This window comes from Ursus arctos, unplaced genomic scaffold (assembly GCF_023065955.2).
Source record: "Ursus arctos isolate Adak ecotype North America unplaced genomic scaffold, UrsArc2.0 scaffold_15, whole genome shotgun sequence".
Lineage (NCBI taxonomy): Eukaryota > Metazoa > Chordata > Mammalia > Carnivora > Ursidae > Ursus > Ursus arctos.
This window is the reverse complement of record NW_026622819.1, coordinates 50,527,127-50,599,215: the sequence shown is the minus strand read 5'-3', so window position 1 is coordinate 50,599,215 and position 72,089 is coordinate 50,527,127.

Sequence of the window (72,089 nt, the reverse complement as noted above, 5' to 3'; positions counted from 1 at the left end):
AATGTTATGGTAATATGGAGTAGAGAGAGGTTACATTAATGTTTTCAAATATAAATTACTGATCTTTTAAGAGTTAGAATATCCTAAAAATCAATAGCGGCATTATGGTGACTATAATCTTTCTGCAATGATTTAGAAGTTACTTCAAGTTTATAGAGTTGCCTAGATCATTTTTATAAATGGTCCAGACCTAAGGAAATCTTTCAGTTATTTAAATTCCAGCCTGTCTAAATTCTGTAATCATTGAGACTGATTAAGGACCACAATAACTGTACATATTAATTGATTATTTTACATTGAATATGCTATGTTCACACACACAAACAGACACAAAATTCATTGTGCCTCAGATAGAATAATCCATGACTGATAACATCTAAAGTACTATTTGGGGAAGGCCTAGTTAGGACTGTATATCTTATGAATGTATGTGGAAATAATCAGATTCAATAAAATATTCTCAAATTTTAAAAGCAAAGAAACTGGATATACAAAAAAAATAAAAGAATGTACTTGGCTTCAAAGATCTTAGACTTTACTTTTAGGAAAATAATATTGTTTCATAATTGCCAAATACATTTGACATTCAAAACTCTTTCTGTAAGAGCTCATAGAAGGGAAAGCTCACCATGCATAGTACTGTTTTACTATAGGTTATACAAAAGACATGGGACTTGGACAAAATTAGAAGAAAAGGTCAGGCTAAGAAAGTAGAAAGGAAAGGGAGTGGCATGCATGGAGAGTGAAAAGCCTAAGCAAATGAATGGGAGGGGAAACCATTTGACATTTATTCATTTATGTAATCATTCCACAAGATTAGATCAGAGCCAAACTATATGCCATGTATATTATTTTATGCTAGAGACAGAAATAGAAAAATTAATAAGATACTGTTCCTGGTCTCAAACTTCTTGGCTTTAAAGAGAAATTAAATATGCATGTACACAAATAACAAAATATATATTGTATAAGATAGCGCTAAATATCACAATAAAGATAAAAGAGGGCAAGGAACTAGAAAGTGATAAGTGGCGGGAGGCAGAGGGGAGCATAGTAGTTTAAATGGGCGGTTAATGAGAACTGTTGTCAGGCAGCATTTTGAGTCGAGACCAGAAGGAATTGAGGAAGTGAGTAAAGAGTAAGGTGGATATTAAAGAAAGAAAGAAAGAAAGAAAGAAAGAAAGAAAGAAAGAGAAAGAAAGAAAAAGAAAGAAAGAAAGAAAGAAAGAAAGAAAGAAGAAAAGAAGAAAAGAAAAGAAAAGAAAAGACAGTCCAAACAGCAATAAATGGAAAGGACCTGAGGAAGAAGGATATTTGGTATATTGAGAAAAACGAAAAGCCTGTGTGATTGGTGTAGTGTGTAGGAAGGTGAAAGTGAAGTCATGGAGAGGTAAAGGGTAGGGAATGTTCATAAAGGACCCCATGAGCTATGATAAAAGTATGGGGGTTTTTTTTCTGAGTGGCAAAGAAAGCTATTAGAGGGTTTGCACAGAGGAGTGCCATGGTATGGCTTATAATTTGTTAAAAAGCACTTTGGCACCATGTCGGGAATTAAAAATAAGATGTACAATGTGAGGAATAAAGGGTTATTGTGCCTTGAATTGAGAGGATTGGAGATTGTGGACACAAGTTGAAGGGTAAGTTGAAGTCAAACTTTAAATGCCTTGAATTGTCAGTCTAAAGCTTTTTATTTTATTCTGTAGTTAGTTTATTCAAAGTTATCCTAAAAGCATATAATCATATAAAAAGGAAGATGAAGAGACAACACTGATAAGTTTGCAGGAAGGGAGATCCCCAGGGACTTTTGGGAAAGATTCACAGATAGCTTAGTACACAGGGACCCTCCAGACCTCAAACTGCATCTGGCTCCTCGAGCAGCCTCCTTGCCATCACCCACAGTACTCCTTGGTCCTTGAAGAGAAAGAAAGATGAGTCGTTCCCAAAGTCCAGAATGCAGTCAGCCTCACTGGTTGGCGAGCTGCTCCACCATTAATCTTTTGTACTGGGCATGTGCATGGGATGGATGGTCTTAGAGCCTGTGGAAAGCTGTTCTGAAGAGAGCTGACACACAACTACAAGCAAGAAAAGTAAGAGACTTAATTTTGTCATTTACTGACATCCAGAGAAACTGGCTGAGATCCAGCTGTGACATTCTGGAAAATGGTGGCGTCCCCAGGCAAGTTTTAAGTGCAGGATATAGAAGAGGCTAATCCCAACCTAAATCACAAAAAGGCAGAATAGCGACAGAGACTACAAGTTAAATTATCTTAGATACGAGAACCCACCTGCCTCCAGTAGCCGTGTTCTTTTAGCTACCCTGCATAGTGACATACAGGTGAGGAAAGCAAGCAAAAACTTTTCATTTGAAAATCTTAAAATATTCTATGAACTACATGGTGTTCCTCATGTCATAAAAGGCAAAAACCCCCCACATCCCAGTATTACCTGGACCCAGGAGAAGATCCTTTACAGATTACATAAAACTTGACATTACAATATTTTTCCCCATATTCTTTCTAATTTTGTCACTTCAATCCATTAAAGTTTGTTGCTGATTTATAATTAATAGCAGACCTCGCAGATATCAGGCCTCTGCCACATTAACTTCTTAATACATCTTATTTGACAATATATTATTTTTCTGCTATGAACAAAACACAGTGTTCTTCAAAAAGACTCACATAACATTAGAGAAGACATTTTGGGCATTATCCTACTTGCACTTATAGGGAGGAGGAAAAGGAACCAAAATCTATTTGGCATCTATTCTGTAACAGATACATTACCACCCTAGGTGGTAGGTGCTATTATTCCATTTTATGTAGGAAGAAGAGTGCTGGAATTGGTTAAGGAGAGATATGGATAAAAGTAGAAAAGAATTGTAAGAAATGCAACTACAGAAGTTATCAGATTTCCAATCTTAAAGGACAGTATAACGTCTCAAAGAACAATGCCTAGTAACGGCTGACCTCCGAAAGGCGAGCTCTTTGACACATGACAAAAATTCTCAATAACCTTGCTATTTGGTTTCATATTGTACATCCTTGTCATGTATAGCACTTACCAAATTACAATTTTACAGTTGGTAATTGTTAGTTTATCCAACTGTGAACTCAGTGGGAACAGGGTACGAATCCATCTGTACACCACTATGGCCCTCGGGGCTTAGCACAGTATTAGGCATGCAGAAAAAGTTCAATATAAATTTGTTCAATCACTAAATGAGTGTTAGCCATCACCTAGCCAAGGGCAGCATACAATTTTGAAAAGAAGTCCCTCTTGCCAAGGGTGTAGGCTCCACTCACGGGGATTTAAAGCATGTGACCCATCAAGATCAATGAAAACAAATACTGTTTTATGTCTGCATTAAAGTAATCAAATTCCACTTTGTCAGTGAGTATGCCCTCATAAAAATCATTGTGTAGCTATATTTTTCACTTGTTCCTAAGAGGCACTTAAGTAGTTACAGTATTAAGAATTTTAGAAGCTAGGGATTAGTCTATCAAAGGTCTTGGGTTAATGAAGTGAGTCTATGTTTTGAGGGCCCATGTCTGGCTATAATATTTTATTAAAACAGCCTAAGTCCATGTCCTCTTACTCAGTAGAAATCATAGATTCCCTAGTAGGAATTGTGAGTTATAAATTCTCCGATCTTGATAGAAGGGGGAAACCTTCTTCTGAAGGTGACATTACAGTTCTTAATTACAGATTAAGATGAACCTGAAAGTTCTGAAGAATGCTTGCTTTTGGACTCTACAGAGCTTGTTGAAAATGAGTCTCCTAGAAATGTGACTGTTTAGCTACTACAAGCAATTCTGGTAAAGCAAGCACTTGGGGCATCTGGAGTGGGCAGGCAATCATCTCAACATCATGAGGAAGAGCAAAGCTGCCAAAAATGTAGAGAGAACACAAGAATCCTGGCTTAAAAGGAGTCCCCCCCCCCCGACATTATTTATGTCCCTTCAATCATGCCGGGTTCATAATGGCTGCCTCAAATATCTATCAACTGGATTATTGGTTTTTTAAATGGATCTCTGAAAAATCAAAATCACAGAAACTTAGCAAAGCCACTGAAGATATTTTTCAATGATTTTGTTATAAGAAAGTTTATAAATTTACAGTGTGAGAATTGAGAATGGGACCAGAGACCAAAAGTGGTATTAAAAAGAGTCAATAACTATGGAGGATATTAGATTTTTCCCTACTTGAAATTTAACAAGTAAGCCTATCACATTTTTGTAGATTATGGCAGGGGACAGAAGACTCCAGAGGCAAGCAAGAGCGTGAATTTCAGTATTGGCATCAGTTCCCTTTGCCCTTATCTCTCTAGTTCCATGAGTGTGATGCAGAGGAGGACCCAGATGGATGCAGTATATACAGTGTGTGTGTGTCACTGCTGAGAAACCAAGTTTAGGAAATCCCAGTCACATGAAAGGGTTGCTGTCACACTTTCCAACTTTTGCCCTAAAGGGAGACATTATTTTTATTATCCTGATCTGAAAATAAATCTGTCCTCTGCTCTACAAGGAGATACTTTCATCCAATGTTGTTTGCTGTACAAATACACTTGAAAAGATAGTCTGGAATGGAAGCTGTCAATTCCTCTTCACAGAAATCCAAGAGACACAGGAAACTTTGTCCTGACAAAAAACTGTAAGCTTTAGTGTCTTTTCTGTTAAAGATAATACATTGGTTATTTCTATGGCTTACTTATTATATGTAAGACTTTCTACTTTATTCTACTGCAGTATTATAAGAAAGACATGGGCATTGTAAAACTCGGGGTAACAATGAGATGAATAGAAGAATACAACTAGAATTCAATAAATCTAAGTTCTGTCATCTTCAATTCTACCATCAATAGTGAGATTGATAACGCTAATAACAAAAATACTCCAATTTGGTGAGTACTTACATATACTAGGTAGGCATTTATAGGCACTATGTAGCTTAATACAATAATCATAAGACATGCCACACAATACTTGATCTGTATTTAACATTAACAGTGGGTTGAGTTCAAAGATTAAATACACTATTAAATATACATATTAAGTTAATGTTTTATGAATATTTCTAAAGGTCTCAATCTTTTTTTTTCCAGTATCATATACAATTTTTCCCTTCCTTTCCATCTCTCTTTCTTTCTTTCTTTCTTTCTTTCTTTCTTTCTTTCTTTCTTTCTTTCTTTCTTCCTTCCTTCCTTCCTTCCTTCCTTTCTTCCTTTCTTCCTTTCTTCCTTTCTTCCTTTTCTCTCTTCTTCCCTCCCTCCCTCCTTCCCTTCCCTTCTTCCTTCCCTCCCTTTTCTTTTTTCTTTCTTTCTTTCTTTCTTTCTTTCTTTCTTTCTCTCTCTCTCTCTCTTTCTTTCTTTCTTTCTTTCTTTCTTGGAGAGAAAGAGTGTGTGAGCACAAGTATGGGTGGAGGGGCAAAGGGAGAGGGAGGGAGAGAATCTTAAGCAAACTCCATGCCTAACATGGAGCCCAAGATGGGGCTCTGTCTTATGACCCTGAGATCGTGACCTGAGCTAAAATCAAGTTGAATGCTTAAACAACTGAGCCACTAAAGCACCCCCCTTTCCACCTCTTTTTAAAAAATATTGAAGTATAATTGTTATACAATTATGTATAGTATAATTAATATACAATGTTATATTAGTTTCCTGTGTACAACACACTGACTCAACAATTCTATGCTCACAATGAGTATAGTTACCATCTATCACCACACAACATTATTACATTATTGACTATATTCTCCATGTTGTACTTTTCATCTCTGCCACTTATTTATTTTATAACTAGAAGTTCATACCCCTATTCCCCTTTATCTATTTCACTCATCCTTCCCAACTGCCTCCCCTTTGGCAACCACAAGTTTCTTCTACGTATTTAAGAGTTTGCTTTTTGGTGGTTGGTTTGTTTTGTACATTCCACAAGTGAGTGAAGTCATATATTATTTGTCTTTCTCTGTTTGACTTATTTCATTTAGCATAATACCCTCTAGGTCCATCCATGCTGTCACAAAAGACAAGATCTTGTTCTTTTTTATGGCAGAGCAATATTCCTTTGTAGGTACATACCACACTGTCTTTATGCATTCATCTTTCAGTGGACACTTGGGTTGCTTCCATATCTTGACTATTGTAAAGAATGCTGCAGTAAACATAGAGGTGCAGATGTCTGTTTGGAGTAGAGTTTTTGTTTTCTTTGGATAAATACCCAGTAGTGAAATTCTGGATTGTTTGCTAATTCTATTTTTAATCTTTTTAGGGACCTCCAAACTGTTTTCCTCAGTGACTGCACCAATTTACATTCTCATCCAACAGTATATGAGGGTTCCCTTTTCTCTACATCCTCACCAACACTTGTTATTTCTTGTCTTTTTGATACTAGGCATTTGACTGATATGAGGTGATATTTCATTGTGGTTTTGATTTGCACTTTCCTGATGATTAGTAATATTGACATCTTTTCATGTGTCTGTTGGCTACCTGTATTGTCTCCTTTGGAAAAAATGTCTCATTAGGTCCTCTGCCCATTTTTAATCAGATTTTTTGTTTGTTTTTGGTGTTGAGTTGTATAAGTTCTTTATGTATTTTGAATATTAACCCATTAGTAGATATATCATTTGCAAGTATCTTCTTTCATTTACTGGATTGCCTTTTTGTTTTGTTGATAGTTTCTTTTACTGTGCAAAGGAAGGTCTCAGTCTTTTTAACTCATCACAATAGACAAGATAAATGACATACTCTTATGAGAATATAGGTGATAAGTTGTTGTAAAGATAATAAAAGCTTAGTGACAGTTTGCATTGCCCAAGCTTAGAGCCTCGCATCCTCTCCTATTCAAGAAGGGCTATCATAATGTAAGTAATTGAAAGTGACTTTCTTATAAAGACAATTTAAATCCACTCTAATCATTCACAAAATGTGTTACATGATAAGAAGTAGCATATTATCTCTGGAATACATTAAAACTGAATATGGTATCACTGTGAGTTGTAACTCTGTAATTAAGGCCCTCCCCCAGTGAATAAAGAGATAAAAAATATAATAACATAGAACCATTATTAGTTAGGTGCATATGTGATTGTAATTATTTGATATACATGTAAAATATCATAAGCCTCCAATGAGGTAAGGACCCTCTGAGGAGGTAGTATGTATGCCTGACCATTAATTTAATTGTGGGGGAGGGGAGTGAGAAAGGAGTAACAAAATTCTAGGAAAAAAAGCTTCTTGTTCATGTAAACCCAGACATGCCAGATAGCCCTTCTTCATGCCTTTCCTCTTATTTTCTCTTCCTCTCTTCAATTCTGTTTCTCCCCTTTTTCATTCCTGAAGGTATTATTGTAAGACAAGATTAGTTTTAAAGCCATTTGTTGAGAGTAGGGTATTGAACAGGGCAAAGAGGCTGTTCATACAGGAGTTCTATGAACATGAAGATTTAGAGCCCAAGGAGGGCCAGGAGGCTATGTAGGATAGTCAGAGACAGTGAAAATGATTCGGGAAGGTTAAATACAGGGTGATTGACTGAATAAATATACATATTAAGGATAATGGGAGTCAGGCTTCTCACTGTTAGAGAATGGAGTTATGAATATGAAACGGTAAGACAAACTCTGTGGTGTTGAATTAGAATTGGAGGTATCTGTGAATTCATGGTTTTAATAGACAAACTGACAGAAAGTATAATAAGGAGTGAAGTATTTATAGAGTTTTAAAGTACCTTCCTACAAAATACATAAAAATAACAAATATAGAGTGATTTTACAGTGGAAAAATTATAGCTTTTAGAGTGAAAAACCCTGGCACACAACATCTTAATCACATAATTGAGGTATACATCATCAGTTAGGGGACAACTTGAGTCTCTGTGTTACCTGGTACATTACATTACAACATAGTGTCACTTCTGTGCTACTCTTCACAAAGAGGTAGACTTAATATTGTTAAATAGAAAAGAGCATATAGCCACAAATCAAGAGAAGCACTGCAAAACAACTGGCCTGTAATCTCTAAAACTGCAAATTCATAAAAATTAATGAAAGACCTGGAAGCTAGTTTATTTATTTTTTTAAATTTTTTATTATGTTATGTTAGTCACCATACAGCGTCCTTAGTTTTTGATGTAGTGTTCCGTGGAAGCTAGTTTAAACTAAAGGAGACAAAAGAGACCTAACAAAAAGCAATGCATGATTCTGGACTGAATTCTTGTGCTACTAAAGACTGTCTTGGGACACTGGCAACACTTGAATGGGATCTAAGGAATAGATGGTAGTAATTTGTTAGTGTTAATCTCCTGAGGCTGATGGGCAAACTGGAGTTATGCAGGTTGTGTATGGTTAATACACTTGTTGTGTATGGTTGTGTATGTTGTGTATGGTTAAGACACTTGTGTAAGAGTTAATACACATTAAAAGAATGATGGAGTGGTAGGACATCAAGTTGAGCATTTGATCTTAAATTATTCAGGGGCAAAAATGTATCTTATATTCTACTTGTAACTTTTCTAACATTTGAGGTTTTAAATATAAATGAATGGATGAATGAATGAATAAAATAGCTAAATAAATGTCACAGTAAGAAAGGACCAACAACAAGAACTATCTAAAGTGTACCCATAAAAGGGGTCATTTTAACCATTAGATAAAAAAAGAGGAAGTCTAAGGTGCAGGAAAATATCTGAGACGTGAAAAATAGACATAATTATTGAATTGAAATCTAAACCACAAAATAAAAATTAATAAACATGTAAGTAAACATATTGTGCCAATTTCATTAACTGCTAGATTTAGTATTTATAAGGTGTTCATTACGTTTTAAAGTAACTTAAAAGTTCAACTTCTCACAATGACTGATCTCCCAGGCTTGTGCAACAATTGCTAAAAAAAAAAAAAAAAAAAGTCAACCATATATGAAATGTGTTTCTCAGCACTAAGTAATTTCAAAAGTAAAATAAGAAAAGTTCTTTCAAATGTTCAGGGCAAAAAAATATGTTTAATGTGAGATGAAGGTGTATTTTCATAGCTTTCACTTGGTTTTCAAGAAGGTCTCTAAAGACCTTAAAAATGGCCTTCCCAAACCCATCTGGAAAATAGTTTGATACATATTAGCAGACAGTGTGACTCTTGATCAAGAAGAAAAACTCCAACATCTCTATTTAAAGAATCTGACAAGAACATAAGAGATGTGGGATTTTAGAATGAATAGTCTCTTTAAAAAGGCGGATATTCCAAAACTATCCAAGTGACGACCACATAAAAATAACTCACTCTCCTTAGCTTCGTATTCCTCCATCAGCTATCAGAATTGTCCGTGCCCTCTGGCCAAAGGTCACCAGCAACATGCCTGTAGTTGAACAAGTGGGTTTATTACTCATTACAATCAACAGGAATGTACTATATGGGAACCATATGGTGTCTAAATAAGATGACACGGAAATAACCTATTAAAGGATTTGAGCTTTGATTGGGTAATTTTGGGGGATGGTCTAAGGAAGCAGAGGTTTGTTCTAGATATGGTCTGTTAAAAAGTGGGAGAAATTTGATGATTAAATATTTCAGTAAATTTTATTTACTGATCGGGGGGACTAGCATGAAGACATGTCTTTAACTGTAGAGAAGTAGCAATCCTTCATTTTGGTCAAGAATGAGGGTTGTTTGGTATGGTGTGAATTGTACAATGATGAAGTTTTTGTGCTACTTTATGATGGCCTGAGAATGGCCTTATCTAATGCTTATGTTCTATGAGATTTTTTTAATGTTCCACAGGAGAGAAACATGGTTTAGCTGTGAACTTCAGGCCCACTTGTAATGACACTGAAGCCTCTCTCTCAGCATCAGACAAGTTCCCAGATACCAGTTTTCTGTCTCATAATTCTGGACAGGACCTATTCAATTGCAGCACAAACTTTCAACTCTTCCCTTTTCATTGGTCATCTTAATCATTACTTCTGCTCTTGGTATTTTGGAAGAATTAGAATGCAGTGGAGAGAAGCATAGGCTCTTGTAGGGGGATAACTATCTGGGTTGAAAATGAGGATCTGCCTCCTCTTGATGCTGTAAATTTGGGCAACTTCTCATTGCTAAGCCTTAGGTTCTTTACCTGTAAAATGGGATTAATAACTTTGTCAGACTATTTAAATGGTATTGGGTATATAAAATGTTTACTGTAATATGCGACAGAGGGAACATTCAATAAGAGCTCTTAACACTTACTGGAGACTCACTAGTAACCATAACCCAGACCAACCTCTTCACTATGTGGTACATTTTTCAGTGTCTTGCTAAGCCCCCATTCCAACCTCAGCCCAGTCATTCGACAAATATTTCTTAAGCTCCTATTATTTTAGGCACTCAGATTATAGTTTTGAATTCTCAGCATCCTTACTTTTTAATAGGGGAGACCAGCAAAACAAAATAAGCAAGAAAGGAAAAGAAAAGAAAGGAAAAGAATAGAATAGAGTATCTACAGTGGCTGTTTAAGAATGATTGATCAGAAAAATCTTTTACAAGGAAATGAACATTTAAGCAGAAGTAAAGATAACTGGAAGAAACCAGCTATACAAGTATTCAGGGAATGAACTTACCAGACAGGGGGAATTGCTACTATAACGGACTTAAGGCAAAAAAGAGAGAGACCTGGTCATCATTCCCCCCAGATGCTGTCATTTCATTTCTTGCATAAAAAGGAGATTTTAACTAGTCAGCAAGAGTTCTGAGCATTGGAACTGATATAACAAGAGCAATAATGGTAATGATGTATTTACACAATTCCAAACTTTCATCACTTGTGCAAGACATCATTGGCAAAGTAACAGCTTTTCTGAAAAAGAGTAGAATCATGAATACAACAAATGTACATACTCATTTTTGAGACATTCCTCTCAGAGAAAAAGGAAAATATGAGGGAAAAAATTTCCTTGAACCGATGATTTGCTGTCATTTATTGAGTACTTCCTATGTACGAAGTAATGGGCAATACGCTTCATCAATGGTATTTCATTTAATCCTCATACACCAATATGAACTAAGTACTCTTATTGAGTTTAATTTTTAGTGAAGAAACTGAGTCAAGAAAAATTAAAGGTGATAAGTGACAGATAAAAACTCAAACCCAGGTTGTCTGATCTCAACGTCTTTTCCTTTAAACACTTTGTGACCAGAGCAAGACTTTCACCCTCACTGGGTTTCAGTTGGTAGAATGATTTCATTCTGTAGAATGAGTTATTCTAAATAAATATGAAGTCCTCCAGCGTTAATGTCTATGAATGTTTAAAGTATACTAATTCATAGCTTATAACCAAACATCTCTGTCTTAGAAAATTCAGCAATATTTGCTCATGAACATCATTTGTACATATTATTCTCCAACTTTAGCATTTCTCGAACTATCACTAAGAGGGCTCATTCGGGAGGTGTGGAAAGGGGTCTGAGAATTTACATTTTTAACAAGTTCCCACTCGATGCTGATGCTGCTGGACTGGGAACTCACTTTGAGAAGCACTGGTGTAAATGTACAGCAAGCAAACAAGATGAAATGTGTGTTTACCGTCTTAAAAGTGATACATATTCGTTATATGAATGACCTGTTTGGGAATGATCCTGAAAATTTGTTTTTATTAAAATTTTCAGAATGAATGTCCCAGTTCTTGGTGTTATTTAAAAATTTACATTTTTTTTTTTGTACCTTATGTAATGGAAGAGCCTGTACTCTAAGCTAAATTATCTGACTTCTAGCCAGAGGCTTTTCACCACATGGTTAAGTAATTATACTTCAGGAGTTATATATTTTTTCCCAGCACAGATCACATGCCCACATGTACTCTTCACCTAACACTCAGAGTGATCTTTCTTTAAAATGCATAACATACTTTCAAAAATATGTAGCTTCTCTGCTTAAAAATACTCAGTGGCTTCCAACTGCCCTTACAGTAAGGTAAATATTCCTTAACATGCATGCCTTGTATGGTTCAGCCTATTTCCAGATGATCGATCATTTGTTTGCTTACCGGACCTCTGCCAAATACTTCTTTCAAATTCTTAGATTTCCCAAGCTCTTTTTCTCTTCATAGGGACATCTGCACAAAGTTTGTCATTCAACTGGCTTATAAAAAACACTTCGCTTGTCCCCACTGCTGCTCCTCTTTGCCTCGCAAGTTCCTATTGATCCCCCGCGTAGGTGTTTAAATGTCCTTTCCTTAGAGAACGATTTTTCTGATAGTCACTCCTTACCCTCAGTCAGCTAGTCTCTCAAAAATCCTGTGCTGCTTCAGTAGATTTAAAGAATCCATAATTATTCTGCTGAATTATTTAATAACTGCCTCCTCCTCCAAGACATTCAACATGTTTTGCCTCGTTCAGTGGCTCCCCAGTGCCTAGCACAGTGCCTGGCACCCAGTAGGCACAAAAATAAATGTATGTTGAATGACTAAATAAATGCATGAACCAAGGAACAAACCATATTTTATGGACATATGAAAATTCTGGAAGCAGTTCTTTTGGGCTTAATAGAACCTATAGATGCAACATCGCAAATAATTTTGTTATGATAAAGTAAATGTGGATTTATATTTTAATGCCTCATGTTTGTTTGAATTTTGAAATAACACCTGGAGCTTTTGAGCTCTTGAGATAAGAGCTATGTCTACCCACTTTTTCCCCCCTATAAATGAGACCATACTTCCATCTCCCCGGGGCAGAGTGGCATAACAAAAGCAAGCTCTCTGGCTGTGGCCAGGATGCTACATCTACAGAGACTCTCTTATTAAAATGCTGTCTCTCCACTAATCAGGAAAAAAAATGACTCAGAACACTTGGGGACTTGAAAGCTTCCAAGACGAATTCCAAATTCCTTCTTCTTTTTCTGTTAGCATGCAGCAGAACTGGTGAGATTGCGTAACAGGCCCTTTTTGTAAGGACCTCCCTTTTGTCCTTTTCTGAACCAATCGATAGGGACAAGGATCAAGGAATAAAATGAAAATGTTTACTTGCATAAATATGTATATATGTGATCCTTGTTATTTGAAATGGAAAAAAAAATTAGCAAGGACAGAGACTGTGACTTGGGTGATACTGCCTGAACATAACTAACCTAATTTTCTAGAAAATCTTGGCATCTGTAACTTTTATGACAGAATCCACAATATTATTCTTCCCAGAGATTAGTTGGATCCCACTCAACACTGTTGATTTCCATTTGGTGAATAAAGTGAGCACAATGTGAGAGGTCTCTGGATACCACTGATGATAAAAGAATCTAAGACATCCTTGTTAAAAGGTGAAAATCAAATACCAGTGGGTGGCATTGGCATATCATACTGCTTGAAAGGGCAAAATCTGCTGCTTTTTTCAAATTTGGCTGAGGCGGTTGCCTTGATCACATCAGGGTTAACAAAAGCCAAACATTTGAATCTGTCCATTGTTTGAGTCCTTCTCATCTTCTAGGTTTCAGTTTAAAAAAATAATCTCAGTCCAAAGCTCTGTTTTCCACCTGAGCACACTGTGCTTCCTTTGGGCTCTTATCTTGGTCTCATAGCCAAACACAACTTGCCCAAAGAGGTTGTTCTTAATGACTGTCTCACCTAAGTTCCCCCCTTCACAATTATTTTCTGTTTCAACCACTTGTATATACATTGTGATATGTATCACAATTGATTCCTTCTTTTTCTATCTTTTTAAAAAATCTTTTGTATCAGAAGGGTAGGGCCATGTTTAATTTTTTCCTTTTTATATCTATAATACCTATCAGAGTACCAAGCATAGAGTAAGTATTCAAAAAATATTGGATGAATTGATTATCTGATTCAGTTATATATTTCTTCAGGAATATTGTTTATCATCTGGCTGAATAAACATATATTAATTATTGTTAAACAGAAAACTAATATGTAAAGAAATTATATGGTTTGCTTATATTCTTACAGCTATTAAAGAATATAGTTAGAATTAAACCCGTATCATTGTTCTGAAAGTATTTTGCTTACTGTTCCCAGTATCCTGGGAAAGTGAAAGAATAGGAAACTAACAGTTTTTGATGCTTTGCTGGTAGTTGCCCACATTATCTTATTTGTTGTTTCCAGCAGATGTATGAGAAAGGTACAGTTATTCTCCTTTCTGCATCTTGTCTTTCATTTTTGGCTGAGTAACAAAATAGCCGGTGAAGTTTTAAATCAGGCACATATATCCTGTTTTCCATTTCACAAGCTCTGTGTCTGAGACTTAGTAGCTCTATTTTTTAATCTATTTTTTTCTTTACTCATACTATAGCGCTCTGTATTTTCTCTTCCCTATAAAATCTGATGTCAAAGTGCCCATTAGTTTCACCCTATAACCAACTCTCCAGTCTCGTAGAATCTTAAATAGGCAAATAGGCTTTTGCAATGATTCTTAACTACACGGAATTTCTGTATTCTATGGACACACTGGTAAACCCCGGTTAATAACTTTTGCTTTAGATGTTTAAATATTCACAAGTTCAATTTCCCATGACAAGACAAAAAGCAATTTTGGGCTGATTAAAATATTCAAACAAGTATTCAAATGTTCAAATTTATATTCCTTCATTCCTTCAATATTTATTTTTGAATATTTATAAATTTTTTCAAGATAGTGTACTAAGTGCTGGAGACAAAATGAAGAATAAGATCACACTGACACACCTGTTATGTGGAATTAGTGTTATACTAGACAGATCATAGGAATTCTGCAAAGAGATAAAGGGTGCCAAAAATTATAGGGCAATTCTGGGGAATCAGGCCTACATCTATGAGCTACTCACTGCATACAGCTGGGAGAGACGCCGGAAATGGGAAGAAGAGAAAAGAGTTATCAAAGCGTTATCGTGATTCCGTCTTGCACAACTGCATGTAGATGTTGGTGCCATTTACCAAGCTGAGTAACAATTGAAGAATGCCATGTCTGCTTGCTCGGTAAAATGGAGAAAACATCAAGAAGAGATGTGTACATATTGAGTTGGGGATGTTTTTGAGCTTTCCAAGTGAGAATATAAATAGAATTCTGGAGTTTCGTGCTCTAGAAGCTTAGAGAAGGGGTCTGAATATATAAATGCAGACATAGTCAACATGAAGTGACAGAAGATGTAAAGCTCACCTAAAGGCAGGAAACTGAATAACTGAAGTAGTAACCTTACGACAAGGCTTCAAGAAGTCCAGTATTAAAAAGCTAGATGGAAGAGGAAGATCCAGGAAGCTGTCGAAAGAGTAAACAGAGAGGAGGGAAGATGAACACAAAAGGATGGTATTATGGAACACAGCAGAAGAGTAGTTTTTAGGAAAGTGAGAATTTTTCGCTATGTTCTGAGAGGTCAAGCAAATGAGACCTGAAAAGTGATGTATAGGTTCTTTAACAATCTTTGCAAGGGCCATTGTGGCTTGCTGACTTGAGGCAAAGTCAAATTGCAGTAGGTTGATGATTTGAGTGGCGAGTGAGGAAAGCAAGAAGATACAGAATCCAGAGTGCAGATGATTGTTTGGTTTTAGATGGAGACACTTTCTTGTATGTAGGAGGAAAAACTGTGGAGAAATGCCAAAATCATTTCCAGTAATTTGTAAATTTGGGGACAAAAAGGAAAGAAAGTTCTTGTCTGGTGGCTTCTTTTTTCTCTGTATAAAAGTTCATACGATCTTCTGAGGATGATGGTATATTATCAGCCGAGTAACAGCTAATATCAAATTTTGGGAGCTTAAAATGGCAACCATTTATTATTCCTCATCAGTCTTTGGGTGGGCAAGGCAGTTCAGCTGATCCGGCTAGGTTCCATTGATTGTGGCTGGCCTTGCTCGTGTGTCTGTCGTCAGCTGCCAGGTTGGCTGTGGGCTGGTTGATCTAGGATGACTTTAGCTGATTCAGTTCATTTCCTCCCCATGTTGTCTCTCATTCTACAGCAGGTTCTTTCAGTCTTGTTCTAATGATAGTAGCAATGTTCTAGGAGAGGAAATTATTATGAACTTATATCTGTGTCACTCCCCCACCCAAATATATATGTTGAAGTCCTACCCCAACCGATATGACTGTATTTTCAGATTATGGAAGTAATTAAGATTAAATGAAGTCATAAGTGTAACAATTAGTGTCTTTATAAGAATAGACACCAGGGAGTTAGTGTAAAGACACACTGAGAAGGAGGCTGTCTGCAGGCCAGGAAGAGAGCCTTCACCAGAACCTGATCATGCTGGTCCTGATTTCACATCTCCAGACTCCTATACTGTGAGAAAGTTAATTTCCTTTGTTTGAGCTCCCCAACCTATGGTATTTTGTTATGTCAACCCAAGGGAACAAAAAGCCCACCTATATCCTTTTTGAGCCTCTGCTTGTATCTAGTATGCTATTGCCCTATTGGCTAAAACAAATCACATATACACCTCCAGATTATGAGTGGGAAAAATCTCCAAAATTCCAGAGAGGGCATTCATTGGAGCCTGTTACACAGCAAATCCAATAGAGAAAGGAAAGTGGATTTGGATATTTGAGTGAAAGAGACAGAGTTTAGTGTATCCACTGTGGACTATGGAAAAACTTATTGACAAGAGAAATACATTAGTAGTTTTAGTCTGTGATGAGTCACACTAATCAACTTTGCAGTACAATTTTTTTTCCCCAGGAATGTTAAATTACCAGGTGTATTCGTCAGTTGGGGCTTGCGTAACAAAATACCAAAGACTAGGTGGCTTAAATAACAGGAGTTTTTTTTCCTCACAGTTCTGGAGTCTGGAAGTCCAAGTACCAACATGGTCGAGTTAAGGTGAGAGCTATCTTCCTAACTTGTGGATGGCCACTCTCTCACTGTGTATTCACATGGCCATTTTTCAGTGTGTGTACATGGAGCAAGAGGGAGTGTCTCTTTCTCTTCTTCAAGGGAGAATGATCCTTTTGGATTAGGACCCTGCCCTTATAACCTCATTTAACCTTAACTATCTCCTAAAAGCTCTGTCTCCAAATAAATCATATTGGGGGTTAGGGCTTCACCGTATGGATTGGGAGGGAAAACAATAGGGTCCATAGCACCAGGGTATAGAAAAGAGAAGATACATTGTTGTTTATCTGGTTTTTGTTTGTTTTTCCAAGTTTTGCCGGATGACAGTTAAAGGGCAGAGGTGCAATGCAATTAATGCTATTGGTTAGAGAACGTCTAAAATACCAACTGGAAATACATGGTAATAAAAACAGGAGGAAGATGGAGGGGAAGTAAACAGAGATGCTACAAGATTGGAGGTGCAATTGCTTTTAATAATGGTGGAGTAATTGAGCTAAAAGAATTCATGTTCGGCTATTAGAATTAATAATTTGGGGTGTAGAGTGGCTTCAGGAATGAAAAGATTCCGGCTATATTCATGAATGTGGATCATGGCGGTTGAGAAGATATCATTGGAGAGGATGATGGGACTGACAAGTGTGCTGTAAATGTTGTATGTGCAAGGTGGCATCATCCTCCCCAGTGGCAGAGAGTTGGTGGGAGAAAGCCCATGCAAGATGGTATTACCTTAATAAATAAAAGAAGAGATTCACAGAGATGTGCAAAACACTAAGACATTTTCCATACCTTAATGTTTCAAAATAATCATAGTGAGATGAATATACTGAGTCTTAAAAATTATTTATATGAATAATCATCTTGAAATTTCCAGGGAATAGCTCCCCCAGTAAGATATAAGGCAGCAAAGGCAAAATACTAAGGCGAAGCCATTAGGTACTGTTGGTCCTAATTGTTCTCTGAGTAAATGTTTTGTTTTTAGAAGCACTTGAGCCAAAGAGATAGATTAGTTCTTTCTTACAAATTTAAAAGCTGCCTTCAGAGAATCAGCCAAAGGAAAAGACAAGACTCAGGTTGCACGTCTTGCTATCGCATTGTTTTTTCTAGCCTTTCAGCTGACAGATGGCCCTTGGATTTCTCCTCCTCCCCCCACCCTTCTGCCTTGCTCTGTCTGTAATCTCCCATTCTCATATTCCTGAGATCTGGAGGGGCTCAGCCGTCTGAGTATCTTTTGGTGTTTATATAGTGCCTCTCGTTGTGGTCTTTTTGAAGAAGATTAACAATCTTCAAAAAAGATGTCTCTCCAGCTGGAAAATGCTAAATACAGGAGCAAACCAAGAATAGGGTAAAATCCCCTGATCAGGCCTCATCCTACACCCACTTTATCTTTCTTTACATGCTTTTCAGCTGGAAATAATAGGACTTTCTCTTAAGACATGGTTTCTGATGGAACTTTCAAGATATTTTACCTCCCTTTATTTCATTTTCTGAAGTTGCATGTAGAAGAAATATGGGCTAAGGCTGTGAGTACAACATAAGATTTCTCCTCTAATTGGAAAAACTTTTCAATAGGCAGAAATTGATGTACCTTCTTTTCAATAAAATAACTATTACGGAGACCTCTATAATGCCAACTAACTCACTGTTTCATAGGAGTTTCCTCTACTAGATTATGAGTTCTTTGTGGGCAGACTGCTAATCTTCTTAATCTTGAAATGACCTGCAACTAGCACAGAGTCTGGTGATTCATAGCAGCAAGCATTTATTGAATGTTGTTGTGCTCCAAGAACTAACAAAATACTTCACTATTATTCATTCATTTGACTCTTAAAAACACCACAAAATAGTTACTATATTTATCTATGTTTTGCAAATCCCGAATTTGAGGTATAATGAGGTAAAATTTATTAATCCAGGTACCGCAGCCCTTAAGAGGAGGAATCAGAACTGAAACCCAGAAAGCCTAATTCCAGAATACAGGCTGGAATGACCACACAGTCATTTAACAGATATTTATGTAGTGTGGACTCTCTTACCTCCCTTGCTAGTCACTGAAAATCCTCCAGTATCTTGTGAGACTTGTATTAATGGAGCTAAAAGTACAAAGTGTCTTATGTAAGAGAAAGTACTGGATATTAGAAAGCATTATCAATTAGGACTTTTTTTAGCTGCAAATAATGAGAAGTCAAACCAACACCGGCCTAATCCCTAAGGATAGTTACTGTTTCCTCAAGAAAAAATTCAGAGGTAGGCACTGCCAAGGTCATTTTTTTTGGTTCAGAGTGTCATCAATCACCCAGTCTCCTGTAGTACATCCTTCTCCCTCAGTGTGACTGTGATGTTCACTTCATGGCTTTAAGACGGTGGCACAGCTTTGAGTCAATATAACAACTGCAACTGTTTTCTACCCAATCCCCTTAAAACACACTCTGCTTGGTGGCCCTTGTATAATACAACTTGATAAACACCCTGGAAATTTGTAAAGGAAAGAGGCCAAAGCTACTTTAAGGACAGGTCTCTGTATTCTGATTTCCTGCTAAAATCCAGTAGGAAAAGCTCAATCTATAGGGAAATGAGAGAGGACGAGAACTCCAATGGGGTCCATACAAGGCAGCTGCCTGGGGCAGAGAGCAGCATGTAAAGGATGGGGCGGGTTTGGAAGTAAAGTGAAGACTTGAGGGTGAGTGCCTTATTGAATGTGTGCTCTGGATGCCTTTCTAACTCCCTCCTTGTCCTAGCCCTGACAATGAGAATGAATCTGGATTTTTAACTTGTAGCCAAAAATAACCTAACTAATGGAAGATATTTAACATACCTGAGTGTGAATAGTTTATAGTTATGTGTGTTCAGTTAACTAGTTCCATCCTCTACACATCTTACTGTCCTCATGTATAAGGTGTGGTTGCTCTGAAGGGTCATATGGAACAACTTAGGGTAAATGCTTAGAATGATAGAACACTATCATTGGCATGCTCCGAAAATAGTAAAGAGTATTGGTATTACGCTGCTGATGGATTGGAATTAGATTACATTTTTACTCAGGCTTGCTGTTTTTGTCTTCCTTGAAACTTGATGTCCTTCCAAGAGGTGCAGGTGACAGTGGAGATTCTAAGCCATTAAAGCAAGCAGTAAGGAGAGTTCCTTTAGAATTAAGAGAATGTCATGTAGGTATTCATCAATATTGCCTTGAAATATGACATGTCCAATCTCAGTAAATATGTGTTGAGACAGCGTTCTGGTTTCTCAGGATGAAGCAAAGAATATGAACATATTCTCTGCCCACTGGGAACTTACAGGCTAATTATAAACATTAGGAAAATTATCACATGTATTAATGAGGAGTAAAACTGTGTTCTCAGAATTTAAATTATTCTCTGAATTTTTCTTCACTGGGCAAAATGAGGAGTTTTAAAGCATAAAATGATTAATGTCAGCTTATACCAAAATCAAAGCGTAAGATTTATAACATTTTCCAAATGAATAGAAGAATTTGGGGATATGTTAATGCATAAGATGCAGGCTATCAAATGACCTCTGAAGAGGAATTGTAAACTATACTATAATATACATAAAATTCCATAATGATCTATCATAGTGCTTTGGCATCAGAGAGAAATCTATGATACTCACATAAGATAGCTAGGAGTGCACAATTGTTGGAAAATGGATATAGTTACCATGGCAACCAGATTTGAGATTCACAGGGTAGGATTTAACCTAGGCTCCTGTCTTGGGGATGAACACATGCAAGTAATTAGATAGCTGAATTGCTGAGACAGCATGTGAGAAACACAAGTATATTTAAGGAAATTCTCTCCCAAATCTAAATCATCATCAGTTGTAAACAGAATCAGAATTAATACCATACTGCCCTGAGCAGTGACTTCTCTTTCATACTGTTCTGTATGAAGGTTTGGGTCCTTTCTTTTCATCTAGAGTTATAGTATTCCTTTTTGAGATTGCTATTGAATTGCATAAAATGTAACTGTACAGAGTTTCCCTACCTATAAAATGAAATTGTTGAATTAGATGTTTCAGTATCCTAGTCAGATGGATCCTGTTGGTTTAGAATTTCAGATTTTAGCAGTAGTTTGAAGAGGTCATTTTCATCCTCCCTCAATAGGTTTAAGTGTTTTTCTCTCAGTACTGTGGCATGTGTCTTAGGCATGGGATAACTTGGAGTGAGTGTGAAATGTCTGTTTGAATGAGTTTAACCTAAAAAAAAAAATTATCAGAAGTCGTGTTAGCACATGGACTTCCAGGCAAGGAAGTGCAGCCATATCTTAATGACTGTGTTTACTCCTGGAAAGTCATCTGTAATATTTCATCTCTCTCTCTCTCTTTCTGATCATCATCAAGTCTCTACTCTGCTCCTTACATTTGATTCATTCTCTTTTCTCTGTTGCCAGCTTTTTCCCCCTTTACTTGTATATGGGCCCATACTAAGATCTACTGCATTACACCCTAGTTCAGGTACCTAGTAGGTATTGTCTAGGGCAGTGGTTTCCAAATTTTTCTTCGTGAGACCTAGCTATGAATTCCCTGTGTCAGGCCAGATACCAACAGATTAAAAGAATTTAATGATCAGCTCTTGTTGCTGCCAGTATTCCTGGGTCCCAGGCATGAATAGAGCAACACACCTACTCTTGAGGCCCCATGCTGCAGGCATGCATACACGCATGTGACCATTCACTCCCCCTTAGAATGCTGTGGCTACTCTTGCTGGTGGCCACTTCCTGTCAATTCAAAATAGAACAGCCTGTTGTCAATGAATTCTATTGCTAATGTTTGAAGACCATGCCAGGAACTTCCTCAAAGGATATTGAAATGTGAAAGTGATCTCCAAAGATCATACCTTGACAAGATAGAAGTCATAACCACGTTTAAGAATGGGCAGTGAGCTCAGTCCACACTGCAGCACCCCATGATACCCATGATGCTAAATATTATAACTCCCATTAATGAGCTATTGTTGATGAATGAAGCTGTACTTAATGAAAAAGTAAGAATGGAAATAATCAGCTCCGGAAAACACCTAGACTATTTTGAATTTTTTTTTACTATTTTATTATAGTTTTTTTGTGGGGTTTCAGAAGTCAAGTGAAACTGCCACTGATGCACTTAATTCTGTGCAACACTGAGGCAGGGGATTTGCTGGAATGCCTAGAAGAGTGTACATCCCTCCCTTATGGCTAGAGAAGGAGCCTCCCCTTCTGTCACCCAGGTCTCAAATGAGTGTTTCTCGTTGACAGATATTAAACTAGAGCCCATTGGCAAGTAGGACTGAACCACAGGCCCCTGCAACTTAATCGTGCCCTAAGGACCTGATCAAACTGCATTTTAAATGCCCCACTTCAAGTGGATGATAAAGTACTGCTGTGAATTTCCACCTTATGGCTAATTGCGGTAGGCAGGCTGCATAGTCATTGATGTTCCACAGCTACTCGTTCACACTATCAAAGTCCAATGACAAAGCAGGAGCTTCTTTTTGTAAAAACAGAACAGAAATTTGCAGAACTCGTGACTTTGCTTCAACACCTACCAGTGTGTACTATGTTTTTCTTATTGGAACTTGCCAGAGGGTCTGCAGAGTGTCCACAACTCACCATCTATATTTCTGGCATCATTTTATTTAGTGGATCATATAGACAAAGGTGAAGACCAACTTGCTCTATGGACTAGATCAGCCGCAGGGCTTTTGTTAAACAAAAAACATGTAAAGAATTACAAGCAAGGGGCGCCTGGGTCGCTCAGCCAGTTTAGCGTCTGCCTTTGGTTCAGGTCATGATCCCAGAGTCCTTGGATCGAGCCCTAAGCCTGGCTGTCTGCTCAGTGGGGAGTCTGCTTCTCCCTCTGCCTGCCACTCCGCCTGCTTGTGCACATGCACTCTCTCTGGATATCAAATAAGTGGATAAAATCTTTATTTTTTTAAAGATTTTATTTATTTGAGAGAGAGAGAAAAAAAAAATAAGAGCAGGGTGAGGCGCAGAGGGAGAAGCAGTGTCTCCACTGAGCAGGGAGTTAGATGTGGGGCTCAATCCCAAGACTCCTCCAGGATCATGACCTGAGCTGAAGGTGGATGTTTAACTGACAGCCACCCAGGAGCCCCTGGATACAATCTTGAAAAAAAAAAAAAAAAATCACAAACAAATACGATCAACAATTAATATTATTCCAATGTATTTGAAAATTTTAACAAATTCCTAACTTCCTAGAAAATGTTATAATTTACCAAAACTTATTTCAGAAAAAAAACTTATTTCAGAATTAGAAAACCCAAATAGACCAATTTTAATTAAATCAATAGATTCATTTGTTTAAAAAAAGTATATTGAAGAAAAGCAGCCCATGTGCAGAGAGTTTATAGGTGAGTTTTACCAAACCTAGGAACAGATCATGCTTTTATTTTGAAAAATTAACAATTTATTCCAATTGCCATACAAAGAAGGAATATTCCAGTTCATTTGTGAAATTATGATAGTCTTTATAGGAAAACTAGATAAGCATGGTATAAAAGAAAAATTATAGGGCAACGTCACTTTAACATTGAGAAACACAAAAATAAAACACTAATAGAATTGGGCACTATATAAAAATATACCTTCTGTAAAGTGCTAAGTCCTAAAAATGTATTAGTATATTCACTTCATGAAGCAAGGTCTTAATATGTCCCCTGAAATCTGTTCTCTCTTCCACTGACTTGAATTTTTACAAGCTGGGATGTAGGAACCTAGCTGGAAACTATATTTTCCAGCTCCTCTTACAGTTAAGTGTGGCCAAGTGTTTGCTGGTAGAAAATGGGCTAACATCAGAGGCCAGGGCACTTTGTAATGTGTTGCTTCTTCATCTGGTTGTGGCAATGACCCAGCTAGACTGGGAAGATGAGGTCAGAATCATAGGGGATCCTGGAACAAAGCTGATTTCAAGACATCAACATCTGCAAATGGCTAAATGAAACAGAGCCTTTTGCCAATTGGGATTACTTCACTTGGACTCTCTTATGATAAAGAAAAATTATTTGTACTGATACTATACGAGTAGGTATGTACATACATGCATATCTTCATATATTCACTAAAATAATTTTAAAAAATTAACTCCTAACACACTGTAAGTTGTCACCTAAGATTTTTCATCCTAAGTTTAATGGCTTCAAAATATGATTCTGGTTAATTGCTTTTACTATATTGGCTTTTAATGCATATTTTAATTAAAACTTTGGATCTGCATATTTTACTCATTCACTTTATGGAAACACTTATAATCTCATTTATAATTCATATAAATTGAGCAGCAGAGAATTTTTTTAAGTCAAATGAACATGTCACATACCATAAATACTTTTTCACATGTGAAATTGAGAAAGAGAAAGGGAGATTTATGGATGGATGAGAAATAGACAGTTAGATGGAGAGAAAAACAGACATAGCTAAGAGCCTTTCAAGAGTCTTTGAAAGTCAGAATTCTGCCATGATTGTATGCAGGAGTAAAACTTCAATATTTCTCACTAACTTACTTTTTTTTTTTTTTCTCTTGGGTCTCTTCCTTAGCAATTATGCGCTCCAGAATTGTCTCTTTCTTCAGTGCCTGTATGATTTATACCTAGGGGCAATGCATTCTGGCAAGATTCATCCAGCAGGAGAAATGTGACTCCTTTAGAAAGTGAGAAAAAAGCAATTGTGAAAGCACTGGTAGTAATGGTAAACTTGTAGGCAAGGGACTTTTTCAGGACGATTACCCTTAGCAAAGTCTATATTCAGAAGTTGAGGATCTTGATACATATTCCTTAAAATCATACATGACTGCATTTCTCCTAGAAAGGTGTGTGTGTGTGTGTGTGTGTGTGTGTGTGTGTGTATGTGTGTGTGTATGTGTTCAGGGTGAAACTTGCCCAATTTGAAGACAATCTTCTGACCTACATCGTGCTTTAAATAACATGATGTATGGGTCATGTGTTCTAGAAATAACTGGGATGTTTATTAAAAAGGAAGATATTGGAAATCTAGCTCTAAACTTTATCTACAGTTCTAGAGGTGGGACTGCAAAATCAGGTTTCATCCTGTCCAAGTAATCCTGATACAGAGAGTCTGCTCTAGTCCAAACACACACACACACACACACACACACACACACACACAAATACAAAACAAACTAGAATATTTTTCCTACCTCTCAATACACATAAAAGGAGATTCAGTTCATAACTCCTATTTTCTCAAACACTCATTTTTTCCCCAACTCTGTCATACTCAATGCAACTCTGTTCCTTTCATTCATCGCCAACACCTCCCACCATCCATAAAGCACACCAAATAAAAATGCCAGCCCCACCTACTCCCATTCTTGGTTATGTGGGTTAACCTTACAGCATTCTTCTCCCAAAGGTTCTTTCCATTTTTATCTCTCAGTTCTATGATAGTTCATCACAAATGCTGGAGAATCAAGAGAGTAAAAATGGATTTGCCTCCAGGGGCAGACAAAAGGCAGATATTTTGATGAAGAATGTGCTGGATGTGGTGCCCTTCCTCCAGCTCCAGGAATTTCAGTGCCTGGAAAGCAACCTCATGAAAGAAACAGTCCATAGATTCTAAGAATAGCATGAACCACAAAATTAATATATGCAAATTCACAGGTTCACTATACCTTTCTAACTGTTCTCCACACATACATGACCCCATGAATTTATGAGAGAGGAGATTTTTACTGTTCAAATTGCAAGACTTGGAACTCCCTCTTTTTGATTAGAACAGTGTGCAGAAAAAAATAAAAGAAACTAAGTCTGGAAAACTGGATTCATTTATATCTGATTTGACTGAACTGTCTCCTGAAGAGCAAAATAAATATGGGGAGTCTTGTGGACTAGGATCTCTGGAAGTGGTTGCTGAAACTCACTGTCTAGTACCAGAGGTTTATTAAGGTCAAAACAAAGAAGAAAAGAACCAAAAGGATTGGGCAAAGGGAGAAATCTAATTGTCATGCAGGTGTGAAAAACCTGCAGTGAACCCTGTCCCCCAGTCCCACCCCCTCCCTGCCATCCAGGATCTCCAAGAGCTTATGGACACACAGAGTAATCCCAGTATGGGCTGAAATGTCTGGGGCAGGGTCTGTATATCCTCACCTCTCTCAAACACCAAGTGTAAGCTGCCCTGGGCAACGTGATAGCTGGGAAGAAGAGATTGGACTCTGTGGCCGAGGCAGCTCCTGAAATGAGCCTACAGCTGAAGGCTGCCTGCTGACCACATTCTGCCAACTTGTCAGCAAGCATTTCCATGCAGGGCATCTGGGTCATGCATGTGCAAGTCCATCTTGAGAAAGAGCAGTAGAATGACAGGAGAGGGATAGAGAGAAAACCAGGAGTGGTTTTGAACATGGAAATACAGGAGACGTTTTGGGAAGGGGTATGAGCAATGGCAACAGTAGCATTTATGATGAAATGCCTGTGATTGGCGGGGAGACAGATGGTGAAACAAAATGCGAGGATGTTCTGTGCTCTGTTCAATTTAGTTCTCTATGGGCATGTTTAAAAAAAGACTTAGGTAAACATTTAAATACTTTTTTAGTTCTTGTGTCTGATAGCAGGCCTAGGTTGAATTCAAGCTTTCTCTGGGGGAACAGATGAATTGTCACTCTCTTGCTTAAAATTCTTCACTGATTTTTCATGATCCTCAAGACATAATCCCCACCTCCTAAACTGGCAAATATTATCCTGTAGCTTTATACCTTTTGTCCGCCTTTATAGTTTGTCTGCACCCTCCTTCTCACAGTATTCCAGCCCAGCCACAGGAAGGGCTTAGCTGGCACTCCCTTCCAGCTCTGCACATGCGCCTTTCACTTGGTTGAACTCCCTTCCCCAGGTTTCAACTTAAACACCACCCCCCTCAAGGAGTGTCCCATGACCCTAGCACCCCAATTATACTTCATCACAACCATATTTTCCCTTTCAAAACATTCATCATACTCAAAATTATTTATCTCAAGTCTTACAGTCTCTGAGAAGCTGAAAGTTTTATGAGGGCAGGGAGGCATCTGTTTTGCTCATCACTGTATCCTCAGTGCTTCCTGTGGGAAAGGACAGTTTTAATGGTGGGGTTATTGATCATAAGGAAGCACTCAAGGTAAAGGATTCTAAAAAGAGCAGCTAAAGTATGAATAACAGAACTAAATCATGGGTACTTTGGGTGGAATTGGAATATGAGTAACTTACTATAATAAATATGATCATAGTTAACACTTCAGTGATACTTGTTCCATGCTAGATATTATTTTAATTCTCACAATAATCTGGAACAATCCATTTATGTGGAATGGATATAATAAGCCATTGTATTTCTTAAGATGTAGGAACTAAACAACATAGGGTTAAATAACTTTCCTAATTTCACACATTTTGTATTACAGCTGGCTCCCAATCCAGTATTCTTAGTAATATTCCATCAGACCATTTTGTACTTGAGTTTGGTATCCCTTATCACAATATAATGAGACAATATTTTCTCATTATCGGGATTTTTTTAATTAAGAAGAGCATACATAGTTTTGTGTTTTTTCCTGCTGAAAAGTGGATTCCCTTCCATTTGCTCTTATATCTAATGAATAGCTGAATGGGCACTTAGTAGTTACCCTGATCTGTTAGCTGTGTCTGCCTCTTTTATTCACCAACGGACTCTGCAGCCAGCATGAATGATTTAACAATGTCTTTTGTGGTTACATACTATAGAGATTAAAGTCATGGGATGCAGCAGAGGTCAACTTGGGTTCAACTCTCACCTATTTTGGGGCAAAACAAATTTGAACCTATGTTATCATTTGTAACTGGAAATGACGATGATGATAATAAATCTTAATTACAAGATTACTTGATGGATAAATAAGCATGTACTTCTTACAGAGTAAGAAACTGGCAGAGAAAAAGCCAATTTTATTTTTTCACTCTCATCCAAAATGTTTCCATGCTACTGGTTGTACCAGCTTAGAACTGCTTATTGTAAACTAGTAGTAGCTGGTTAGGTTTATGTATGGTCAGTTGGATAATGGAATTTGAAAAAAATTGTGCAACTGATCATCAATACTGTGGCTCTCTTGGGTTATGCTTTATAAGTTAAAGGTTCCCCTGAGCAGTGTGGCTGCCAGTAGTTTTATGCTCAAGGTAAAAGTAACCAAGGTAATCATAACCCTGTTTTCTATTCACACCTATCAGCCTGTGAACCCAGTGTAAAACTTCAGAATTTCCCCAGGTCTTGATTCGTTTCTTCGATTTTTTTTTAGTATCTTTATGCCGTAAGCCATGTATTGTTTCTTCAGTTCTGATCTAGCCTAAGGCCAGCCTTTCTCCCATCAGTGTCCACAACACACACTGCTAAGCATCCAGTTTTTCTTTCCAGCTGAGCTTTGACAGGTCCTCCAAATCTGTCTCAAGCAGCCAAACAACTGATTGAAGTTGGCCTGAAAACCATGTGTCATTCCAGGAATAGGAAATCAGAAAAGTGATGTGAGTAAGAGACAGAAGAATTAGGTAAGGCTTTATGAGTGAGGTCAGACTTCACTCTGGCCTTGACTTATAAAGACAATGTAGAAAAGAAGAGCTTATTTCAATATTCTGATCCTAGTCTGTACCATCATGCAACATTCAAGTTTTAAAATATGCCATCCAATATTTTGGTTTCCTATTCATATCTCTAATAAGGGACTAAGATAGGTTTTATACTAAATTATCATTCATGTGTTCCTACCTTAACCAAGTTAATTTTGGTTTTCATCTCCACCACATATGGGAATACTCATTACCACAGATGCAAAAAGAGAGAACATACATAGCTTTCTTCAACTGATTTCTAACATCTTTTTGAGGAGCCAGCTCATGCTTCCACTAGTGGGAAATAACAGACAAAAGACAAAATATGGGACTTTGGGAGGGCTAGATATCAGAGATTTTAATTTTGTGCTTCTTTAAAGGTCTCCTTTCTCTCAAAAAATTGATGAAAGCTATTGACTCTCATGCCAAGAAATACTTACTTGTTGAGACTTTTAAAGTATGTGTATGATCTCACTAACCACTAGAGGCATCCGTGGATCACAACATAGTAACCTTTGCTAGACCTGTGGCTTCCTAGAGTAAGAAATCAGATTACTAATGGCCAGCGTTTGAACAAGAATATGACTTTTCTGGTAATACAGCGTCTTGTGCTGCATGTTGGATTCTAAGTGAACTGGAGCTTCCTCAAACTTCTATTAATTATTTTGGAGCACTATTTCCTGCATTTCATCTATTTGTGTCCCACCTTAATGGTTTTCCCTATATCTGTGCAAAATAAAAACATTCTGTAATTTAATAATTCTCTAATTTTCTAACAAATAACCTTATATAAACTATAGATTTGGACAGTAGACATAAAACGGATATATTTTCCATATGATTTTCATTCCCAAAGTGATCTTAAGAAAGAGAAATTACTATCACCATGGTATAGATGTGCAAACTGAGGTCAGGGAATCTGGTCCTCCCCAGTGCTTAGGCTAGTGTCTTGTGGGCTAGATATATGAACACCAACAGATATAGGAAAAGATGCTGAACATTACTAATCATCAAGGAATGCAATGCAAATCAAAACCACAATAAGATAGCACCTCACACCAATTGGAATGGTTATTATTAGAAAAACAAGAGGTAACAAGTATTGGTGAGGATGTTGAGAAAAGGGAACCCTTGTGCACTATTGGGAGAAATGCAAATTTGTATAGCCACTATGGAAAACATATGAAGGTCCCTCAAAAAACTAAAAAGAGAACCACCATATGATCTAGCAATCTGGCTTCTGGGTATATATCCAAAAGAAGTGAAATCACTATCTTGAAGAGATATCTTCACCCCCATGTTCACTGCAACATTATTTTGTAACATAGATGGATCTTGAGAGCATTATATTAAGCAAAATAAGAGAGAATGACAATACTGTATGATCTCATTTATATGTGCAAGTTAAAATAAGCCAAATTCATAGAAACAGAGTAGAATGCTGGTTTCCATGGGTTGGGGCATAGGGGAACTGGATAGAAGTTGGTCAAGGTGTACAAATTTCCAGTAATAAGATGAGTAAGTTCTACAGATCTAATGTATAGCATTGTGACTATAGTTAATGATAGATATTATGTATTTGAAATTTTCTAAGAGGGTAGATCTTAAATGTTCTGACCACACACACAAGAATAATATTAATTAGATGATGAGGAAAGTGTTAACTAACCTTATGGTGGTAATCACTTAGCCATATATATGTGCACGAAATAATCATCACATGTACACCTTAAACCTACACAATGCTATATGTCAATTATATTTCAGTGAAGCTCAAAAATAGACATAAAGGTAAAAGAATAAAGACATAGTAAAAATTGCTTAAACTATATCTTCATATGGCACCTTCTCATAAATAGTCATTTAAACAAAAATTGGATTATACTTTCAGACTTAGTCTGATTTTTTTTTAATTATTATTTTAAAGATTCTACTTATTTTTTAGAGAAAGAGAAAGATCGTGCAAGCAGGGGGAGGAGCAGAGGGAAAGGGACAAGCAGACTCCATGACAAGTGCAGAGCCAGAGGCAGGACTCAGTCCTACCACCCTGAGATCATGACCTGAACCAAAACCAAGAATCCGATGCTTAACCAACCGAGCCGCCCAGGTGCTCCGTGATTTTTTTTTAAAAAATCATGTTTAGTATGGAATTTTTCAGTCTTTTCATAACATTAATTATTAGATATAAATTTTGAAAACTTCTATGAGTATTTCCCCAGATTGTGAACCAAAGGTTGGTTTCTTGATTGAAGGAATGTTATTTTTAAGGTTTCTGATATGAGTGATCAGTCTGTATTTATTGGCAACAATCTTTCTGCTGTTGGCATATATTCCAGTGAAAATGTCAGTTACGGTTTCCTGCTCTGCCTTAGAAAAATAATGATCATGTGACCCAAGGGAAGGCAATGAAATGCTATCTCTCTGAAATGTAAAAATGAGTAGCTGAGTCAAAAAGACTAAAACTGCTTAGACATGGTTTATTTTTTAAGTTCCCTAAGAGACATTCATTAGCCGCTGCTTCCTGCACCCCCATTCGGTGCTTTTCTGGCTCTAGTTGAACCTGGTCCCTTCAGTTCTATGAAGTTTGAGGTATCCTGACATTATAATCCTTATCTGCTTTTTTTGGTTAGAGTCCATTTCTAATGCCTCAAACAAGGATTCTGAAGGACAGCATTCTTGTTTTAATTTTTTTTAGAGATTTTATTTATTTATTTGACAGAGATAGAGACAGCCAGCGAGAGAGGGAACACAAGCAGGGGGAGTGGGAGAGGAAGAAGCAGGCTCCCAGCAGAGCAGAGAGCCCGAGGCGGGGCTCGATCCCAGGACTCCGGAATCACGCCCTGAGCCAAAGGCACATGCTTAATGACTGAGCCACCCAGGCGCCCCCAGCATTCTTGTTTTTAAATTTCTCTCCAACAGGGTCAAACCAGCTTCCGTTCCCATCAATAGTATATGAAAGTGTTAAGGTAGAATTGTGAAAGAAAGGAAAAAAAAAATCCAAATGACAAAAGCGAACTGGCAATGTTGTATTTAGAATTTGCGTAATCAACAACAGTCTCCCTTCTTTCATTGAAACCAAATAATTCTGGACCTGAAATTAATATCACAGTGAATAAATGAAATCTCAATCTCAAAATTAGATTCATTTTGTGATGGGGGCATAGTTCCCGCAGCAAACACAAGTGTCCTTATTATGCTCTGTGGAGATTTTTCTTCTAACAGTGTGCTTGGATCTCCTTTGGACTTACTTGACACTTGTCCAATCTTGCCAGCAAGTGATCATCAATTAGCTGTTTCTGTGAATAAACATCCAATTTATTGCAATGAGTTGCAGATATAATTTTGCCTCTCTCTGTGTATCTTCCTTTATTTAACTGTATATAGCAGCAATGAATATATGAACATAAAAATAGCAAGGTATGTATTAGTTTTAAGTGGTAATTAGGAATTAAATTACCTGTGAAACTTATGGAATAATTGTTAGGGTCTAATGGGTTTGAATAATACCATTTACATTTGGAGTTAAATCTAAATGTAAAAGAAGAAAGAGTTTAGCCAAAAGAAAATGCAGATATTTAGGTATGAAGATGATGTGGTTACTAACGCTGAAGTTGAAGACAGTTGTTGAGAACAGATGAAGATAGTCCCTTCCTTGGGAATGGAGGCAGAGAAGGAAATCTTTAATTAAGGCATGTGTGCATATGTGAAGAGGGTGCTGGGAGTCTCCAATGGCAATAAACCTTTAAAAATAAAATAAATTGACTGATTCAACTAAAAACAAAACAGATGGTATTTAATTAAGGTAATATATATTTAGGATTATGAGGAGTAGGTATACGTGTAATTATTGGTGGGAAAAAGTATACTTAAATTTGAAATGTTGGCAATATTGAGGCAGGGGGAGTTTACTACCATTTCAGTTAAAAAAATGTTGAGCTACAGAATCAGTTATGTACTGAGATCATTCCACTGAAAAATACATTCAGTGGAGAAAAACATGGTAAAGGGGATATGTATGTAGGTTTTGGCAGCAAAGTACCTACATTTGAATACAAACTCCACTAGCTATTGTCAAGTTAGTTAATCATCTCAAGTTTCCATTTCCTAAAATTTAAAGTGAAATCTAATGCAACTAATCTCTGTATTTTTGCAAAGTTTAAATGTACACAGTGGTCTAACATATAATAAGTAGTCTAGAATGGTAAACTCCTATTATCTTAAAACTATTTTCACTCATGTCTTGTGTTTTACAATTTTGATTGCTGTGAGTTAAACCATTATGTTTCCAACCAGATTAACTAATTTATGTCAGGGTTTCTTATTAATGATACTGTTTACATTTTTGGTAGTTCTCTGTTTTGGAGGGTTGTCCTATGCATTGCAGAATGTTTACCAGCCTCCCTGGCCTCTACCTACTCAATACCCATTATAGCCTCCCTCCCTCCTCACCACCCTGTTCCCATCACGATAAATCAAAAATGTTTCCAGATATTGCCAAATGCCTACTGGTTGAGAACTACTGAATCAGATCAAATAGTTGGTTGATGATTTTTGGAGAGCATTTCAGGGAATTTTATTATTATTATTATTATTATTATTATTATTTTAATGATCATGTGAATGTGTTCATTCACTTAGAAGTGTATTCACTAAAATTTTCTAATAAATAAAAAAATTTCCCGAATTTTAATATGACAGTAAACATCTGTGGAGGCAGTTGCCCATCTTTGAGATATTGTTGTGATTGAAACCGAAACGGAGAGTCCAATGTGTATTGTATGCTGGAGCCCTTCCAACCTCATCTTTCATGGTATCTGAGGGATACTCTGTAGAACACAAATTGAAAACCACTGGCTCAGAGGAAGGACCCAGAGGACAGGAAGCAAGGTGATCATTAGAAAGCAATTGAGCTAAATCTTAAGTGTATCCTATGTATAAATGAAATGCTAACTTTTCATCGTGGAACCGAGGCCAATGGATTCCTAGCAACACTGTTCCTGTACTTTTATATTTTTAGTTGCTGAACTTCTCTTACTAAAGAAATCACCTCTGTCCCAAGTGTTGTGCTAGGGATCATCACTACAGAGTGGTTTTCATCAAAATCTTTGATCAGTAGCATGGTAGGGGATTCATCTGTGTCTCTTTTTTGACTATATCCCAAGGCACATTGAAGACTGTGCATGACACATTAAGTGCATGAAAAGTATTTGTAGAATACATGAATGAATAAGTGAAAGGCAAAAGAATTTCTCTTGTTCCCCTTTTAGTCCCTCTCCTACCTGTTAGAAGTGTCCTGGGCATCAGTCCCAGATGAGAACTTATAATGTAGGTTGTCAGATAAAATTTACAATGCCCAGTTAAATTTGAATTCCAGATAAACAATTTTTTAAACATTTTACTATTATCCTATACAGCATTTGAGACATACTTCTATTTAAAATATACTGTTTTATCTGAAATTCAAATTTAACTGTTCATCCTGTATTTTTACTTGCCAGTTCTGGCAAACTTACCTAGAATTTTTTAATGAATCTTCTCTGCCCTTAAGCTTTCCCTCCTCCAAGAATCTTCTTCCCTCCCAATGCAGCCTCTTTTCATTTACCTTTCCCTGTCATTTCCTACGAATTCTTCAAGTCTCAGCATAAATACTCCAGTCCCATGAAAATCTTCACTGCTTCACCACACCGAGTTGGACTCTCTATATTATATAGTGTAATAGCACCCTGTAGTTCTTCATGGGATGTTTCATAATCAAATGATTATATATGTATTTATTGGTTTACTATGTTTGTCTCAAGCTAGAGTTTAGACTCCATGCCAGCAGGATCAGGATCTGCCTTACTAAATGCTGCAGCTCCAGCACCAATTTTTAGGAGCTCCCTTATTACTGGAGGGAGTACTTTGATGCTGTTTATCTGGAATAGTTCTGCTATTGGCTTGATATATTATTAGAGCAAAACAAAAGAATTTTTTTTGCATGAAATGGAAAACAATTTCTGCATAGAATGAAATATACAAATATCCATTAATATTTTGATGGTAGTTTTCCATATTGAGGCAGGAAGAGAACTTTTTGAGTGTAAGATCAGAGACTATTCTCCCCACAGGCTATAGAACAGAATGCCCACAGCTTTTTTCCTTGATTGATTAAAAAAAGAGATAAAGTCAACAAGAATCAATTTATTCACTCAAATATGCATGGGTATTAGTAGCAGCTACATATTGCACTAAAAATGGGCAATTTAGTTTGTTTGGTGTTCCAATAGTTGACCTTTTACTTAGGTTAGTCTCAGATCCCAACAGCCATCCCCCTAGCCACTGAGCATGAATCAGTAACAGACACTATCAGGGCTTGAAATACCATAGAGCCGTAGTGTTTCCCATTGGAAGAGAACTTAGAGTCATTTAGCATACCCTTTCCTGAAGGGGATATGGTAAAACAACCCTTCCGATGTGCTTTGTGTTACAAGGTATCTGAGGTCAAGTAATTTTGGAAACACTCTATTCAAAGCCCATGGGGATATTCATTACGAACAATGATTAATAAAAATTCTGCAGTGAAGAAAGTTGTTTACTTGATATCAAACCCACCATTACTTAAGATTATTTGACTGAGAAATTCCTTTTTTATTTTTTATTATTTTTTAAAGATTTTATTTATTTATTTGACAGAGACAGCCAGCGAGAGAGGGAACACAAGCAGGGGGAGTGGGAGAGGAAGAAGCAGGCTCCTAGCGGAAGAGCCTGATGTGGGGCTCGATCCCAGAACTCTGGATCATGCCCTGAGCCGAAGGCAGATGCTTAACAACTGAGCCACCCAAGCGCCCCAGAGAAATTCCTTTTTTAAACATTTATAAACATCCACAAAACTTTGTGAAATGTTTATCTGTGTGAGAAAATTGAGGCATAGAATGGGTAATTAACTTTTCCAAATTTATGCAGCTATATATAGGTACAAAACAAGTCCCCTGATACCTATTCCATGATCCAACCATCAATTCAAGAGGTTGATATTGGGTATTATTTGAATGTGAATATGTTTCTCTTAAATGTGAAAGAGTATTAACCATGATACTACTCTAATTTTTCCATGAGAGGTGCTTATGAGATGTGTGTTTTTTGGCTTTTGGTTTTCTTTTCTAGCCTCACAGTAGAGATAAAATAGAGCTAAAAATCCATGCTGTATGATCAGGTGCAAATTTCTAGAGGGAAAAGACACTCAAAAAAATATTTCTTCTCCTTTCATTTCATTCTGCATATGTGAGCCAACTCCAACAAAACATAAGTATCTATTATGTGCAAAGCACACATGTTCAAGAAACTGCAGACATGGTTGTAAAGAGGAGAGTCAAACTCCGCCCCCCCCCTTTTTTAAAAGATTTTATTTATTTATTTGACAGAGAGAGAGACAGCCAGCGAGAGAGGGAACACAAGCAGGGGGAGTGGGAGAGGAAGAAGCAGGCTCATAGTGGAGGAGCCTGATGTGGGGCCCGATCCCACATAGCCGGGATCACGCCCTGAGCCGAAGGCAGACGCTCAACCGCTGTGCCACCCAGGTGCCCCCAAACTCCCTTTTCTCTCTAGAAAAGAGACATTTAAAGTAGTGTGTGTGTGTGTGTGTGTGTGTGTGTGTGTGTGATATTATTTTAGAAAATGATATGAGCCACAAACACTATTAGAGTATGATAAAGGTAGATAGTGTGTATTTGAAATAGCATGGTCAGGAATGACCTTCATAAAGGTAATATTTAAATAGACTGTTGGTTGAATTTAGGAAATTAGTGAAGATATCCTTGCTCACAAATGGGAATAAGCTTGACGCTTCTGAATACAAAACAGGAAGTCGATGTCTCTAAAGTTAAGTGGGAGAAAGACTGTAGTTGGTGATAATGTTGGGGAATTATGTAGGAGCAGATCATATAGAGTCTCTGATCATGATACTGAATTTGAATCATATTTTACCAAGGGACAGAGAGCCATTTGAGTCTTTTGATCACAGAGTCATGGTCAGCCATTTCCTTGTTCTCTTCATCTTTTTTGTTAGAAGACTGTGCAGTCAGTAGTTGGTGTCTGCCTTGTTCACTGCTTATATCCCTCTTATCTAGCATGGCACATATATAAAGCATCGAGCATTCATTAAGCATCTGTAGAATCTAAATGAATAAAAATACGGTTCCACAAATGTTAGTGAAACTGTATTTCTGCTATGAAGGGGCAAATACTAAAGTGATTAGAATTTAGAATCAAAGACATGTATTTGTACCAAAATAGATGACTGGGGCAGTATTCTCCTTCCCACTTGAGCATGAGCCCTCCTTATTTTCCTAAGGGAAATCAACCAAGATGCAAATGCTATTACTCCAGGCTGTGCCTTGTAGACTAAACTTTGTCCTTCAAACAGAGTGCTCACGTTAATTATAATAGAACAGTAGGGAATATTAAAGTCTTAAGATATTCCATAGGTTTACATCCCCAAAATACATCAAATTGAGTATTTGGCAAGCTTCTCTTTATAACTGAATTGGCTTAGCTTTCATTTAAGGAAACACATTAAATACAAAGTAAAAGGACTTTGCTTCTGCCCGCAGTCTGCAAAAAAATATTAATCTAGAGTTTCCCAGCCAATATAAAAGAACTTCATTAATCAAAACAAAACTGTTATATTTTTTTAAAGATTTTCTTTATTTATGTGAGAGACAAGGAGAGAGTGAGCATGAGCAGGGGGGAGAGGTAGAGGGAGAGGGAGAAGCAGACTCCCTGCCCAGCAGGGAGTCCAGCACACGACTAGATCCGAGGGCCCTGGGATCCCGACCTGACCTGAAGGCAGACGCTTAACTGACTGAGCCACCCAGGCACCCAAAATGAAAATGTTATTAAAGCCCCTAATATTTACATAGCTTTGTGCTAAATGTCGGGGAAACTCTTTTCATGATTCTGTGCTGTTACTTCTGCCTGAAATTTTCTCTTCCTGACCCCTTCTCTAATTTTTATCCTAATAAACTGCTATTTATTCTTTAGAACCCAGATTAAATATCTATTTGGGAAAAATTCATTGCCCATCTTTTATGTCCTCACAACTCTTCATCCATAGAAATTCTTACGTCTTCCTTAATTCATTTCACAAATCCATTCACCTCCACTTGATTGAGAGCTTCCCTAGAGAATGGATTCAAATGCATCTTCTCTGTATCCTCAAGTATTAACCAGGGTCTGGCATGTGATGTGCTCTCAGTAAGCAGCAGCTCAAGGAAGTGCTGTGGAGGTAACGTGGTAAAGATACAGCTCTTGTTTTCAAAGAGCGTCTATCATATTTGAGGATAAAAATGCTGGTAAAATAATGAGAAAAACAGGTACCAAACTTTCTGGCTACAGAATTTCAGAAAAAAGATTATAATTACTGCAGAAAAACTTCATCAAGGAAGACAACTTGAAGTGATTGTTTCAAATACAGAAGGTAGAGGAGATTTAACAACTACCAGTGAAAGTTACAATAATTGGTATTTGCATGCAATGTAACTTAAACAACAAGAAATGACTTTGATACTGGGGAGAATAACGATTGATAGGAATGGTACCTACTTTGAATTCACAGTTGTAATAACTAAACGGGGACTCTTTACAGAGTTTGTTGAGGGAAGAAATGGACTACACAAAATGTTGTGTAGATATTTCAACAAATACCTTAACTTGGGCTAAATTAACTGGCCACTAGCATTTATTCTGCAGATTAATTTCTCTTGGGGAACAAAAGCAAAAATGTGTTTGGAGAGAAAACTAGATTCAGAGCAGAACAAAGAAGTAACTTCCTGCCATCTGATTCCTTTTCTTTTTTGCCTGGTTAACGCCACTGCTTAACAGTTTAGATTCAATACCAAAGTTTAGAACCAGGGTACTACAAATTAGGTAAAAGTTTAAAGTTATCAATTACTGCACATTTATATAATGTTTTCTATTTGTCTAGATTGTGGTCCAGGTCTTTCAATTACACCAAAGCATAATGCTTGCTTCACATTCATGGATAATTTCAATCTTAATCTGGAGATGAATGGACACACAAAAATGAGAGAATAAGTTAGCGATGATTATGTTGCTACTTTCTGTATTGACCACACTGGCTGACCAAATTAGCTGAAGTTTTCTCAGATAAGATGGTATGAACTGATCTTTTATAGAATGAGAGGACAGGGTGTCTGGTGTATATGGGTCCCTGGAAAAACTATCTTTAACTAGAGTCCAGTTGTACTGTGGACCTAATTTATAATCTACAGGATTAGAATAAATGATGCAGAGTTAAATGGTTTTTTTTAAGGACAGGAAGAAAACAATTGAACTTAATCTGGAGGTGCACTTTTATATTCACCAATAGAATTTGATTTAGGGTGGAGACTATATGGTTAGTCTGGGAGGTTTGAAAAAAAAGTTTGAACTAACCATTTGTGGAAAGGAGAAAAAGATACACTGATTTTTAAAGATATTTTTTTCTTTGTCTTTGGATTTTTTCTTTTTCCTCTTCTTTTCTTTCTCTTTTTTTCTCTTCTTCTCTGTATCCTGCTAACCTTTCTCCTAGTTTACTTTGTTTTCTCCTGAAAAGTGAAGATCAGAGCAAAAATATAAAAGGGCCAGATATCAATCTCAATTGTCTGCATGACAGACTTATATCAAATTACTTAGGTGAAAGATATCCAATGTTCCTTTGACATAATGGTAAATCAGATTTTGAGTGCTTTATGTAACATACTGGTAACTGAAGAAATATATTTTTGAAGAACATTTTCAAGAAAATTCACTTTTTCTCTTAATTTGTTATGAAATCGAGAGCTTTGATGATGTAAGTTCACTTCACTAATGTAGCCTCATAAAGTACCTTACCTTCTTATTCCTCATCCTACTCTATTAGAAGGCTTAGCTGACGTTGGTGATTTTCCTAGAAATGGCAACTGGTCAAAGAGAAAGTCTCGGTCAGCATTGTTGCCATGATATGTTGTAACAGTGAGGATTCATGGGGTGCACTTTTCACGGACAGATGACTCTGTGCATGCTGAAGATTGGCCCTGAAGGAAACTGACGTCAGTTCAGCACCTGCCCTTCTGCAACTTGCTGGGCCTTTTGATTACTGGAAAGAGCTCCACTGAGATGTCTAGGCTGGCCTGGGATATAGCAGCTGCTGCAGATTTTTCCCCTCCCTTCAGAAGAACCCAGATGACTGTGTTTATGAGAGGGGTCTGAGTAGAAAGCAGATTTCTCACTCCACTTTTTTCTTTTTTTCATTAAGTTCACCACCATCATCCACATAAGGAGGTAGGCAAAGTTGGCATGACCTGGAACACTCTTAAGAGTTCACTAAATTTAAAGAAGTGGTTTATGACTTCAGTACATGAAACTACAAAGGGTATGGTGGGAGGCACTTGGAATGATATTTGTTTTTCCTATTGTGATTTCTGATAAATTAGTGAATGTCAACACCATCCAAACCAATTTTACATGTAAGGTGCAGTGTGTGGGACCATAAAGCTTCTGGAGGGCTCTGAAGATGTTTGAAATAATATATAAAACGTACATACACACATATGAAAACAGAAAAATTAAAATTAATAACTGTTAAATTGTTCACAAATCATTTTCTTGCATTTAAACAACTACAATTCAATGTAATTTTTACATAGATGTAAAAATCATAAAGTGTAATCATACCTAATAAGGTAAAAATTATTGATGTCTCTCCTAAACTGAAAATTATAAAAATTAGAACATTCTGCTTTCATTTATTTATTAAAATTATGACTCCTATGGGTTTGTGGGTATATTTTAATATGTCTAATACAGCATGAGGTAAGGACTCCCAGAATAGAAATATATGGACTGTGAAGGTCCTAAAATGGCCTACTATCATCTATTCACATAGAAATTATGAGTTCTTTTTCTTTGTCACTCATCCATTTATGTCTTTCTCTTCCCAAGCCACCAGAGTCCACGTCACCACTCTGTCACCTGAATCATTCCAATTTTCTAACAATAGTTCTTCCTGCCTCCAGTAGTGCCTCTCTCTTGAAAATAGTTCCTACTGCAGCTTAATGTGATCATCCATACAACTCTCACCTGTTCTCCCTTCTCACTGGCTCCCAGTGCTGGCAGAATAAAATCCAATCTTTTTAACATGATAGAAAATAACCTCCCAGCCAACCCACCTCCCGAGACTCCTCTTTCTCAATCCCAACCATTGTTTTCTGTTTTCTTTTCCCACATATAAATACTGTCTTTTATTCATATTGAACTTCTTGTAAGTTGTTCCAATAATCAACATTTTTGTCTCCTTTGGGCTTTTGCATGTGATGTTCTCTCTAATGGAAACATTTCCTTGTTCTCCTTCCACTGTGCAAGTGGATAGCATCTCTTCATCATTGAGATCTTAACTTATAAAACATTTGTTTTGCTTCCCAAGATAAATTGGCTGGTGGTTTTATTGGCTCCCAAATCTCTTCCCCTTTCTCTTCTCGAGCCCTTCTCTCTCTAACTGTAATTGTCTACTGATGGTTCTTTCTATATGTTTTGTTCATTTGTTTGTTTGTTTTGGTTCTTTTATATGTTATACTCAGGCTTCCTCTATATTTCTTTCATACTATTTTCCTCTTTGGAATTCCCTAGCTCATTCTTTTATTATTTAACTCTTATGCATTTTCCAAAGTCTTTAATTCATACTACCTCTTCTCCAGTGTAACAAGAAATGATTCTCAGAACACATAGCATACATAATGTATTTAATTTATTCAACATTTTCCATATACTTCTCCAAAACATCACTGGCGTCTTGTCATATATGTTTATCAGCTCTGGTATGAACAGTTCTGATAGGAAAAGAACCAGTTGCAAGTTCTTGTAAGGCAAAAATTCCATGTATCCTCTGAAACACCTATCAAAATAGTCTATCTACATATTGGTAATTGGTAAAGAATAAAATAAAATAATTGAGTTAATAAGTGCATATGTGACAAAATAATGATCTTGTTGCATAAATAATAATGGCAAATGGGAAGGGGTTATTTTTTAACAGTTGAAAAAACAAATTATGAAAAGTTATTTAAAAATCAGATTATAAGAAATGTCAGCACTATGAATATTTAATAAATGTAGCTTAGAGAAATCAGTAATGATAACTTGCTATGAATTCTTAATCAAAATAAAATTGACTATGGTGGACATCTTAGGGAAATAATTTTGTATACAACAAATCCAGTGTTCCGTGCACATCTCCACATTTTCTTAGTTGCACATTATTTTCATGAGCTTAGACTTCTTTTATACCCAGAATTGAAAGGATTAACATAATGCAACATCTGCTGATGAATTGTTATTTGATTTGCAAGTGTTTTAACCTCAGAACACAATATTGTGGTAATTGCCACCTGTTTTTGTATTTCAGTCAGTAAAATACTGTTGTAACCTTTAGCCTTCATGTTTTGTGAAGATGATAAATAATGTACTGCTGTGTTAAACACACCAAACAGAGGAATTAAAAAAGCAAGTAATTAGCATCCTCTTGATAGGTTAGAGCATAGGCGTTGTGATTATACATGCTACTAATATTATTTTCCTTGACTTTAACCTTTAAGAATACTAAGAAAGAATAAAAGAGGAAATTGAGATTTGAGAGGGAAATCACAGAACTCTGTTATATCACTTTTACTATCCCTACCTGAGGTTTTATTCCCATACACCTTCAGAATATCAAATAACACCAGCAATAAGAAACAGAAACCGAGCTATGAAAAATAAAATAGGTCAACAAGTTTTAGTTTCTGTGTTTCTTGATGTTTCGCTCTGTTTTGTCTTCACTGAAGAAAAAATAGAGTGCCTGCATTGTTCATTTTGCTGCCAGTTTTGGTGATAAGATGAACCAGAGCTTTTTGAATCTTAGAAATCAGGTTTTGTCTACTATCTAAAATAACATACTAGCAGAGATCAGTAGCTGTCCACCAAACATTCTTGCTTATTTTATCCATCATGTACAGCTATGGCTGGCAAGTGGCTGGTTAGCTAGATGCTACATTTTCCTGCATCTAAATTGAGCCATATGACCAGTTCTTGTCAATGGAATATAAACTATAGTGATGTGATTTAATTCTGGTTCTAGTTGGTTAACAAAAATGGGTATGCCTTCTCTATACTTCTGTTCATTTCCCATCTGATTGCTGGATGCAAAGGTTTGAGGCCTTTGCATTCAGCAGAGATTGTAGATGGTGCAGCCAGAAAAGTCCCTGAATTCCCAAAAGGAGAAGGACTGCTCACTGCCCAGGAACATCTGCTCAGGAATTATGTGAGCAAGCAGTAAACTTCTATATGTTAGCTGCTCAAATGTGGCAGTATATATCGTCACAGTAACTAGAGTTACCCTGTGATCATTAACCCTAGTCTTGAGATCTAGATGGTACTGCTGCTATTCACATTTAGATGGTTTTGCTGCCGAATTTAATTGCATAATACAAAGAAGTCTTACCAAACACAATTCTAGAGTTAAATTCTTTTTAATCATTTTTAAAAATTATCTGTCTGGGGTATTCAGTGCCTTTGATGATAAAGTGCTAGCAGTGCATAAATAAATAATTTAGGTAGTGCATCTGCTTCCAGGCTAACAGGAAAAACAAATATTACCCAATTAATCACAATTATAATAAGTGCTATAAAGGAAAAACAAAACAAAAAAACAAAATGAGCTATGAAAAAGTAAACTCAAGATCTTATTCTAGTCTGAGGGGAGGCAGAATCAGGTAAAAATTCTGAGAAAAATATATTTATGGGCCAGATAAAGAGGGGTAATAGGAAAGAAAAATGAGAGAGAATAGCATGCAAGAAGACCTAGATATGTGAAAAAGTTTGGTGCTTTGGAATTTTATGGTCATGCCAAGATATTCTGTGTGTTCAAGTAGTATGGTATTCCCATGGAATGAGCACTATGTTGTCACTCAGTTAGTAAATAGCTAGCATGTACAGGTCAGTTACTATATACATAATCCACTCCTTGGTTACATAGGGGATATAACCATATGTAAGGACGATTTCTGACACCTGAGATGATACAATCTGCCAGGGAGTCAATATTAACACTCCTATAACAAAGATTAACACAAATATCACATAATCAGATTCGACTTCCCATTTATTACTAACATTCATACACAGACAGAGCTAAGGCGAGTGCTTCCTTGAATTTATACACAGATTCTGGGACAAAAACAAACAAACGGTTGACTTCCTTCCAGTGTAACTAAGATGAAATGCTGTGAGTTCTGATTTACCATTGGTTGATTGCCATGTAAAGGAGGCCAATGTGTAGAGGAGAAGAAGAACAGAGATGGGGGGAAACGGAGAATAAACCAGATGATGTCACTGCTTAAACTTCAGGATCCATTTGTACTTAATGCAAACTACCTAATTCTTAATTCTCTTCCTTCTCCTTCTCCCTGTTCCTCTTTCTTGTCGTCTTCTTCCTCTCCTTCTTTTTCCTTCCTTCTTCCTTCTCCTCCTCCTCCTCTTTCTTTTTCTTCTTCTTCAGCTGGTTTGAGTTGTGTTAACTGAAATCATGCTCACAAAAACAATGACAGGAAGAAGGATCAGGAAGGGGATCTTGGTGGTCGCAGGCAGTGACGTGTAGAAAGTAAAGTTGGTTGCCACTTAAGTGGGGGTTAAACTGAAGTATAAAATTAGGTCTTCAGGAGGATGTTCTTCATTTATGAAGTCCCTTTGGTGAAAAAGTTTGGGATCAGGACAATGAATTTTATAAAACTTGTTGAAGCATAGCAATGTTTCATAGAAATTCTTGGATTTATTAACATTACATAAAACTGTATGCATCCTTTAATTAAAACTCAGTAAAATATAAGTGCTGAGGCATTTGATCCATGAAATATAAATGAGTTACACTCAAAAGTTTCCTTCATTCTTTCCCATTTTTTTAATGACCTACATATTGTAAACCAAAAATATATTCCCCCTGGAATCTAAGCCTAATGGACAATAGTTTGATCAATTTGTGGCATTTTTAGCTAACTTTTAATTATGACTCAAGCAGCAGTTGTGAAGGATTGAAGGCTAAGTTACAGAGCCTTAGGCCATACCATAACAGGCTCCTACAGAAAGCCAAACTTGGCTCACAGAAAGAATCATAATGGATAACATATCACACAGATTCAAACATAAGAAAGCAAAATTGAAGCATTAACACCTTGAATGTGAGTAATGCCAAGCACTATGTCCCAGTAAAATCACAGGTACTAATCTACACAGCAGGGAAACAAGTATTCCTAGTTAACTGAGGCTCTTCTTCCTGTTGAGTATAAAGTACTGATTTTCAGTTATCAGTACACTTTATGCTAAAACTCTTTTGAGAATAATTCTCATTAAAATCGCTCATTCGTAAATTAAATATATTATATATCAAAGGTATTATCATGAGAGATTATAGGCTGCTCTATTCAGGACATCTACCCTCAGTGAATTTCATTGGAATTACCTCATTAGCCAAAGGTGAGTTGAAGGACACCCTCCTAAAGGCTCTGTCTTCAGGGAATCTTCCTTACCTCCACATTTCAGCCTTGCCAACAACTATTTCTTGGACTTACTTCCAAATTTTGGCTTCAGATACAGTTTCCTTTACCTGCCTTCTTGGACTTTATTTAGTGGAATAACCTTTTCTAAGTCAGGGTAACCTCATGATGTGGCTTTTTTTTTTTTTCCTGTACCTTAGTCCAAATGGACACCCTTCTCTATTCCTGAGTCATAGAACCTTAACCTGGGCCCCTATTTTTCAAGGAGGGAAGTTTGAACAATTCCAGATGACTTCTAGAGACAGAAAACAAACCAAAGCTTGTCTGAATAGACAAAAGAATTGGTAACTTGTAGAACTTAAGAGTATAAGGTCAGATAGAGTGATCTTCTAGGAAGACCAAAGCGAGAATCTGAACACTGTGAGAACTCTTTTTCTCTTTGTTTTGTGGCTTTCTTCCATTTTGGACTCATTCAGTCATTCTTTTCAAAGAATGACTCTATTACGTTTATATGGGATCCTTCTCTCAGCAACCAGTCCCAGCACAAGAGAGAGTTTCATTTTCCTCATGGCCAGAAATATCCACGAATTCTGTTTCACTGGACTGGCTGACTTGAGTCATGCTTTTGTTCTGTTGTAGCTAGAAGAGAGAACATGATGATTGGCCACGGTTGGATAGTATACTCTTAGAGCCACAAGACTAATAATCAGAAATAGGTGGTTCTAAGAATTAAGGTCTGTGTGCTATTGTCAAAACAAAATGAACAGCGAATGTTGAGCAGGCAAACTAATCAAAATAAAACTAATCAAATATCCTTTATATACCAACTGCAATAATACAAAGAATATCTAACTTACCTGTGGTCAAAGTGTTATTCCTTCTTTATACTCACTATGCCTGACCCTGTCTAGAAATTGCAATGATTTGTAGAGCTCGTTGTCAGATACAGTCTTTTTCTAACTGCACTCTCTATGGATCTGTGATGATTAATCCAAATCTAAATGTATCTCTGAAGTGGCGATGATGATTGTACGTCAATCCTAAGAGAAACATTTCTAGTTTAAACAGCCCAAATAATCACAGTGCCATTTTCCTGAATTCAAGGAGCCTATCCATCAATAGTGAGCTGAAGCCAAAGTCCTCCTGGGAGACTAAATGCAGAAAAGGAATTGATTTTGTTGGGTTTCCTATTAACACTAATTACCAGTCTTTGATGTGCCTCAAATATTTCTTGACAAGGAGATATTCTCCTTGTGGCAAGAAGCCAGTCATTTTCATCTCTAATGAAATTTGTCTTTGTCCTGGGCATGTATAGACTATTTAATATGGTCACATTATTTGAAAAATGTGTCACTTGACTCCAAGGGACAGACATTGATAAAAGTGAGCTTTTTTTTTTCTTCAGAAGACAGTTGGATAAACTTCAGGCATACCTTGAGAGTACTGACTAGATTCTAATAGAACAAAATAGGGACACAATCAATTTATAGTTTGGGCTGTTAATTAGGATGTTAAGGGAACTAGTTGATACATAATATATAAGCTTCATAAGATCAGGAACGTTTGTGTTACCCATGGTTGTACTTATGTGCTTAAAATGATAGTGACTGGCAAATAATAAGCACTCAAAAATATTGGTAAACAAAAAGATTACAAGATAAAGTAAAAGAAAATTCCAAATCAGTCCAAATTACAAGTCTTATTTAATTTGGTGAAAAATTAACTGAAATTTAATCCTCAATCCAAACTCAATCCTGAAATTCAATACAACATGGAAAAAACAAATTACTTAGATCACATAGCTAAAAAATCAATGAGTTAAGCCCAGGTATGTTTAATTCTAAAATCTACTCCATTTATTCTTCTATTCACTTTGTTGACACAGAAGATTTTATGCCTGAGAAGCATGAACTCCAGGAATAAACTGCTGGGGTTAGATTGTAGGATTTTGCTCATTAGTAGTGAGACCTTGCAGGAGTTGCTTAAACTAGGTTTCAATTTCAACAGCTGAAAACTGGGTATATTGCAACAAGTATAAACAGAATATTTTTAAGTGATTAGAAGAGTTCCTGACTTGTAGAATATTCTACACATTTTCTTATTAAATAAGTTCCAAAAACAACTATTTTTCAGAAAGAAAATTCCGTAAGAACAACCAGTGTTTTAAGCAAAGGTCAATTTTTATCAAGTTATGCTGTATGTATTTTATTAGATCTTACTCTAAATCAATGCCAAAGCCAAGAAGTAGAAAATATTTCATGATCCCCATAGTCTTATTTATGAAAACATCAGAAGGCTTTAAAAACATGAACAGATCTGGTCATGAATTCCTACTTCTGACGATAATTTTTTCAATTACTTGAGAGCTCCCTGGGATGATTCTCTACCCTCTTTTACACTTTTACTCCCAATATAGATCTCCACCATATTTCTTTGATATTGTTTCTTTCCTGAATACAACAAAATTCCCTGAAAGTTTAGGTCAGTTGTATTATTTCCACAAATATTTATTGGTTTTGCAAAAGATTTTAAAGTTGAAACTAGAAATTCTTATATTTCAGATTCCTTTATTATCAAAATTTTTCATTGATCAATTTTCTCTGCTTATTCCAGCCTTCCTTCACTTCCTTCGGCTTTGGATCTCAGTCCCCTCCTACCCTCAACACTCCACTCACATTTTTTCAAATCCTCTATTTTGACCACTTGCTCTTTCCCATATTTATTACACCAAACAATTTGTATCTCCTTACTTGGCCTTGGGTCTTCCTTTGCATTTCTGAAGACTCCTTAATACACCCACCTAAGGGTGATGTGCTTTGCAACCCACATTTTATCTTTGCAGAGGGTTTGACATTTCTGCCTTTCCTTTAACCCTTTTCTAATGATATCTATATATACAAAAGATTTAATTTGCCACCGATATGAATTATGCCACCAATTCCCACTTACCACCTAAACAGACCCCTTACCTGGAAGTATCAATTTTAAATAAATATGTCTCACTGTTTGTGAAGTGTAAGAAGAGGGAGATATCTTTTCAATAATTCTGCTCTGAGAGATTTAAAAAAAAGGTTACCTTTAGCGTGTTAGCTGTCAGCACCTCTACTAGTAGAGGAAGTCCTTGGGTTGTGCTCCTTAATATAGCGGCCACTGGCCACATGTGGCTATTTTCATTAGTTAAAAAAAATTAAACAATTTAATTCCTCTATCTAATAACACATATTTCATATGCCCACTAGCTACATGTGGCTACCATATTCAGTAGTGCAGATTATATGATAATTTCATCGCTGTCTATAAGACAGTCTTCAAAAAGAGCTAACAATAGAGTTTGTAAATAGATATTTTGAAAAATGGCATTTTGCCATGTCTTTTCTTAAAACTTGCACATGGGGATTATGCAATAAAAAAAGGTTTTTCATCTTTTTTACTGTAAAACTATTTTCAACCAAAGTGTTACAGGAGAACATAACAGTTATAAAAAAAAAATGGGGAATAATGGATAATTTGTATTGGAATTTTGATAATAAAAAAAAAGTTCTTTCCCACTCTACAATGGTATGTATAAATTGTACTATTCCTGCAGTTTCTTTAGTATAGTATTTTTCAGACTGCAGATTATGATTGATTAGTGAGTTATGAAATCATTTCATCAGGTGAAATTTTTTTTCAAGAAAATATCTTAGAATTACATAAGTCTCTGTTATGGGCTGAAATGTGTACCACCCCCCCCCCCAAATTCATAGGTTGAAGTCCAAAGCCCTAGTATTTCAAATATGAGTGTATTTAGAGTTAGGGTCTTTAGAGAGATAATTAAGTAAAATAAGGTCATCAAAGTAGGCCCCAGCACAATTTGACCAGTATCCTTATAAGAAGATTATACTAAGACACAGATAGACACAAAGAGAAGACCCCCTACAAGTCACAGCGAAGCCTCAGGCACCTTGATTTCAGACTCCTAGCCTCCAGAATTGTAAAAAATACAATTCTGTAGTTGAAGACAAAGTACCAGTCTATGGTACTTTGTTGAGTCAGCCCTTGCAAACTAATACAGTCTCCATGTTACTTGCACCTTTTAATTTTTCCTCTTATGTCTTAAGCGAATGTATAAACTTGTATATTAGCGAAAGTTCTTTAGTTTTTTTTTTTTTTAAAGATTTTATTTATTTATTCGACAGAGATAGAGACAGCCAGCAAGAGAGGGAACACAAGCAGGGGGAGTGGGAGAGGAAGAAGCAGGCTCATAGCGGAGGAGCCCGATGTGGGGCTCGATCCCACAACGCCGGGATCACGCCCTGAGCCGAAGGCAGACGCTTAACCGCTGTGCCACCCAGGCGCCCCTAAAGTTCTTTAGTTTTAAGTAACTGACACTGGTTCTGCTCAATTAAATAAATTGAATTTATCAGAAGGATATGAACTAGCTCTACAAAGCAAAGCAAAGAGAAAAGAAAAGAAAAAAATTTACAGAACGAGGTCTCCAACAGGACAAGAAACAAGGAAGTTCTTTTGATCTGGGAAGGCAGGACTAATGGAAAGTCTCAACTATTTCAGTTTTCTGTACCTCCTTCAGTCTTGCATTCCAGGGAGGAGATATTATTTGTCCTGGCTTACATGAAGTATTTATCCCCAGAGAGAAGTACAAGGTCTTTGACAGCCCCACCAAGATTTCATCTAATGAGGCAAGTGTTATACCCGAATAAAATCAGAATTTTCTTACCACAAGAAGAGGAAATAAAAGCTGGGGCAAAATAGCAGATATGTATTACTTTGGGTTTAGTTGCTTAACATAGACCATTAATAATTTTAGGGTATATTATGTTGAACAGACCAAAATATGACACTTTTGATAATTAAAAAAATGTATGTAGTTTGAATTTTTGTTTTTCATGGCTTCAGGTTTTCTACAACTCAAACTAAATTTTCTGGAATAATTACAGGTGGGAGAGTGGAAAGAAAAGCTGCATAGAGAAAAAAAATTTCAATATAGCCAATTTATCCTAGATACCCATAAAGCATTAGGAAATTTTTAAAACAGCCATTTTCACTACTTCACATTATTATATTCCTGATATTCAAATAATAGGGAACCAGAATATTTGAGGATTATTATCTGTGAAAAGGAAAGATAATAATCCCAATAGTTTTTTTCTTTTTTTTATTAGTTTCCTAGTTGAAATTGTTATAATGAGTGTATCATCTATTTTAATGATTTCAACTACTTTCTGTGTCTCAGGGGGAAAAAAACAACATAGCATACATATTTCCCTAAAGGCACTTTAAATTGGAGTTTTCACTTAAACTTCATCAGACTGAATGTAATGACCACAAGAATAAAAGAAGCAGAGTAATGAAAAAGTGATGTAGAAGATAGAATTATGGAAAATAATGAAGCTGAACAAAATAGAGAAAGAAGAATTATGGATCACAGGAGTAGACTTAGGGAACTCAGTGACTCCATCAAACATAACAGCATTCCTATTATAGGATTCCCAGAAGGAGAGAGAAAAGGGGGCAGAAAATTTATTTCAAGGCAAAATAGCAGGCAATTTCCCTAATCTGGGGAAGGAAACATATATCCACATCAAGAAGGCACAGAGAACTCCCATCAAAATTAAAAGCAGACCAACACCAAGACATATTGTAATTAAATTTGCAAAATATAATGATAAAGAAAAAATCTTAAAAGTGGCAAGACAAGAAAGGCCTTAACTTACACAGGAAAACCACTAAGGCTAGCTGGAGATTTTTCAATAGAAATTTAGCAAGCCAGAAGGGAGTAGCATATATATTCAGAGTACTGAATGGGAAAATATCTGCAGCCAAGAATATTCCATCCAGGAAGGCTGTCATTCAGGATAGAAAGAGAGATAAAGAGCTTCCTAGACAAACAAAAACTAAAGGAGTTCATGACCACTAAATCAGCTTATAAGAAATATTATGGGCTCTCTTTGAGTGCAAGGGGGAGACCAAAAGTAACAAAGGCAAAGGATCAGAGAAAAATCTCCAGAAACAAGAAAACAAGGAATAAAATGACAATAAATATCTATCAATAATTACTTTGAATATAAATGGACTAAATGCTCCAATCAAAAGTCATAGGGTGTCAGAGTAGAATTAAAAAAAAAAAAGACCCGTCTATATGCTGCCTACAAGAGACTCATTTTAGACCTAAAGACACCTGCAAAAAAAATAAAAATAAAAATAAAAAATAAAATAAAAAATAAAAAAAAAAGATACCTGCAAATTGAAAGTGAGGGGATGGAGAAACATTTATCATGCAAATGGGTGTCAAAATAAAGCCAAAGTAACAATTCTTAGATTGGATAAAATAAACTTTAAGGGACTGTTGAAAGAGTAAAAAAAAAAAAGGGGGCACTATATAATCATAAAGGGAACAGTCCAACAAGAACATATAACAATTTTAAATATCTATGCAACCAACATGGGAGCACCCAAATATACAAAACAATAACAAGCACAAAGGAACTAATTGATAATAATACAATAATAGTAGGGGATTTTAACATCCCACCTGTATCAGTGGACAGATCATCTGAACAGAAAATAAACAAGGAAATATTGGTTTTGAATGACACACTGGACCAGATGGACTTAATAGATACATTCAGAACATTCCATCCTAAAACAGCAGAATACACATTATTTTCAAATGCCCTTGGAACATTTTTCAGAATAGGTCATATATTAGGTCACAAAACAGGCCTCGACAAATAGAAAAGATTGAAGTTGTGCCATGCGCCTTTTCTGACCACAGCACTATGAAACTAGAAGTCAACCACAAGAAAAAATTTGTAAAGACCACAATTATACGGAGGTTAAACAACCTGCTACTAAACAATGAATGGGTCAACCAGGAAGTCAAGAAATAGAAACATGGAAACAAATGAAAAGGAAAACATGACAAGCCAAATCCTTTAGGATGCAGTAAAAGTGGTCATAAGAGGAAGGCATATAGCAATGCAGGCCTACCTCAAGAAGCAGCAAAAATTTCAAATAAGCAACCTAAACTTACCCCTAAAGGAGCTAGAAAAACAGTAAACAGAGCCTAAAGCTAGTGGAAGGAAGGGAATAATAAAGATTAGAGCAGACATAAATGATATAGAAACTAAGAAAAACAATAGAACAGATCTGCACAATAATCTAGCTGTGTTATACAACACATGTATGATACAGTCTCCATAAAAACTAGTGATCTAAGTAAATTTGGAAATGACAGGAATCTATAGGAATAAAGGCCAAAAAGACTTTGCATAAGTACTGTACTCTAGTTGGTGAAATAATTTTCCATGGTAGTATGAGTTAATATGATATGCTATTCAGGTAACCTGAAATTAAACAAATAAATGGATGGCAAAAATTGAAAGGCAGGTTCTCACTGTTGGAGTGGAAGTTACAGATAAGCCCTGGGAAGAGGTTAAAATAATACATGTGGTAATAGATTAGAGGATGCTTCAGTAGGAAAGAGCAAGCCTAATACCCAGATTATATTTCTAATGCCATCATTCAATAAAAGGAACCAGTGCTCCTTAGAGAAATTGGTGATTCTAAGACGGAGGCAAGAAATACACAAGATGAGTCTGAAATATCTTATATTGCCAGGAAGTAAAGAAATGACTTAAAAAAAATCATGGGAATGCATCAAAGGGATATAGGAGCCAACTCTAAGAGCTATCAATGGCAAAAGCTAAGCAAAAAAATAAATGTAGTATTGAATTATAAACCAAAGTACAAAATGAATATTCATAGGTCCATAATGACATAAATAATTGAATAAATAAATAGAAGAAGGAGGAGAGATAAATCTTTTATGAGGAAATATCTCAATTTTTATAGACATTTTACCCTGAATGAAGTAGAACACAACTTCCCACTCTTTAAATATGGAATATGCATAGTGACTTCTTTCCAAAGTGTACAGTATTGAAAGAAAAAAAATAATAATTTACAGTGGAGAAACCTGACATAAACTCCTTCACCCATCTCATCAAGGTCAGCATCAACAGGGATAAGTCATGTTAATAGTATGTATCCTTCATGTGATGTGATGAGAATAGCACTTGTGATCCTGATGGAGAAAACAAGTGTAATTTCCTCCTTATAGATGAGAAATATGAGACCAAAGAATTTAAAATCATCTTTCCCCCCATACCAGGATAGTTACAAATTTGGGGGCCAGCACCCAAGTTTTTGATTCCTAAACCAAAAAAACTTCCATGTACACGGAATGCTTTCTACTGATGGTAGTGAAATGTACCAGAGGTGATTGGCATTTGAGAATAGTCAGATTAAGGAGATATCTAAAATGAATATATTTGCTTTCTCTGTAAGTGATCAATAAGATCATACTTTGACTCATGTATTTTACTTGGGTTTCTTGGTTTCAAAGATTAATAATTGAGAATATTTTTTGTTGTAAAGTAGGACAAACACTTGTGACTTCAACTTGTGGGTCTCAACTTATGAACTTCGTGAGTTTTCTTTTTTTTCTTAGACTGCTTAGATTCCACTTAGATTGTTCTACCAGTATTTGGAATCAGCTTCTTGAACTATGTTAGATTCTGCCATTCTTACGTAATAGCCACTTGAGTACAAATAATCTCAAAAGGAAAGTTGAAGAAGTAGAAGTTAGAAGTTAGCTGATTCAAATGTCAAATGAAAATCATTTAATTGGGATATAGTTGAGATTTAAAAAACATAATGAGAACTACTCTGTGCTTGAACTTACGGTTGCAATCACACGTGGCATCCCTTTGATCCTTAGTGCAATGCTTACCCACAGGAAACATTGAATTCATGTCTATTATTTGAATGAATTGATTTTCCATACCATATCCTTGTTCTGAAGATTATTCTGTACTAAATAAACCAATCCATTTTGTTCTACAAGTCTTTCAGCAAGATAAAATCCCAAGGGAAAAGCACAGATGACTACATACATGTAACACCTCTTTAAGTATATTCTATTATGAAATTAGTAAAGGAGAAGAAAATAATATAACTTTGGCATGCAAGAAGTCAAAATGAATTGAAGGAACCTGGGGAAATTTGAGGAATTGAATTTTTGTTTAGAATAAAGAAGAAAAAACATCTGTTTTGATTTTCCTGATTTTGATAGTGTGGCATAATAAAAATTCACTTAATATTTTATACTGGGCTATTCTTTAATCTCAGATTTATTATTCTGAGCTTCAGTTTCAACAGAATGGAGTAGTAGGTATTTTATATATATATATATATATATATATATATATATATGTGTGTGTGTGTGTGTGTGTTTGTGTGTGTGTGTATAGAGAGAGAGAGAGAGAGGAGAAATTCATAGAATAGTTTAAAACATAAGTGAAGATGTCAGGAAAGTTGTCCTTTGTGAGTTGTGCTTTTTTTTGTTTGTTTGTTTTTCATGCCATATTCACTGTTTCTCTTGTGTTTGACATTCCTCTAAAAACAGACTGCCAAAAAAATAAACCTTTTCTGTCAAATTCCCAATCAAGTTCATTTTCTGTGACTCAAGTTTTATTGAATATTAATTGTGACTTGATATCAAATAAGATATTTTTAGAAATCTATCTTTCCCTTTATTAAGATGTGCCTCACACACTTAATCCCATAATTCATGAAGGAGAAAACAAAATCTTTTATTCATTACACAAAGTCATGAGACATAATTAATTTCATTGTTGACAATCTGAGCATTCAGAAGACTCCAGAAATCTTGAAGAAAAATATTGAACATCTCTTTCCTTCACCCACACATACACACAAAGGAATGTTACACAAAACCACAGATATAACATTAGGTGAAGGAAATTTGGCTTGACAGAAATCCATGGTAACAAAGCATAAGCTTTTAGATGAGGACAAGCTCGGTAGATATCCACAGTGCAAAATGATTCTGAAGACTCCTAATGAAACTTTAGGATGAATACACAGCAAAGGAGAGGATTATCACATTGTGCTTCATATGGATCAAATTGCCTTTGGGGAACAGTGCCTAATTCTCTAGAGAGCTCTTTAGAAAGAATGTTGATAAACCAAACTCCTGAGAAAAACTGGAGATATTCTAGCAAAGAATAAAGTCTTTTCTAGCAGAGGGGCATTTAGAGGCTACAAACTCCTCAAATCATTGCTGTGTGTAAGAGAAATTAGATTGGAATATAATAAAAAATCTGGTTGAAGTTTAAGAACATCATGTCATTTTGTTAGTCTTAGGAAGGTATAGTTTGCCATACAAAGTAACGAGATCCATCACTGTTAGCAGATTACTGTTACAAATACTTTGGAGGGTGTCTTACACTAAACCTTATCTCAACTAGATCCCTCATGGCCTTTTATAGACCTCCTTATCCCAATTGCTTCTATTGCCTAGGCTCTGATAAATATATTCTTGAGTGCCCTCATTTCTTTGCAGTAGCAAACATCCAGCCAATTGCGTCCTGATGTTTTATCTTGTTTTGTTAGATCAGGTGACTAGCTTGAATCCTGACTAATTGAAAAAGCACAATGTATGGTTGCCAGGAGTAGGTTATCAAACCGGTGGTAGCATTAAAAGTACTCAAAACAGGAGGCAGATTTTAGATTCTAATTAGAGCCGGGAGCCACGGTACATCCACTGAACTGACAACTGTGTGAGCCTGCAATTAAATGAAAAAATCATTCTGCTCAGGACTCTGAGTAAAGATATATTGCTGGTCAAACTTTTTCTTTTTTTTTGTATTTGAAACACTATGTTTAATTGTATCTTGTATCTTGCCATTGTGAAAATTAAATGTTGCTGTGTATGTAATTTGTCCCAAAGTTTCTGATTTTCACCATTTTATTATGGCCAGTTATAAACTGCTTGTTGCACCTGTCAGCAAAGTGCAAGGATGATATTAATCAGAGCATTACTTTTAAGGTGAAAATAAGGGAAGATATGATTGTAATGTTAGGCACAGCATACATTTGGGAACAGAGGGTCATTTCACATTCCTAACAGGTGCTGTTATTTCTCAATTTCTTAATGTAAGTGAACCCTCCTGTAAAAGCTGTTGCTAGGCTGGAAAAGAAGTCCTAAAATAAACCTGTATGTTATTCAGGAAACCTATATGCAGCTACGGAAATACAGAAGACTCTTTATCTACATTGTTTTACATATCGATGTAAATGCAATATCAGTATATGTATAGTCATGAAACTTCTATGTGTTGAATAAGCAGACTACAAAAAATAATTAAGACCAAGGCAATAGAAGTGTAAGTGAGGACTGAAAACATATTTGGAGAGACAATTTTGGGAGAAGCGGTTCTAAAAATAGAAATCTAGAAATTAATTCCTTTGGGAAAAGTACTTAGCACCTTTTCAAAATACAATTCTCCAATTTTTTAATCATAAGAATTCCCTCTTAGCTGACAAATAAGAGTGCTACTATTTTCCATTGCTAACCAAGGCAGACTGAATTTAATGAGTGTCATTCCTACATTAGCGTGATTTTGTTTTTCCTATGAGAGAAACTGAAGCTGTGTTAACAGATCATCAAGCCTGCCTTGCAGGGAACTAGGTGCTGGTCTGAGCCATACAGTAAATAAAAAGCAGCCCTTTTAGTTAATTCTTAAGAAACATTTAAAAAGACTACAAATAGAGATGTCCATACATGTAAGTGGCATTATGAACGTAGGGCTATTCATATGAAAAATGGGATTAACAGCATAAATGAAAGAACTTTTCTCTTACTGGGTTGAGAAAAAGTCTGAAATTTCTTTCTTTGCCTGTCATCCCATGTTTACTTAGTCATTTGCTTCTGTCACAATATAAGAATAAAATGGTTTGGTAGACAGAAAAACAACAGCTCCAATATTTTGTGCCTTCTGGAATGAAGTGGTGAAGTCAGTTTCCCCTTCCCTTGATTTGAGCTGAACTTAAAATTTGCTCTGACCAATAGAATATTGGCAAAGTGGCATTGTGGGTCCAGAGCTTAGATTTTAAGAGGTCTAGCATTTAGTTTCACCCTCTTGGAGCGCTGCTCTGAGTCGCCATGTAAGCAAGTTGGTCTAGGATATTAGAGGGTGGGAGACACGTAGAGAAGACTTGAGTGCCCTGGTCATCAGCCAGCATTAATGCCAGATAAGTTGTCGATGCCATCTGGGGTCTTCTAGTCCAGCCAACTCTTGAGCTGTATGTAATCCACATATATGAGCCCAGGAAAAATGAGCAGAGAAGCCATCAAGCTAATGAACAAAATGTAAAATAATGAAGTGTTGTTTTAAGCCACAAGTTTGTTACATAGTAATAGATAACTTAAAAAATGGTTTTTTAGATTAAGTTAGATGTCATTTCAGAATTCTTTGAAAGTGGCTTATTAAATAATTATAATAATATGAATAATAATTTCTTCTTTTTAGTAAATGTGCATTACATTTGATGAATAGAATTAGATATTATACTGTTTTCTGAGAACACCCAATAGGTACTAAGTTGATGAGGCCAGAAAACTAATAATAGTAACAACCACTTTTTTCATTTATTTGCTTTTATTTTATAAATTATCACCCAGTGAAACTGACCATTATTTTAATGCATGTAGGAAATAATGCAAAATCAGGATATAGAACCCCAAAATGTTCTTTGGCTCTCCCTTTACACTAACAAAATCAGGATATAGAACAATTCTATATAGAACAATCAGGATATAGTAACAACCACTTTTTTCATTTATTTGCTTTTATTTTATAAATTATCACCCAGTGAAACTGACCATTATTTTAATGCATGTATGAAATAATGCAAAATCAGGATATAGAACCCCAAAATGTTCTTTGGCTCTCCCTTTACACTAACAACCCCATTCTTATTCCCTGGAAATCTCTTACCTATTCTTGATCACTAAAGTTTTGTTTCCAGGAACGTCGTAAGTGAAATAATATAGAATATAGTCTTCAGATACTGATTTCTTCCACATTCTGTATAACCTTTGAGATCCATCCAAGTTTCTGTGTGTATCAATGGTTCCTTTTTATTGCTGAGTTGTATTCCATTGTATGCATGTACCACAATCTCCGTACCCTGTACTTGATTAATGACATTTAGGTTATTCCAGTTTTTGATGATTATAAAAGAAGAGCTATGAACATTTGTGTATAGGATATTGAGTGAACATTAGTTATTTCTCTATGGTAAATACCTAGGAATGAGATTGCTAGGTCATATGGTAAGTATATTTTTAACTTAATAAAAAACTTTCAAACCATTTTTCAAATTATCTATATCGCTATACATTCCTAACAGCAATATAAGAAAATTGTCATTACTTTGTACCCTGCTAGGATTTGGTGTAGTCAATATTATTTTAACCTTTATAGTAGGTTTGTAGTAGAATATAACCATGTTTTTAATTTGGATTATCCTAGTGGCTAATGATGTTGGCAGCTTTTTATGTGCTTATTTGTCTATATATTTTTAATTTGGTGATGTGTCTGTTCAAGACTTTGGGCCACTTTTTAATTGTTTTTTTCCCCTTTCACAAGATATGTACAGTAAAGTTGCAGTGGAGAACACTGTTAGAAGAGTATGGTAACTAGCTTCAAAAATGGCTCCAATGATTCCCATCATGTGATATTCCCAAATTTAGGTGGTCATCTCTCACAGTGTGTAATCCACATTGGCTACGTGAACAATAGCCATAGTTTGCTGATCCTTGTTCTTGATTTTTTCCATGTGCTCTTGAAAAAAAGTGTAATTTGCTCTTGTTGGAGTATTCTATAAATGTCATCTAAGACCGGTTGTTTCATGGTCTGTTTTACTCTTCTATATCCTCGCTGATTTTATGTCTGCTAATTCTATATATTACTGAGAGTGGAGTATTGAAGTCTTCTTTCTGTGTTTGTATATTTCTCTTTTTAGTGGGTTTTTGCTTCATATATTTCAAAGTTCTTTTGTTAGCTGCAAACACACTTCAGGATTTTTTCATCTTCTTGATGAATTAACCATCTTATCCTCATATAATATTCCTCTTTATCCCTGCTAATTTTCTTTGCTCTGAAAATTAGACTTTGCTATTAATAGAGCCATTCCAACTTTCTTTTGATTAGTATCAGCATGCTATATCTTTTCCCATTCTTTTACTTTTTTTTTTTTAATGATTTTTTATTATATTATGTTAGTCACCATACAGTACATCCCCGGTTTCCGATGTAAGGCTCGATGATTCATTAGTTGTGTATAACACCCAGTGCACCATGCAATACGTGCCCTCCTTACTACCCATCACCGGTCTATCCCATTCCCCCACCCCCCCTCCCCTCTGAAGCCCTCAGTTTGTTTCTCATAGTCCATAGTCTCTCATGTTTCATTCCCCCTTCTGATTACCCCCCCCTTTCTTTATCCCTTTCTTCCCCTACTGATCATCCTAGCTCTTATGTTCCATAGATGAGAGAAATCATATGATAGTTGTCTTTCTCTGCTTGACTTATTTCACTTAGCATTATCTCCTCCAGTGCCGTCCATGTTGTAGCAAATGTTGAGAACTCGTTCTTTCTGATAGCTGAGTAATATTCCATTGTATATATGGACCACAACTTCTTAATCCAGTCATCTGTTGAAGGGCATCTCAGCTCCTTCCACGATTTAGCTATTGTGGACAATGCTGCTATGAACATTGGGGTGCATATGGCCCTTCTCTTCACTACGTCTGTATCTTTGGGGTAAATACCCAGTAGTGCAATGGCTGGATCATAGGGTAGATCAATTTTTAACTTTTTAAGGGACCTCCACACTGTTTTCCAGAGTGGCTGTACCAACTTGCATTCCCACCAACAATGTAGGAGGGATCCCCTTTCTCCACATCCTCTCCAACAATTGTTGTTTCTTGCCTTGTCTATTTTTGCCATTCTAACTGGCGTAAGGTGGTATCTCAGTGTGGTTTTGATTTGAATTTCCCTGATGGCTAGTGATGTTGAACATTTTTTCATGTGTCTGTTAGCCATTTGTATGTCTTCATTGGAAAAGTGTCTATTCATATCTTCTGCCCATTTTTTGATTTGTTTATTTGTTTCTCGTGTATTGAGTTTGAGAAGTTCTTTGTAGATCTTGGATACCAGTCCTTTATCTGTAGTGTCATTTGCAAATATATTCTCCCATTCCGTGGGCTGCCTCTTAGTTTTTCTGTTTCCTTGGCTGTGCAGAAACTTTTAATCTTGATGAAGTCCCTTAATTCATTTTATCTTTTGTTTCTCTTGCCTTTGGGGATGTGTCATGAAAAAGGTTTCTTTGGCCGATGTCGTAGAGGTTGCTGCCTATGTTATCCTCTAGGATTTTGATGGATTCCTGTCTCATATCGAGGTCTTTCATCCATTTGGAGTTTGTCTTTGTGTATGGTGTGAGAGAGTGGTCAAGTTTCATTCTTTTGCATGTAGCTGTCCAATTTTCCCAGCACCATTTATTGAAGAGACTGTCTTTTTCCCACCGGATGTTTTTTCCTGCTTTATCAAATATTAGTTGCCCAAAGAGCCGCGGGTCCATTTCTGGGCTCTCTATTCTGTTCCATTGGTCTATGTGTCTGTTTTTGTGCCAGTACCATGCTGTCTTTGTGATCACAGCTTTGTAGTACAGCTCGAAATCCGGCATTGTGATGCCCCCAGCTTGGTTTTTCCTTTTCAGCAGTTCCTTGGAGATTCGGGGCCTTTTCTGTTTCCATACAAATTTAAGGAGTATTTGTTCCAGTTCTTTGAAAAATGTCCTCGGTATTTTGATCGGGATAGCATTGAAAGTGTAGATTGCTCTGGGTAGCATGGACATTTTAACTATGTTAATTCCTCTGATCCATGAGCATGGAATATCTTTCCATCTTTTTATGTCTTCCTCAACGTCTTTCAAAATTTATAGTTTCTAGAATATAGGTCCTTTACGTCTCTGGTTAAGTTAATTCCAAGGTAACGTATGGTTTTTGGTGCTATTGTAAATGGGATGGATTCCCTAATTTCTCTTTCTTCAGTCTTGTTATTCGTGTATAGAAATGCAACTGATTTCTGAGCATTGATTTTGTATCCCGCCATGTTACTGAATTGCTCTATAACTTCTAATAGTTTGGGAGTGGCTTCTTTTGGGTATTCCATATAGAGTATCATGTCATCTGCGAAGAGAGACATTTTGACTTCTTCTTTGCTGATTTGAATACCTTTGATCCCTTTTTGTCGTCTGATTGCTGTTGCAAGGACTTCTAGTACTATGTTGAATAATAGTGGTGAGAGTGGGCATCCTTGTCGAGTTCCTGATCTTAAGGGAAAGGCTTCCAGCTTTTCCCCATTGAGAATAATATTTGCAGTAGGCTTTTCATAGATGGCTTTTATGAGATTCAGAAATGTACCTTCTATTCCTACACTCTGAAAGGTTTTAATCAGGAAAGGATGCTGTATTCTGTCAAATGCTTTTTCGGCATCGATTGAGAGGATCATATGGTTTCTGAGTCTTTTCTTGTTGATATGATGTATCACGCTGATTGATTTGTGAATATTGAACCACGCTTGCATCCCAGGTATGAATCCCACTTGGTCATAATGGATAATCCTTTTAATGTACTGTTGTATTCTATTAGCAAGGATCTTGTTGAGGATTTTGGCGTCCATATTCATTAGGGAGATCGGTCTGTAATTCTCCTTTTTGAGGGGGTCTTTGCCTGGTTTGGTGATCAAGGTAATATTGGCCTCATAGAATGAGTTTGGTAGCTTTCCTTCTGTTTCTATTTTTTGAAATAGCTTTAGGAGAATAGGTATTATTTCTTCTTTGAATGCTTGGTAGAATTCCCCAGGAAAATCGTCCGGGCCTGGAGTTTTGTGATTTGGAAGGTTGTTTATCACTGACTCAATCTCTTCATAATTAATTGGCCTGTTTAAGAAATCAATTTCTTCCGGTTTCAATCTTGGTAGTTTATAGGTTTCCAGGAAGGATTCCATCTCTTCCAGATTGCTTAGTTTATTGGCATATAGCTGTTGATAAAAATTTCTAATAATCCTTCCAATTTCAATGGTGTTGGTCGTGACCTCTCCTTTTTCATTCATAATTTTAATAATCTGGGTCCTTTCTCTTTTCTTTTGGATAAGTGTTGCCTTGGTCTGTCAATTTTATTGATTCTCTCAAAGAACCAGCTTCTAGTCCTGTTGATCTGCTCTACTGTACTTCTGGTTTCTGCTTGATTGATTTCAGCTCTAGTTTTGGTCAACTGCTTCCTCGTGCGTGGATTAGGCCTGTCCCTCTGTTGCTGTTCCAGCTTCTTGAGGTGAGAATATAAAAACTGCATTTTAGATTTTTCTATTCTTTTGAGTGAGGCTTGGATGGCTATGTATTTCCCCCTTAGGACTGCCTTTGCAGTATCCCATAGGTTTTGGACTGTTGTATTTTCATTCTCATTGGTCTCCATAAATTGTTTAATTTGATTTTTGATTTCCTGGTTTATCGAGCCATTCTTTTACTTTTAACTCACTTATATAATTATATGTGGAATGAGTTTTTGTAAATAGCATATAGGTGGCTAATTTTTAATTCATGTGTCTCTTACTCGGTATGAATCAACATTTTGCATTTAATGAAATTATTGATACGTTAGGGTTTACATTGTTATGAATTGAATTGTATCCTTCCCCAAATTCATATTTGAAGCCCTAACCCTCAATGTGACCGTATTTGAAGATAGGACCTAGACAAATGTAATAAAGATTGAGATCATAAGGCTGAGACCTTCGTCTGATAGGGGTAGTGTCCTAACAAGAAGAGGAAGAGACACCAGAGATCTCTCTCTGTCTGTCTGTCTCTTCTTTTGACTCCAAAGGAAAATTATGTAAGGACACAACAAGAAGGTAGACATCTACAAGCAAGGAAGAAAGATCTCCACACAAACTGAATTTGCTGCATTTGATCATGAAACTTCTAGACTCCACAAGCTATGAGAAAATGTCTGTTGTTTAAGCTACTCAGTCTGTGTTATTTTGCTATGGTAGTCTGAGCAGACTAATCCATGGGTTACCATTTTATTTTTTGTTTTCTGGGTTTTTTTTAATCCCTCTGTTTTTTCTTTTTCATCTAATTTTTGGGTTATTTAAATGTCTTTTAGTATTCTACTTTGATGTATCTGTTGTGTTTTTAACTATATCTCTTTCTATGCTTTTTAGAAGTAGATGGTCTAGAGATTAAAACACACATACTTAACCTCACAGTCTTTCTACAGAGTTGACATTTTACAACTTCAAGTTGAATGTAGAAATTACCAGATAACACTCCTTTGTTTCATAGTTTTCTTATATATTACATCTATGTACATTAAAATCATCTCCACCCCCCCCAAAAAAATTCTGACAACAACTGGTATACTGTAATTCAATTCTGACATTAGCCACCTGGAGTTTTCACCAGACTCCACAGGTTTAAGGACATGTCACCAGCGAAACTGCCCCCATTCAGGTACCATCACACTTCAGAATTCCCCAGGTTATCTACACTTCTGACTAGCTACAAATTTAGGAGTCCCCCTGACCTCCTCAGGTTAAATAACTCATTAGAATGGCTCTCAGAACTGAGGAAAGTCCTTTACTTACAATTAGTTTTATTATAAAGGATATAAATCAGCACCAGCCAGATGAAGGGTGAGGTCTGCGAGGGTCCCAAGTACAGAGTTTCTGTGCCCTCACCACATGGAATCAAGGCAAGTCACCCTACATGTTCCAACCAGGATGTTCCACTAAGATTTGGTGTCCAGAGTTTTTACTGGTGTTTTATTACATAGGTGTGACTGATTGAATCATTGGCCACATGATTGAACTTGATCTCTAGCACCCTTTCCATTCTTAGAGGTCAGACCCCCTCAAAGACCCAACCCTCTAACCACATGGTTGGTCTTTCAGGCATTGTTACTCCAATTCTGAAATATTTAGGGGCCTATCATGAAGCATCTCATTTTTTATAAACTATCAGGTAAAATCCAAAGGGGCTCGTGAATGATAAAGACACTTGTAATACTCAGGAATTTATAAGGATTTTAGGAGTTTCATGCCAGGAACCTGGGACAAAGACTAAGTAAATTCTTCATTATACAGCAGTAATCTTTTGTTTCAACAACAAATGTACAAATCTCAAGGGAAGAATGAGCTAATATATTACTCAAAGGTTTACCATTTTGATGCTTTTTTGCATTCATGGTATTCCAAGTTTTTTTTTTCCCCTAGTACTATTTCTTTTATATCTTAAGGCTTTTAATGAATTATGCCTTACCTCAGTTTCATTGGAAACAAATTATCTTAATTTTCTTTTATCTGAGATGTCTTTATTTGTAGAAGATATTTTTGCTGGATATAGAATTTGGATTAAGGAGGGCACATATTTCATGGTGCACTGGGTGTTACACGCAAATAATGAATCATGGAACATTGCATCAAAAACTGAGGATGTACTGTATGGTGACTAATATAACAAAATAAAAATTATAAAAAAAATTTGGATTGATATATTCTTCTAGGAGTTTAAAAATGCTGTGCCACTTTCTTTTGAACTCTGATTCGTGATAAGAAATCTGTCATTAAAATTCCTGTTACATTCTATACAATGTATCCTCTTTCTGTCTTCAAGAATTGTTTTCTGTCTCTGGTTATATGCAGTTTGATAGTGAAGTCACTGTGACAGCTTTCTTTGAGTTTATCTTGTTTTGAATATCTGTGCTTCTTTGAATTTGTAGGTTTATATGTTTCACAACTGCAGAGAAGTTTTCAGATATTATTTTCTTAAAGATTGTTTTTAGTTCTACACTCTTCTATCTTTCTGGGACTTTGATAACACAAGTGTTAGATTGCTTGCTATTGTCCAGTAGGTCCTTATTTTTTTTTTTAATTTTATATTTTTTCCTCTGTTGCCCAGAGAATAATTGAATAATGTTGGATAATTTCTATTGCTTTATATTCAAATATATTGACTCTTTCCACTGTCATCTCCATTTTTGACTGCGCCATTCAAGAGACTTTATGTACTGAACTTCCTAAAATTTCCATTTTTCTTTAATTTATACCTTCAGTTATTTTTTTGCTCAGATTTTCTCCTTTTTAAAATGTCTTTCAGTAGTGTTCACGATTGCTTGGTGTAGTACTTTAATAGTAACAGCTTTAAAATATTTGTCAAGGAATTTCAACATTTGTGATATATTATCATTGAAATCTGTTGATTGTCTTTTTCCCTGTGATTTTCTAGTTCTTTTTGTGCCAAGTAAATTTGGATTGAATATTAGGTATTTGGAATATTATCACATGAGTTTTGAGTTTTGATTAATTTCTAAAAATGATATGTTTGTTTTAGCAGGCAATAGACCAGTTTAGGTTCAACCACAGTTTCCAGTCTGTGGTTTTCAAAGCCATTAAGGTACTATTCTAATTTCTTCCACACACACATTACCCACTCACCAATCTGGGACCTCAGTGTTGGTATATTCGTTAATTCAGCTCTCAATATCTTTACTATGCTGAATAATGCCAGAGCTATACATGTACAACTTAGGGTGAACCTAGGAGTTCATAAAAACCTTTCTTGGACTACTTTCACAAGCTCCTGCCTCTTTTCAGCTGCCTCAGTAATTCCTGTTTCCCTGGGACTCCTGTTCTTGTTCCTATAATCAGAAAGCTGAGGCTCTCTTTAACTTGTTCTTTTGTGTACTTCACCAACTGATCCCATGTCGCGGGCCAAGCAGAAAAAGAGAGAGGGAGAACAAAAGCAAGTAAAAGGATAGACCCCAATCTCTTGGAATTGTCACTCCACTGATCCAGGAATATTCCCCTCAACCAGAGTTCTGGTTGGTGTAGTCTCTTATTGCCTATAGCTGTCATCAATACCATGTGATTTCTTGAGAGCTGAGAGAGAACAAAAATCCATGATCTTTCTGAGGGCTAATGACTTCCTTTTCCACTGTTGAACCAGAGCTAGAGACTTTTAACTGTGCCTTGGTACCCATTTCTGGTGCATTGAGTTAAGGCTGGGGTTACCAAGTAAAAAAAGAAAAATGTAAACTCATGGACATGTCAGTAGTATTTCAAATTTTGATTTTCCTCCTCGATCTTTGTGCTACTGTTTACTTTCAGAACCCTAAAATAGCTCTTCTATGCATTCTCTCCAGGCTTTATAGATGTATTTAGTGGAAGAAACAGGATGGAGTGTTTATTTAATCTTTCACAGAACCAGAGCATAGATTCATTGATAACAAATATTTATAGAGTAGATTTCTTGTGATAGGCTCTATGATAAGTGATTCATCTGGATGATCTCTTTATTGCTGGCAATAGCCACTGGGGTTGGTTCAACTTTACAAATGATGAAACTATGTATTTGTGAGGCTAAGTAACTTGCTTGTGGTCACAGTGCTACTTAGAGCTCCCTGTGCTTAGACTTTAGACCTATTGCGTTATAGAGTGTAAAGAATTTTCCTGGAATAACCTCATCGGGAGCAATAACCCAAATTAAGAATGGGATTCTGGATACAGAGAAATTTGTACGAAAGCTCTGAGTAGCAAAACAAAGAAAATTACATAAAGGATGCTGAAGACTAATTTGCTTCTATTTATTCATTCATTCATTCATTTGGCTCTAGTCCTACTGTCAAAGTCTTTCTAAGGTCAGAACTATAGTTTCCTGAGAAAATATGCTTGACAACTTCTTAAAGCTCTGAAAGTCTAAGGGCAAAAGAAATCTTCAACAAAGATTTCTAAAATAAAGAGAACATTGAGATGGAGAAAAGCAATGGAAGACTTCCCTGATAGCTCTCTGGCTTTGCTCACTGGTAGCTTAGATTTTGTGATAGTTGCATATTTAAGGTTAAAGAAATGTTACTGGCATTTTAGTAGCCCGGGACCTTGATATACACATACAATAAAAGCTAATAAAAACTTTTTATTAAGTTGAAAAAACATCATCTGGAATTTTAAAAATTATCTAAAATTTCCTCAAAGAAATTTTTTGCTGTGCAAATGACTGAGGGAGTCCCAAGAAATGAATGGTTAACATAATTTGAAAGTCAGTTAAAAGATAAATACCTTTTCAGATAATCTGATCTTGACTTGGGACCTAGTTATGTCTGTCATCATTTGACTTCATGAAACATGCAATTTTATACAGTGTTCTGTGGTATTATTTGTTCTGCACAATTTCTGTGGTTTTTTTCTTTTATTTCTTTTTTAAGCAAACAAACCTGCTAATAACAATAACAAACTGAAATTGAAACAAAGCAAAACATTGCCTAGACTCAGCAGCTGTGTTAAAAAAAACAAGTTTATACCCTAATTCTAACCTCTTCCATTGGATTGCAGGATTAGATGTGACTATTTTTGGAGACCACCTGTTTGTTTTATTTAATTTGTTAGCTCCTCAGTGTTGTTGGAAGTAAGGTGTAGTCCTGTGATAGAGACCATGGGCATATATCAAAAATTAATTCCCTCAGGCTATTTAGAAATAGATACATCTCCCAAATTAAAGCTTGCCAAAACAAGGTCATCTGACATTGAGACACATAGGGAAGAGGTGATAGAAAGATTGCCATATTCTAAATAACATCCATGATTTCTAACTCAGAGATGACTTACATACTCAAATACATTCAGCTTTGTTATACTTAGTAACACATTTTGATTGAATGGCAATTGTATTATTTTGATAGGGCTGCCATCACAGAATACTACAGCAAAGGTAGCTTAAACAGCAGCAATTTATTTTCTTTCAATTCTGGAGGCTGAAAATTTGATATCGAGGTGCTGGCAGGGTTGGTTTCTTCTGATGCCTCTCTTCTTGGCCTCTCGGTAACTGTGTCTCCCTGTGTCTTCACGCGGTCTTCCCTCTATGACTATCTGTATCCTAATGTCTGTTTCTTGTAAGAGCATCGGTTATATTGAATTAGAGCCATTTTAATTTACTTACATCTTTAAAGACCCTATCTACAAATACGATCACATTCTGAGGTATTGGGGAGTTATGACTTCAACATATTAATTTGGGGGGACCACAATTCAACCTATAACATAGATATTTAGATTTCACGAATTATCATATATGCCCGTGCGTGCGTGCGTGTGTGTGTGTGTGTGTGCGTTTAAATAAAGAATTAAAAAAAAACCCACCATGCTAAACTATTTTCTCTTAAAGTGACAAGATCTGGTTACATATAACTTGTATTTACACAAGATAAAAATTGCTTAGATAATTTTTACTTGGTTTTTAAACTTCTACTCCTAGTCTAGCAAACCTTGCTTACAAACTATGGCATTTAGAAAGGCAGGCAGAAAATCCTGTGGCTCTCTTGTGTCTAAGGACGGGTGCTCATGTGTGAGTACAGTGCTCACCCACATCACGTCAGTTATTTAGGTTACCTGCTTGGCCTATAGGCATTTGGGTTTAGAACAGATGTTCTGACCACTTAGAGACCACGTCAAGCTAACCAGACTGATTTCAGGCGTTCTCTTCCTGGAGGGAAGGAATGGTGTTTCTGATTATATTATTTAACACTCAGAAGCTTCTGAAGCTGTGGCTTAAAGTTTGTAGGTCGGCATCAATAAAAAGGATTCAGTATCTTTGAAGTTTCCTTTGCTTGGTTGGTTTTCTTTGTAAATACATTTTCAAACATAGATTGGATCTATGTTTGATATAGCTGTATCAATTCAGTTCAATTAAAACTGTGTCCATATAAAAACAATTGAAGGGGTGCCTGGGTGGCTCAGTCAGTTAAGCCTCTGACTCTTGATTTTAGCTCAGGTCATGATCTCAGGGGCCTGGGATCGAGCCCCTCCTCTGCTCCAAGCTCAGTGGGGAATCTGCTTGAGATTCTCTTCCCCTCCTTTTGTCCCTCCCCTTGCTCACACTCTCTCTTTCAAATAAATAAATAAATAAACAAATATATAAATAAATCTTATTTTAAAAAAATCAAAAAGTGGAATTTTCAGCCAAACTTCTGTGGTGTTGTAACTTACATTATGCCAAAGAATTAGCTATTTTATTTATGCTTTTTTCAATAAGTTGACCAAGGTTATATGCATAATTAGCTATCTTTTTAGAAGGAAATGAAAAATGCCAGTAAAAGCTGTGTGTGTGTCTCATATAATTAAAAAAATCTATTTAGATGATTGAATTTTTTTCACTCTTCACTGGGTTGACACTCTGGGATATACAGGACCACAGATACTTAAATAGTATATGTTCTATGAAAGCTGGAAATTGGAGAGTATGATGACCAATTATAAACAGAAACAGATTATCAAAAGAAGAGGCTGTCCAAGTTCTAAATCATACCAACACTGAAGTATAAATAATAGTAAATGAACCACACTGTAATCTTCCAAAATATTTATTGCATATCTAATTTCATGGAATTTTAGGTTTGATCCGCTTTGAATGAATTTCATACAGACTGATTTCATTTTTCAAGTAATTTACATATCAGAATACATTATTCCAAGTTTCTTCATGTGTTAAACCACATGTGCATTTTAAACAGTCAAGGGGTGCCTGGGTGGCTCAGTCGGTTGAGCGACCAGCTCTTGATTTTGGCTCAGGTCATGATATCTCAGGGTCCTGGGATGAGCCCTACAATGGGCTTCATGCTCAGTGGGGAGCCTGCTTGAGGATTTTCTCTCTTCCTTTCTCTCTGCCCCTCCCCCTGCTCAAGTGCTCTCTTTCTCTCTCTCCCTAAAAAAAAATAAATCTTTAAAAAATAAAAATAAACAGTCAAATGATGCATACACAGCCAAGATGTCCTCAGAGTTGATTAAAAAAAATGAATATACTAACTCAGATATTTTCCTTCCTAACTGCTATCTTTTTCATTTTAAGTTATTATTACTATTACTATTATTATTGCCTCCTGATAATTTCCTTTCAGCAGATACTAGATGGCCAACCATCTCCCCTCTTATTCAGCACCTGTACACCTGCATGTTCCTAAATATATAAGGTTGGCATTTTGACAGAATTACCTGGGAGAAAATCCACTGGAGATTCTATTTATCTTGAGCCATGGTTTGCATTTTACTAATATCCACTCCTACTTTTGTTTACTAATTTTCTCATTCTGGTCACATAGATTTGCCTTAGCAAACTGTGAGATATAGCGAGGCAGGCAACAAAGCCAACCAAGCCTTCGGTTAAGTTTTCCACTTGTCACTTCCTGCTGTTATGTCGTGCCTCAGGGACAGTCACTTCCAAAAGATCTGTGAAGTGTTCCCAAAATGCCATGTTAATTCTACAGTGACCTATTGTTTGTCTTATTTGAGCATTCACCTGATTTAGAACTTCACATGACTTTGGGATACAGGATGATTACCAGGGTCAGACACTGTCACCTCATGCCTGGACATCTCGGCAAACTGAAAGTTAACTCAGTGTCTTATTTCTGTATTGTGCACTGAGCTGGATGCCGTTAGCCCACGCACACTCTAGTGGCCGACTAAAGCCCAGGGCAAGCATGTTTTTTTTAAGAGATGATAGTGGGAGATGGGGTAAAGAGTAAGAACCATCTCTTGCTTCAAAGAAAGCATTTCTTAGTGATCTTGACATGAGCCCGGAGGCTCTGGCAAAGAACAGAAGTGCAACCTTTGTGATTTGGTGGGCAGGCTGGCACCTGTCATGGCGTAGTCTGGAAAGATTCCCTGGAGAAGCACAAACACTAAGCTTCCCTTACAGAACTGGCTGGAAATGAAAGCCTTCACCACTGACTTTCTGCTGGGTGGTCACCCTATTTTATTTTTGCCTATTAATTAACATCCAACTTAATTGCCAACTTACTGTTCTTAAACTTGTTTATAGCCTTATACTATTTGATTTCTCTTCTAAACCCCCAGAGTTTTAACCTCCCACTAGTTCCCATCCCCAGCTCAGAGTTGTTTTTCTCCCTAATCCCCACATTTTTTGTGAAGCTGGTGGTTTGAAATGAAAGGTGATCTTGCAGAGAAAAGACAAACTTCTTTATAGTCTCAGCAGCACCTCCAGTCAGCTCTTCGTTTCTGATTCAAGGTGACTGCTTTTTGCGTTACATTTCTTATCTTAACATTCTGTTTTAGGAGCTGTCAGAACATTCATTTTGTTTTCAAAATGAATGCAAAAATCCCCAAAGCCTCTACAAGACCATCGAGGCTTACTAATTAGATTCATTAAACAGTACTCAAAAGCAAAGGGAATTTGTCTCTTATTCTTTTATTTTTTTCTGCCCAGACTACCTCTCCGCATTGCTTTATTAAATAATATGCCATGTTTAATGGTCCCTTTTGCTAAAAACATTGGGTTGAGAAGTGTTGTTTCATTAGACTTCACGTCAATGCAAGTTGATGTATTTTCCCTCCTATGGCTGCATCTGGTGTGCTGGTATTCAAGAAATTATAAAGTAGTCAAAAATATGATTGGCATGATGTCTAATTTTGGAGCTGTGAATGTGCTAGAGGAAATAGCATAGAAAACCTTTTTGAGGATTCTTTTTCTTTTAAACAAGAGGGAAAAAAAACTATTACTGCATTGCCTTTAAAAAATTCACATAAAGTAAAATCCACATTTTTATTATATATTTCTGAGTTTTAATACATCTCTAAGCTTATGTAACAACCAGCACAACCAGGTTAGAGAATAATTCCAACACCCCAAAGAATTCCCTTGTGCTGCCCCTTGACTATCAAAACTCTCCAACCTTAACTCTGGTAACCAATAACCTTCTCCAATGGGGTTGTTTTGTCTGTCCCGAATTATCTATAAATGAAATCATTCAGAATGAAACCTTTGAGAGTAGCTTCCTTTAACTGGTATGCCTTTGGAATTCTTTTCTGTTGTTATGTGTATCAATTTTAATTTCTTTTATTTCTGAATAGTACTGCGTCGTACATTGTACCAGTATCTGTTTATCCATTCTCTCATTGAAGATCATTTGAGTTGCTTTCAGTCTTTGGTAATTATGACTCGACCGTTGTAAATATTCATGTATAGTTTTTGTGAGATTGTGATGGGTCATATGGTAAGTGCAAATTTAACTTCCTAAGAAGTGATTAGACTTCTGCTTTCTGGTCTGGCATGTAAGGAGATTAGAAATTGCCACTGTCCTAACAAGTAAAAAGCTGAGCAAACTGAAAAATCAACAACTCACCTTTTATTCATCATAGAAGTGAGGTCACAGACAGGTAGATACAGAGAATTGCAGCTCACTGGAATTGAAAGCTCCATGGGAACTAAC